Raw genomic sequence first — 72,089 nt, forward strand, 5'->3', positions numbered from 1 at the left:
CAAAACCTTAAGTTACAAAAAGACAAAACCAGGAATACACATTTCCTCCAGCACAGTGAATTTCACAAGCCAAAACAAAGAAAACCTAACGCATTTTCTAGCTAGATTACTTACTAACTTTACAGGAGTTGGAGGGCTTGCATCCTTGATCTGTTCCCGGCAAGGGTATTACACAGACAGACGCCTTTCCCCCCCATTCCAGATTTGAAAGGATCTTGTCCCCTCATTGGTCATTTTGGGTCAGGTGCCAGCCAGGTTACCTGAGCTTCTTAACCCTTTACAGGTAAAAGGACTTTGCCTCTGGCCATGAGGGATTTTATAGCACTGTATTCAGAAAGATGGTTACCCTTCCCTTTATATTTATGACAGTGGGTTTGCCATAAGAGCAATGTGTGTGTGAATTTGCTTGTGGGTGAGGCTGTTGCACCAAAGAAAATCGTGTTGTGCAGTGAAAAAACTGTATAAGTTGGCTGCAAAATCATTTTTGTGTGTTTCCCCAGCTGCTGTGTATATGTCAAAAAGCAAGGCACCACAGTATTTCATGTGACTTTGTGAGTGAACATGTTTGACATGCATCTGCCATATAATGCACTTTTCTACCTCTGGCACATGATGTTTACTTTAAATTGGTCAGATCTGCTGCACTGTGAATACCGCATTGTGACGGGTGTCGGTTGGTCCTCCGAGCCCCTAGGGGCGATGGAGAGCAAGGGTCTTTGTAGCAGGCCTCGGCCCCACCTCCTGGGCGTTGGGGAATTAGCGGGGAGGTGCGCCGGCCGGAGTCAGTGGCACGCCCCTCGGGCAGGGGAGCACCGGCCGGAGTCAGTGGCGCGCCCCTCGGGCAGGGGAGCGCCAGGGTAGGGGAACACAGGCCCACCCAACTCCACTGCATTCCAGCCCAGGGCCCTGACAGTGGCGGGAGATGAAGGTCCCGCCGCTGGGTCAGCGGGCAATCCGCACCCGCTGACCAAACACACCTACCCCACGGTGTAGTTGGGCCCCTGGGCTACTTCCTACCCGGTCTCTCTCAGGCGGGTCGCTCTGGTCCCTCCATCTCCTCCGGGTATTCCGCTGCGGGCAGATCTTGAGTCTCCATCTCCTCCGGATAATCCTCTGCGGGCAGCCCCGGTTCCTCCGGATAATCCGCTGCGGGCAGCCCCGGTTCCTCTGGGTATTCAGCAGCCAGCAGTCCTAGTTGCCACAGGCCTTCCCCCCTGTAAGGCTCCTCCTTGCCCAGGGGTTCACCTGGGTCAGCAGCAGGCTTGCGAGGGAGCAGCCTGTGTCTGTCTCCCTCCCTGGTGCTCTCCTCACTGGGCAGAGGGCCCCGACCTTTGTACTTCCTGTCCCACCCTTCCCCTTCCGGGGATTGGCGGAAGCTCGGCCTGGCCCCGCCCACTCAAGCCCAGAGGGTGGCTCCTTACCCTCTGGTTCGGAGGGGAGCCACCCTGGCTCCCTACACACATAATGCTGCTATTGAGGCAATTAACAGTCCTTGCTATAGTTCATGAGTGGATTTAGTTGCATTCTTAAAAAAAAGTCTGTGCGCTGTCATGTATTGTATGAGTGAGATGGAAGTGTGGCCATCCCTGTCTTTTGCTTTAGTAATTAAAAACACCTGCAATTTGCAATGGAAGAAAGTTCCTTTGTTTAGAAACTACCTATATCCTCACACCCCACGTTTTGGCCATATTGGGGTAGGGGAATGGGTTACCTGGGTAATTGCAAAATGTTTAAAATAGCATTTAGTGGGCCCTGGGCATCTTGCGACTCAAATCAAGTTGTTGGCAGGTGGTTTGGGAGCAGCGGAGAATGGGAAAGCCCTTATTGGGGCTGGAAGGTGAAATGGTGGCTGGAGTTAGTATCAGTGTCAGGGGAATGGGATGAAGAGAGAGGACACTTCCCTGGGAAGCATATTTCTGCCCAGTTCAAGCATGTGTGGTGGCAGCTGGAGAGGCTGGGCAGAGTTTTCTGGCTCATGCGGAAGCCTGAATCTGATCAGGAACCCAAGCCATGATCTCGGTGTTGGTAAGAAGCGCTGATCTCTCATAACGCTGCATCTGCAGCACTGGTTGTAAAGCCAGCACCAGCCCTTTAAAAGTTATGGGGACTCTGATCCCTGGGCAGTGGAGATAAAATAATTTACCAGACGGGTCGCTGCCAAAGACAGTACTGCGATGGGATTGTAGTGGGAGAACTGAAGCTATACCAGTGTCAATGTCTTCACTGATATAACACCATCGGTAGGGACTTGCACCATTCTGAATGAGGAATAACAATCCTGAATAAACTGAGGGATACTTTGGTGGGACACAGACATAGGTGTGGAGCAAATCCAGGTCTATTGCTTTGTGTCTCTGCTGTGCATAGAGCAGACCTATGCTCTTGTTAGCTTCCACTGTCTCAAACTGCTGCTGTCAATCCCACTGACCCTTTCCACCTCTTCTCCTCCTACCACTGTTCTAGGCCTTCCCCCAGTCCTGACTCTTCCCCTCACCATCCTTTGGAATACTCTTTCCTTAAGGACATCCTGTCTGGCTCTCTCTCTTCCCAAGTGTATATGTATGGGGAGAGGTGCTTACCATGTGATGTCTGTTTTCAGGGTGAGCCAACTGGAGGGCAGCCAGTTTCTTGAGCACTTTAACTTTGGACTCCTGGTTTATTTGGGTCCATGAGATGACTAATTATGAAGCTTGAGGAGCTTCAACACCCAGAGCGCCTCTGAAACCTGGAGTTGTGATGTCAGGCCCTAGGGTGTCTCAAGCTGGCCACCTGACCATAAACAACACTCCGAATTAACGACTTCTTTTGAAACGGTTGGCCTTTCCCCCTCCGTGCCTCAGTTTCTTCACCTGTAAAAAATGGGGATAATATCTTTTTCTGTAAAACAGTTTGAATTCTACAACTGAAAAGCATTATGTTAGTGGTAGGTCTTTACTGCCCTGTAAGGTATATGAGCCCCTCAGGGCATGCTTTCCTAGTTGTCTTGTTTTTCTGATTATGTTGTCTTAAACATGCCCCTTTTCTTTTTCTCTGCTTATTTAACCATCAAGAAATAACAGCCAGAGTGGAAACCTACTATCCATCTCTGCCTCAGGCTAAGAAGGGCAGCTGTCCTAATTTCAGAACATCAGTTGCCAGCTCCTTTCTTCCTTTTAATCTTCTTCCAATTTTTATATCTTTCTACCTATATGGTGGAGCCTTTTCCACTTCAGATCAGAAGAGCAAAGGGCTAATGAAATTCACATTTTCTTTTTAAAACAAGGGAAGGAAGGAAAAAAGCCTTTATGAAACAGAAATAGAAAAATTAGTCTGCATGTAAAGTCAACACATTGAGTCTGTATTTTATGAAAATCTCTCGGTAACCTCTGCAGTCTCTTCATTTTTAACCTCTGGCTGAGAGGTGACAGAACTAGTCCAAGGTTAGAAAGCATATTAAAAAGTTTCTTGTGGCCATTATCCTTCCCATAGGTGGGGTCAGATTCATCTTGCAAGCACACACCCTAGCCTGCTGTTAGATGTGAACCTACACTGGCTAAAGCAAAGTGATTCTGCAGGACAGGCCATGCAGGCTCCTGAAAAATCTGTCTCTATTCTGATGAAAGGTTGTGGTTGACTGAGATTTCATGACTTTACATTTCTTTCACAGATACTTAATTTAAAAGTTTTCTTTAGTGATTTCTGAGGGCCAGCTCCTCGCTGCTGTAAATAGTCATCGCTCCATTACTCTACACAAGCAGAGGGTCAAGCCCTGAATTTTAAAGCTGTGTACAATTTTGCCAATCAGTGGAGGGGGAAAACATCAGTGAAACAGAATAGCAAGAGATGTTTCTATTTATAACAACAACAATAAAAAGCCTGTTACTATTTAGGATGTTTTCTAGCCCATAGGGCAAGCATTACTTATTAAGGAGAAAAACCCCTAATCCTTAAACTTTAAAAGCATTCTTAATTTTTGTGCCACAGACAATGCACAGGATTATTATTATGGCCTCTGATTTACACTGGAGGGACTTTATCATTCCCAGCATGTGATTTTTTTGTTGTTCCATCTAGTTCTGCTGCTACACATCTTTGAGCCACACTTCTCCTCATTCATTCATAAGTACCGAAGCAGGGTTCTTTTTTTCTCTAAAAATGTCATAGCAAGCTGATTGGGGAAGAACCAAGGGGACTGGATGCTCTAGAAAATTATAGATCTTACCACATGAAACTATTTGCTACAGCACCACCAAATCAGAGAGAGAGAGAGAGAACAAATACTGAAACATGCAGAGCTATTAGCCTGAGAAGTCAGAAAGGGGAGGAGAGAGTGATCATTTTTATAAACAAAACCCTCCCTCCGAATTCTAAAACTTGGAACACTTAAGTAACACAGAACATGCTGTGGATTTATGCTTGCTGAAAGATTGCTTTGATCCAGACATTGACATAAAGGGGAATATTGGATCTTTGGAGGGAATGCACTATACAGAGCTCAAGAACAAGGTATTGTCTTCTGTTATAACTCTTATTAAGAAGAAAATTGAATAACAAAAGTGTGTGTGTGTGTGTGTGTGTGTGTAATGTGTGCATATACACTGTCAGATATTTACTCTGTGTGTATGTAGGTCTACTCTTCATCCACCTTTCATTTATGCATGCATATCCTTCTTTTAGGGCCAGATCTGGATGACCTTCGCTCATATTGAGTAATTCTTTACTAGACAAGAAGTCCCATCAATTTCCATGGGACGTCCCACAAAATAAGGTACTACCCAGCATGAGTGAGGGTGCCAGAATCTGGCCCTTAGAAAGGTATCTAATAAATTCAAAGCTGTGGTTCTAAATGAAAGTTTTGATATATAGCAATTATGTTGGTTTCTCCTTCCCCCTTTAGCTGGTAGCATGTCTCCTATGTCTGTGTGAGTTGAGTGGGCAATCCCTTCACTGGGAAACATTAGAAATGTGAAATATTGATTGACGGTTTTCAGAGTAAGAAATAGTGAATGTGTCACAACAGCAGCAAAGCTGGAGATCACTAGAGTACACTTCATGGGCTTGCTGAAGGATTTTGTTCTGAAGATCTAGAAGATATAAAAATCCCTTCCTCTAGGCTTTCTATTAGGTTTGACATAGTGTGTCTTATATGTAGATTGATACACCTAGGGGCAGATCCTCAGCTGGCATAAAATGTCATTGCTCCATTGACTTCAGTGGAGCGATAGTTTACACCAGCTGAGAATCTGGTCCTTTGTATATAGGAAGTGTAAAAAAACTTGACTGTTTAATCTTTATTGTAATTTTTAAAACCCCATTTTAAATCAAGAATTAACACCAAAGTGCTTGTTAGGAGTGGTATATCAGGACAATAATACTAATGTTTATGGACAGCTTGAATGCAGTGAGCCTGTGTTTTTGTTTTTCTGGAGTACACATTTTCATGTACACACATTGTGCAAATTTGGAGGGCTGAAACAGTTGCTGTTTCAGTGGCCGGCAGGCAGAGAGACAATTTTAATATACACTATATCCTGTAACTGGGGGAGTGAGTTCTCTAGTGGGGAGAGCAGAGGAATGGGCATCCGTATTCTTGGGTTACAGTCCCAGCCACTGACTCATTGTAGTGCAAGTAACTACACTGCTCAGTAATTAACTTTACACATTGTAAAACACTTACGTGAACACATAACTCACACGGCTTTTGAAAGACTTCATTCTTCTATGTGAGAAGTGAATACATGTGACCTTATAGGCTGGTCAACACTTCCCTCACTTTGTCAACTGTAACTCTCTATTGGTAATTATATACAGTACAATTATGTAGACAAGGCACTCTGCATATTGTTCCATTCTCCCACTGAAGGTGGAGTAGGCCCATTAATAGGAGACCTCTACCTGAAGAGTTCTAGGATGTTTGGCGTAACAATCCTAAATAATAAAAGGTCTGTTAAATTAAATAATTACAGACAATATATATTTTTTGTGGACTTGAATTTCTTTTCGGTTTTATTGATTTTTGTTTTGTTTTTGTGCAAGGAGATTTTTGTATTTGTATTTTTCTCCTGCATTCTCATATAGGAAAGTACAACACAAAATATCATTGCAATAACTCAGTATTATTCTGTGAAAATTGTGCACATTGTTGCTTTGCTGTTGCTCTGTCTTTGGTCTGATTTCTGGGGTTTCTGAAGTTGGAGCTGCTATTTTGTGGGCATTTCTATTCCCAAATACTCGCCTTCATGTTTGGACAGCCTTCACTGTTTGTTGATTTGTACTACTGCTATTGAGACACCAGTCATCACTTGATTGCTATTGCTTTGACTTTTCCTAATTTTTGATCACTGTAATTGATTTAGAGCTCAGTTCTGCAAGCACTCAGTGTAGTGGTTACTACCATGACTAGCCCTACTGAAGTACTGGACTATCCACAAGAGCAAACCAACAGTAAATATTTGCAGCTTTTATTACTTTGCAAAGCAGACTGTGACTCTGTTGTGAAGGGTGCTATTAAAATCATGTTGCTGTTATTGAAGCACTAGTATTTCCAGAGCAGAGGCATCCACTGTTGAGATATTATCTCGTGTTAGTCAGAGTCTGACCTGTGGGGCACAAACATTCTTCCCACATCTTTTATTTTTATTTATATTTTTTATTAATTTTTTCAAATATAACAAATATACCAAAGCACCTGATTCATGCCACATCTCATAGTCTGGTATAACACTGCAAAGTATATTTTTTGGTGTTCTTTGCTGAGCCATAGGGATGGACCCCAAAGATGTTATAAGTTCAGACGGTTCCGAACATTATCATGCCTCCCTCACCGGGAGATGGTGAGGATTAACTAATTAATATGTTTTCTGGTTTAGCTTCCCAAATGTGGTTATTACTTGGACTATCAGAGAAATGTGTGATTAAGGATGTATATCTCTAGTAGAAACCAGCTTAGAGAAAGCGGTGCTAATTGGAGAAAATGACTGAATCAGGACTCCTTTACAATTCCATTGTGGATTTAACAGTCAGGACCAGGAGGCATAGAAGGACGCAGACGATGCTGGTGTACCATCACAGGCACATTGTCTTGTGAACTACTAGAGACTTGCAAATCTTGACCAAAGCAAAGTTTGCTTCATCCAAATGAACAGGGAAAGAAATCACTGGAGCGCAGGAATCACAAACGGAAGTCCCCTGAGGCTGTAGGGGTTTGAACTTGCAAGGGCTGAACATTCCGTAAAGTATGGACTGCCCATAACTCCCACTGAAGCCATTTGGCAGGCAGGAGCCCGACATGCGGCATAGATTCCCTTTCTTAATGATTTTATAATAGTTGTAAAACACAAGCGTGAGGCAGCTTATCAATTATCTGCATCTTTATCAAGCCACAAAAGCCTGGAATTTGGCACTGGAACAGCTGAGGAGAGAACAGCTGGGATTTGCAAGGGATATTTTTAGTTGGGATCTCTCTGGCTTGAACATCCTAAATGTCCAAGACGAAAGCTGGAGTTGCTTATCGCTTGATAATGAACGTATGATTGTGTTTTAAATCTTTCCTTTGTTAAGTTTCAGTTCCCTATATGAAGCAAAATGTTTGCAATGACTCTATGTTGTACAATTATTCTTAGATCTAATTGTGGAGACTAACTTAGGAGATACTTGGAAATGTTTGTTATTACCTTCTTCTTCCTTGCTTACCCATCAAATGGGGTATGCGCCTCGAGTCCTCTTCCCAATGCCCTATCCTCTGTCACACCACATGCTAACATGCTGTCATAAATATAAAGGGAAGGGTAAACCCCTTTAAAATCCCTCCTGGCCAGAGGAAAAATCCTCTCACCTGTAAAGGGTTAAGAAGCTAAAGGTGACCTCGCTGGCACCTGACCAAAATGACCAATGAGGAGACAAGATACTTTCAAAAGCTGGGAGGAGGGAGAGAAACAAAGGGTCTGTGTCTGTCGGTACGCTGCTTTTGCCGGGGATAGACCAGGAATGGAGTCTTAGAACTTTTAGTAAGTAATGTAGCTAGGTATGTGTTAGATTATGATTTCTTTAAATGGCTGAGAAAAGAATTGTGCTGAATAGAATGACTATTTCTGTCTGTGTGTCTTTTTTGTAACTTAAGGTTTTGCCTAGAGGGATTCTCTATGTTTTGAATCTAATTACCCTGTAAGGTATCTACCATCCTGATTTTACAGAGGTGATTCCTTTACTTCTATTTACTTCTATTTCTATTAAAAGTCGTCTTGTAAGAAAACTGAATGTTTTTTCATTGTTCTCAGATCCAAGGGTTTGGGTCTGTGGTCACCTATGCAAATTGGTGAGGATTTTTACCAAACCTTTCCCAGGAAGTGGGGTGCAAGGGTTGGGAGGATTTTGGGGGGAAAGACGTGTCCAAACTACTTTTCCCAGTAAACCCAGTTAGAGTTTGGTGGTGGCAGTGGATATTCCAAGGACAAAGGATAAAATTAATTTGTACCTTGGGGAAGTTTTAACCTAAGCTGGTAAAAGTAAGCTTAGGAGGTTTTCATGCAGGTCCCCACATCTGTACCCTAGAGTTCAGAGTGGGGGAGGAACCTTGACACATGCTTTAATTTATGACGTTCCATCTCTTCTTCTCGGGGCGGCCTCTCTGTCTTTTTCCTTCAGTCATGATCTCTTGGACTGTCTTACCCACATCATTGCCAGAACTGTGCTTTACATGACCAAACTAGCTGAGCCTGCACTCCTTCATTTTTTCATTTATGGATGTTACTTTGAGCAAGTATCAAACATACACAGTCCTTATGTGGCCTTTCTTGCTTACGCCACTCCTCCCTCCCAACATTCACATTTCTGTGGAAGAAATCATTTTGCTCATGTTTCTTCTTTGTTGCCCAACGCTCAGCACCATACATTAAAACTGGACGGACCACTGTTTTATAGACTTTCCCATTTAATTTTACTGGTATCTTCCTATCACACACTAAACCACTTATCTTTCTCCATCTGAGCCAAGCATTTTTTATCCTTTGTTGTTACCACGTCAAGTAATTTTGTTACAAATTATTTTATTTTGGCCTGATCCCGTGCCAGTTTAAACTGATGGAGAGGTTTGCATTGACTACATTGGGCATTACATCAGCTAGAAATATACAAAGTGATCTAGTCCAAACATCAGAAATGCCTCCCTTTACCAAAAAGCAGAACAGGGACACATCATTAGATAATTAGGGCTATTGATCAAATCTGTGGAAACATGATGTTGCATTTAATAAGTGACCATGTAAAAGAAAATTTGGGCAAAATACATAAATATAATAATTTTAAAAATATTGAAAAAAGAAATCTAGTATAAACTGCCAATGAAATAAATTCATTTTAACCTAATTCATTGTTGTTTTATAATATAGCCTTTGATTCAGCAAGATGTGTGTAACTTTAAGCATGTGTTCCCCAAGGTACAATCTGGACCATTAAACAGCTGTCTCTCCCAGTTCTCCCATGAAGGGAGCCTCTTACACGGCTTTACTATGAGATCAGCCACTCCTGGCCAGACAACCCAGTCTTCAGCATGTAACTTGCTCCGAGCTGCACAGTATTGAGTGCTACTAGCTAGCTACTCACAGATTAAATTGAAGAATAACAGCAGCACGTTCTCTAGTCCCAGACTGCCCCCTAGAAATGTGCATCTCATACTGCCCAGTCCACTCATTGCGTGGTACAGGATCATATAAAGTCTGTCATTTCTTTAAAGGAAAATGGTAATGCACCAGCCTTGTTGTCCCAAATGGAGTTGCCCACACACTTTAATTCAAACACACTGGGTAAGATAAAACAGTACACCAAGTTTATTAACTACAGAAAGATAGATTATAAATCATGAGGCATAAAAGTCAGAACTGGTTACAAAGTGAATAAAAATGAAAAAAATGTAATCTAATGTCTAAACTTAGCAAGCTAAATAAATGTAAAAGCAAAATGTTTGTCTCACCATAAACTGTAGTACATTTCACAGGCTGGCTCTCCTTTCAGCCTGGGACCCTTCCCTCTTAGGTCAGAGTCGTTCAAGTATTCTTTGATGTCTTCAGTACAGAGATGGGAGGAGGAGGAGAGGTCAAGTGGAGGCCACTGTCTCTCATTTTATACTGCCCTCCTCTTTTTGACCTGGGGTGAAGGTCACAAGCTGTCTGTTAAGGACGTGAAATTTGCACTGTCCCCACTGCTGGACAATGTGTGCTTATGTAACCTACACACCTCCTGGGTGTGGTGTTCTGTCCCCTCTAGTGGCACCAAGACCACTTAGAGAGAGAGAGATAAAATGAGTCTGCTCTACAGCCCTAGCTAACAGCCAGTTGCCTTTTAGCTCATGTGGTAGAGGCTCATGCAGTAAGGTCCACAGGTCTCCGGTTTGATCCTGCCCACCGACAACCAGGGTCTGTCGGTGTTACCCTTAGATGACTCTTTAACTGGCTGGGACCAGTATGCCTTTATCTCTGAAAAACTGGTTTGTGGGTATATCCCAGAATTATAGCAAGTTTCAGTAACATTCATACAGTAGAATCTTATAACTTCATACACAGTGTTGCTACACATATCTCAACAGGACAATAATGCTCAGCAGATTATGAGTTTTCAAGTGATACCTCACAAGGCACACTTTGTACAAAATTTATCATAGTCTTGTAAAAGTGATGAACAAAACTGTCACAGTAGTCTCATTATCTTCAAGTCACATGCTTGTGTCCCTTGCTGAATCAGGACAATAACGATAATTTCCAATCGGCTGAGTTTCTCAAGGTAAAGCATACTGAAACTTTGTTAAAAAATAACCTAAATTGGAAGAGAAGATACAGACAGACAGTCCTTAGGGCATCCCATACTGGGGAAACTTTTTACTATATATTATAACAAGAGAAGGGTGTCCAGGTTGCTGCACTGTCTAGATATTTTTCTTGTGGATTCAACGGACCAGACAGTGAATTCCATTTACTTCGGTAGTGACAACCGTAGAGCATTTAAGACATTGTTAATTTAACTGATCCCTGACTTTGAAAGGTTTCATTTTCATTCCACACTGGGCATGAAAAGATTTTGAAACCTCAAAATGGTTCATGAAATGGAAATGTTTTCTGCCCAGCCCTACGTATTACACCCTTTTAGATCCCAACCCTGTGAAGTCTCATTGAATTCAATGGAACTACTTGGATAAGTAAAGTTACACATGTGCCATATCTCTTTGTGGGCTTGGAACCTTTGTTAGTGAATTGTTACCCAAACTTTGTTCATATTGTTAATGTCCTATGAACTGTGGCTTCCAATGTGATTTTGCAGCAGACTCGTTTACTTGTAAAATTGAAGCTGATCTAGTTCAAGTCCTATGATATTTTTCATCTTTTGCAAAGTAGCAAACTGATCTTTATCAAATAGTTGTAGCCTTGTTCTTCTAATCTTTGAGGTTTTCCATGAAAGTAGCAGATCTTGATGCAAACAGTTATAGCAACTATTGCAAAGTGTTGTTCCTCTGTTGCCTTTTTCTCCAGTTTCTCTTTATCATCTGGAAGATACTGCCAATTTTTGATAGTTTTTGTGACTCTCCATTTGGGCATAGGTCTCAAGCTATTAAGGCCCAAATGATGGACTCAATGTGTGATGCTAACAAAGCCCCAAAATGAAGGACTTTAAATCCCATTTAAAATGCTGTGAATATAACACACTTTTTCTATAACCTTAGTTTCACAATTTTATATTTCTGATGAAAACAGAAGTGTAGGGGATGCCAAATTTGTGTGGAGCAAAGGTAACTTTAGGACTAAAATGAATGATGTCCCTCAAAATGAGGAATTCTTCAGAAACATGCATTTGGCTACAATTACGAGGGCTATTGTCAAAGATATTAGGGGGAGAGGCCAAGGAGCACATTTTAAACTTCGGACAAGATAAGACTCTTTTTTTCCTTCACTTTAACATAATGGTCCAATTTAACTTTGGTCTTTTACCATTCCAGATGAAATTGTTTACAATTGTATCGAGGTTTTAAAAAGAAATCTATTTGGTATTGTAATAAGGAGGAAAGTTTTTGTTTTTTTGTTTTTAAAGACAATCACTGTTCGCCACTTCACCATTTTCAATACATTAATTCTTCCAAGCCAGTTAATGACGGAGGGAATATAGTACAAAGGGCCAACACAGTGTTATACACCACTTTATTTTGTGAGCTTATCTGGAATTTATAAGCTGATGTAGTGGGGCCTTAACCCTGTGCTGGCCTTTTGTACTGGAATGAATTTTACCCTAATGGATTAGACCATTTTTAAAAATCCTCCATAACTCGCTCCAGTAAGATGTTTGTGGTATATATGTCCTTGATCTCAAGCCTTATACTGGTATCTAGATACTTAGGGCCTAACCCAAAGTCTGTTGAAGTCAATCCAAAAATTTAAATCAGTGGGCTTCAGATAAGGCCCATAAAGCCTTTTTTGGGACACTGAAGGTGTATCTAGACAGCAGCTGGGAGGATGATTCCCAACTTGGGTAGACATTCACATGGAAGCTCTGCTCAAGCTAGTGCTTAAAAATAGCAGTGTGGCCATGGCAGCACAGGTTGTGGATGATGGATCAGGTTAGCTGCCCAAATACAATCCCACCCAACCCCTGTGTATGGACTTGGGCAACTAGCCCAAGTCGCCGCCCATGCTGCTATTTTTAGGCGTGAGTTCGAGCAGACCTACTGCATTTATTTCTACCCAAGCTGGGACTCACTCTCCCACTTGCTGTGTAGATCTACCCAAACAAAGGGCAGTGATTAATTGCTTTCTTTACCCTTTCCCAATCCTTACCGAGGATTTGTTTGTCTTTATTTTAAATCCAGAGATGTGTTGCCCCAATTCCTCAGAAAAAAAAAAAATTGAATTAAGCCTGCTTGGTACAGGAGCACGTAGCATCTGTATGGAGAACAAAAGCAAAAAAGGAACTTTGGCAAATTGGTTACCCTGGATGCCTTTATTAAACTCCCAGTTCAGGAAAGTAATTAAGTATGTGCTTAACTTTCAGTATGTAATCAGTCTTATTTATTTCAACAGGACCATGTATGTGCCTAAGTACCTTCCTGAATCAGGGCCTTAGGCCATGTCTACACTAGCAATTATGTCATAAAAACTTGTCTCTCTCAGGAGTGAGAAAAAAACAACCCGAGTGACATAAGTGTCGCCAGCTTAAGTGCTCACGTGTGCAGTGCTGTGTCGGTGCAAGAGCTTCTCCCGCTGACATAGCTACCACCACTCACTGAGGTTGTTTTACTATGTTGATGGGAGAGCTCTCTTCTGTCAGCATAGAGTGGCTACACAAGCAATCTTACAGGGGTGCAGCTGCGTTGGTACAGCTGTGTCTCTGTAAGTTCGTTAGTGTGGACATGCCCTTTGTCTTGGTGTTTGTACCAGGGGTCCAAGGGTAGTATTAAATAAAATTGGTGAAAGGCCTCCTGGCCTTCATCTCCCTTCCATCTTAAAATGTACAGATTTATCCCCTATTCACAGTTATAACAGCCATAGGACCAGCATATATCCCCCTCGTCCAATGTCAGAAGTGCGAGGGGCGGACCCTGTTTGTCAGCAGGGGAGTCCCCATTGGCCCAGTGTGGGTTGGTACACCACATCACACAGTCATCTGTGCTCCCTGGGGGATCAAATAATTGGAACAATGTGCTCTCGGGACCTCTAGCGGGGTCAAACAAATATCTATCCGTGGCCCATGGGTAGCTCCTGAGTGGGGCAGAGCAAACAGTCTATGGCCCCTGAGCCTCCTGGCTGGGGCAGGCAAACAGCAACTGGAGTTCTGACCCTCAGGGCAGGGGAGAACACAGTCAGTTTGTAGCCCCCAGGTGGGGCAGAGCAAACAAGCAGTAGCCGCAGCTAGTGGTAAGGTGCTTCTCATGCATCTCCCCGGTTGGCAGTGACTTCACTTCCCCGTCAATCTGTGTGGCCGTCTGGTCGCTCACAGCATAGTCCTGGTCTATGGTTTCTGCCCCCTGGGAGTCTCCAGCATCTCCACAGGAGCTTGCAACACATGTCTTTCCTTCTCCTCAGCCAGACCAAACTGAGCTGGGCTGCCTTCTTTTGTCTGTCCCTTCCACCTGGAGCATGCGCAGCCGGTTTGAGGGGCATGGCCTCCTGGGCCCACAATGATTGATCCATCCCCATTGGCTCAGAGCAGGGTGGGTACACCCCATCCCAAGAATTTTCCCTAAAATCTCATCACCACTGATTGGAACAAGTGACTACAGTCACTCTAAAGCTTATATCTGTATTAGCAGAGTCTTTTGATAGATCCCTTCTTCTCCTGTCTTATTTTGTGCCACAGCCTATCCTGCCATGTACTCACATGATGTTATTGTTATTAATATTACACCAGTGCCAGGGTACACTAAGCAAGATTGAGACCCCTTTCTGCTAAGCACTGCTCAGACACAGAATAAGAGGTACTCTCTGACCTGAAGAGCTTGCAATCTAAATAGAAAAGCCAGGCCCAGATTTGGGAGGAAAAGGTTATAACACACAAGCAGAGGGAGCAATGTGATGGTCAGCAAATGGCTTGTTAATGCACTTTCCATTGTAGATTTTGCTTCTAGGTCTAGGGGCTCCAGGGGAGGGGAGAAGGGGAACATTAGGTGTCTCAGCTCCTCACTCCCGCCCCCACCCCCCGCCATTCTGTGTTCTTCATGATGAAAGCTGCCTGGGTAGCTTTACTCACATGGGGTGAGAAGGCATCGTGCTGACTTTCTGCCAAGGGATGACTTTAATGCATGACTAGTCCCACTGACATCAATGGGGCTACTCACATGAATAAAGCAGCTCATGTGCTTAAGTGATTGCATCATACACGGTGGCTGGGACTCAACCATTTTTACAGAGTTTTCAACAACATTGTACAGAACTGGAATGAAGGAGGCATGAAATTCTGTGGGCATTATTTTAATTGTGTTAATATCCACTGATAATATTACATTCAAATCTTGGCTTTGCACATCAGTTATAGTAGTAAATTGTAACGTAGTCAACATTTTGTTTTTTTTTTTCTTTTTTCTTTTCAAGTTCACCATTTGTAGGGATTGGAGAACCGGACAGAGGTTGGCAGATGGAAATACATAATTTTATAATAGCATCATGGTTCTTTGATGAAATAGCAAAGACTCGTTGCACCAGGCTCGTCATTCATTTCCTATGCATTGCAATATTGTCCTTAGTTTCTTTAAAACAAAATTTGGAAATCAGCATTTGAGGCACAGATATTAAAAGAAATTGAAAAATTCTTACCCTGGTTTTGTATTAATACCATAAAACCATCTTCAGTCTTTATTGTTATTTTCCAGCATTGAATGGGAAATATTTGTTTACCAGGGTTGCAACTCCTATTGATTTTGAATGACAAGAAGAACAGTAAACTCACTAATCTGTTCTGCTTTAGGTTTCTAGGGTTCTTGAATCAATTCTATATTAGGGTTCCTTTTTGGATGTAAGAAAAGGCATGCTTTCTTATTTTAAGATAATTTAGGCCTTTGAATTCATTTCTCCACCAGTCAATAAGATAAACTTTTAAAGAAATAGCCCATTTTTAAAAGTCAAGAATACCATGGTTTTGGTACAAACTAGGAAAGAGAAAATCCATTGAAATGAGATAAAGCTACGTTTTTTGTATAAAAAGATAAGGTTGGATTTTCTCTTTCCTGGTTTGTACCAAAACCATGGTATTCCTGACATTTTCTTAAATCTCTAAGGGCTGAATTTCCACCTTGCAGTCCAGCCAAAGCAGGGCAGAGCATGTAGCTCTGCAGTCCGAAGAGCAGGGCAGGAAGCTGACAGTGACTCCAAAGGGTCACAATCTATTCCATGCTTCCCCGTTGCTTCAAGTGGGGAGTAACAGCCTGGCGGTGACTGCGCTCCCCCAAACCCGGTTCGGCTGGTATTGGAAGACTTGCTATTTGCTCCCCTACACATTTACATAGCCAGGCTCATGACTGAGTGCAAAGAGAATCCATCCGACTCACACTAATAACAGTGAAAAAATTGTAAGAACTGATGCAGCCTGGGCCTTCACCACTGGTGTGTTTTTTGGGAAAATTCCATAAAATGAAAAATTTCATAAGCTCATAATGACCATACTGGGAGCAATGATTCATCTATCCCACTATCCTGACTTCCTACAGTGGCCAGTGCCAGATCTTCAGAGGGAATGAATAGAACAGGGCAACTATCAAATGATCCAGTCCCTGTTGTCCAGTCCCAGCTTCTAGCAGTCATAGGTTTAGGGACACCCAGAGCATGGGGTTGCATCCCTGACCATCTTGGCTAATAGCCATGGATGGACCTATCCTCCATGAACTTATCCAATTCTTTTCTGAACTCAGTTAATTTTGAGGTTTCAACATTTGGTTACAGACTTTTTGAAAATTTTTCATGAAAAAGCAGACAGTGAGCGAGGACCAACCCATAAAGTCAGTCTCTCTTTCTTCCCAGTGAATATTTATTTACGTAAGATGGAACAGTTTGAACACAAGTGAGTGAGAGCCCCCACCCGGAATCGCCTGATGTTTAGGGAACTCACGTGGGATATGGGAGACCCAAGGTCAAGTTTCTTCACTGAATCAGGCAGAGGAGAAACTTGAGCCTGGGTGTCTCACGTCTCAGATGAGTATTGCAGCCATGAGGTGGGTCTTGCCCCCTCTCTCTGGTTTTCATTGGAAACTCCATTCTGAATCGGAGAAGTCTGCTTTACAAAACTTTTGTCAAAACGGATACATTTCTTCCAAAACTTTATGTTTTGACAATCGGTATCATCTGATGAATAAATATTTTGTAAAAAAAAAAATTTCTTGAGCGGCTCCATCTGTGCAACACCTATATCTCATTGAACTCGGTAAGATCTGGGCCTTTGTTTTTATAGTAATGTATATAGAACCCTGTTGGTGTAACCCCTTTTAAATCCTACAGGCATGTTCCAGAAGGATTAAAAACACATTTGCAGAGTTGTAAAACTTTTATTTTCATAAATCTTACAAAAAAGTCACTCTGAAAAATTTATCATTAGAAAAATGGTGAATAAATCCTTCTGCTATACTTATTTTATAAATTATTCCCACCATCATTCTGTGTTGCTATTGTTGTTATGTAGCACCTCTGAGTTCGAGTCATGGACCAAGATCCCCTTGTGCTATGCCCTGTACAAACACAGAACAAAAAGATGGCCCCTGTCCCAACTGGCTTAACGTTCTAAGTATAAGACAAGAGACCAACAGATGGATAGAGCCAGATGGGAGAGCACAGAGAAACAATGAGACAATATTAGCATGACAGGCAGTGATCTTGGTACACCTGAAGCCTAACCCTTGTCAAGTTTTTTGTAGGCATCATGGCAAAGGCAAGTTTTAGGAAGGGATTTGAAGGAGGGCAATGATGTGGTTTTATGGATGTTTATGGAGCGCTCCTCTCAAACGTGAGGGGCAACGGGAGAAAGCACAAAGGTGCTTTTTTGAAAATTTAACAAGGATCATTTATATAATGTGGATTTGTAACATTTACTTCCAATTCAAGGAAAATAATAAAGAATGAGGAAATGTTGAAAGAATTGCACATGCTTAGTCTAGAGAAGAGAAGGAAACCTGCAGCTTTCTTCTGGTGACAATTTAAGAACCAGATTTACTGAAGTGGGCTTCTTGGTGGAGTGGAATGTGAGCTGCAGATTTGAAATATAACAGTGTGATTTACAAATCTAGACAATATTCTCCTTTGTGCCATGTAGAGAACTGCTGTTGATGCCGATGGAGTTTTGCAAGCAGAACAATATGCCCCTACGTATGCTGATATTATGTATTTAGGTTGCAACCAAAATGTGCCAGAAGATTCCAAACACAGAGGAAATTATTTCCCCACTCACATAAATGCAGCTACTCTTAAGGTTCAAATATAACAGATGTTTAAAAGTGTAAAGCAACTCTGCACGACAGACATAGAAGAGAATGTAAAGAAGGGTTCAGTTTCAAACTGGAATGGGAGGGGGGATTTTGAAAGGCAGAATGTAATTGCCCAGATTAGAATTAATTTAACCAGAATTCCAGGACTAACACTCCTATTCTGAGGAAAGTTAGTCTTGTGACTAAGGCATTGGACTGGGACTTGGATGGCTGGGTGCTACAGACTTGCTCTGTGATTTGGGGCAAATTGTAAAATCTCACTGTGCCTCGTTTCCCCTACGTAAAATGGGGATCATAGGAATTCCTTTCTCTGTAGCCTCTCTTGTAGAGCACTTAGCACCATGATACCCTGATCTTGGTTGGGGCCTTTAGGGCTACCATAATTCAAATAATAGTAATAGTTTCCACATGTGATCGTGGCCTTGAGATTTTATATTTTATATTAATATATTCATAGATTTTTAAGACCAGAAAGGGATCACTGTAATCATCTAGTCTGACCTCCTGTGTAACACAGGCCATAGGACTTCCCCCAAAATTATTGCTAGAGAATATTTTTTAGAAAAACATCCCATCTTGATTTAAAAATGGACAGTGATGGGGAATCCACCATGACCCTTGGTAAATTGCTCCAGTGGTTAATAACTTTCACCATTAAAAATGTTTCTGGTCTGAATTTGCCCAGCTTCAGCTTTCAGCCATTGGATTGTGTTATACACCTTTCTCTGCTAGACTGAAGAGCTCATGTAGATACTTGTAAATTGTAATCAAGTCACTCCTTAATCGTCTCTTTGTCAAACTAAATAGATTGAGTTCCTTCAGTCTATAACTCTGAGGCGTGTTTTCTAATCCTTTAATTATTCTTGAGGCTCTTCTCTGCATCCTCTACAATTTATTAACATGCTTCTTGAATTGTGTACACCAGAACTGAATACAGAATTCCCAACCGTGGTCGCACCAGTGCCAAACACAGAGGTAAAATAATCTCTCTACTCGTACTTGAAATTCCCCTGTCTATACATACCAGAGTCACATTAGCTCTTTTGACCACAGCATCACATGGGAGCTCATGTTCAGCTGACTATTCACCATGACCCCCAAATCTTATTCAGTCACTGCTTCCCAGGACAGAGTCCCTTATCCCGTAAGTATGGCCCATATTCTTTGTTCCTAGATGTATCCATGTATGTTAATCATAGAATTAGAGAACATCAGGGTTGGAAGAGACCTCAGGAGGCCATCTAGTCCAATCCCCTGCTCAAAGGAGGACCAATCCCCAACTAAATCACCCCAGCCAGGGCTTTGTCAAGCCTGACCTTGAAAACCTCTAAGGAAGGAGATTCCCTAGGTAACGCATTCCAATGCTTCTCCACCCTCTTCGTGAAAAAGTTTTTCCTAACATCCAACCTAAACCTCCCCCACTGCAACTTGAGACCATTACTCCTTGTTCTGTCATTTGCTACCACTGGGAACAGTCTAGATCCATCGTCTTTGGAACCCCCTTTCACATAGTTGAAAGCACCTATCAAATCCCCCCTCATTCTTCTCTTCGGCAGACTAAGCAATCCCAGTTCCCTCAGCCTCTCCTCATGAGTCATAAGCCCCCAATCATTTTTGTTGCCCTCTGCTGGACTCTTTCCAATTTTTCCACATTCTGCTTGTAGTGTGGGGCCCAAAACTGGACAAGGTACTCCAGAAGAGGCCTCACCAATGTCAAATAGAAGGGAATGATCACGTCCCTCAATCTGCTGGCAATGTCCCTACTTATACAGCCCAAAATGACGTTAGCATTCTTGACAACAAGGGCACACTGTTGACTCATATCCAGCTTCTCGTCCACTGTAACCCATAGGTCCTTTTTGGCAGAACTGCTGCCTAGACATTCGGTCCCCAACCTGTAGCAGTGCATGGGATTCTTCCGTCCTAAGTGCAGGACTCTGCACTTGTCCTTGTTGAACCTCATCCGATTTCTTTTGGCCCAATCCTCTGATTTGTCTAGGTCCCTCTGTATCCTATCCCTATCCTCCAGCGTATCTACCACTCCTCCCAGTTTAGTGTCATCTGCAAACTTGCTGAGGGTGCAGTCCACGCCATCCTCCAAATCATTAATGAAGGTATTGAACAAAACTGGCCCCAGGACCAACTCTTGGGGCACTCCGCTTGATACCAGCTGCCAACTAGACATGGAGCCATTGATCACTACCTGTTGAGCCTGACGATCTAGCCAGCTTTCTATCCACCTCACAGTCCATTCATCCATCACATACTTCTTTAACTTGCTGGCAAGAATACTGTGGGAGACCGTATCAAAAGCTTTGCTAAAGTCAAGGAATAACATGCCCCCTGCTTTCCCCTCATCCACAGAGCCAGTTATCTTGCCATAGAAGGCAATTAGGTTAGTCAGGCATGCCTTGCCCTTGGTGAATCCATGCTGACTGTTCCTGATCACTTTCCTCTCCTCTAAGTGCTTCAGAATTGATTCCTTGAGGACCTGCTGCATGATTTTTCTAGGGACTGAGGGGAGGCTGACTGGCCTGTAGTTCCCCGGATCCTCCTCCTTCCCTTTTTTAAAGATGGGCACTACATTAGCCTTTTCCCAGTCTTCTGGGACCTCCCCCGATCGCCACGAGTTTTCAAAGATAATCACCAATGGCTCTGCAATCGCATCCGCCAACTCCTTTAGCACTCTCAGATGCAGTGCATCCGGCCCTGTGGAATTGTGCTCGTCCAGCTTTTCTAAATAGTCCTGAATCACTTATTTTTCCACAGAGGCCTGGTCACCTCCTCCCCATGTTGTGCTGCCCAGTGCAGCAGTCTGGGAGATGACCTTGTTCGTGAAGACAGGCAAAAAAGCATTGAGTACATTAGCTTTTTCCACATCCCCTGTCACTAGGTTGCCTCCTTCATTCAGAAAGGGGCCCACGCTTTCCTTGACTTTCTTCTTGCTGCTAACATACCTGAAGAAACCCTTCTTGTTACTCTTAACATCTCTTGATAGCTGCAACTCCAAGTGTGATTTGGCCTTCCTGATTTAGCCATATTACAGTGCATACTGATTACTTGCACCCAGTTTACCAAAGCCATCCAGCTCAATTCGAATCAGTGACCTGTCATCTTCATTATTTACCACGACCTGAATTTTTGTGTTATCCCCTTCATTATGTTTTTGCTTTTAAACAAAATAAATCAAATTATTTTTAAATGCCCTGTATATCTGCAACATATTTTCCTAAAATTAATAAACTCTGGCATAGATATAAGGTGTAATGCTACCTGTTTGGGATCTCCGGCACACCATTCGACTTCTTGCCACATGTTAGTCACTCCAAAGTTTCCTCTGTCAGCTTGTGTTGGGACTCTAAACTTTTCATTACCACATCATGGGGCAGGAGAGAAAGAAACATCTACAGTCAGAATAACAGTCTTACTGCCAGATGACTAATTCACGATGCAATGTTGCACTTCTTTCACTTTGGAAAATGCACAAGACCACATCTCCCATGGATAACTTATACGTAATTACTGTATGAACAGGGGTTTATCACTATATAATGGAGCAGTGTGTGCTCCTGGTGTCTGACTTTCTTTGAACTGATCTGTGTTTTGTGTGTGTGGAGCAGCTAGAGAATGGGACACCAGTTGTCCAGATGTTAGAGGACTTCCACCATAGTTTTATTTGTCTGGTACGTTTTCCCCATCTCATGTGGCTGTTGTAGAAGAGACCATAGAGAAAGTGAATAGGTGAGATAACAAAACATATTTCTGTGCGTGGGTTATGTATAGCTGAAAGCTGTTCATTCTAGCCGAACTGCAGGATCCTTAGCAGCACATTATTGAGCTAGTTGTGCAGGGAGAGGCTATAAATATAGAGCGATGTTGAGAGCCAGACAGGGAGAGTTATTTTTCCAGACAAATACCCCTATTTTTCTCCTCTGGAGAAAAACAAAATGCTAGTTAAAGATCTGTAGAGAAAAGTTTATTTCTCGATCATCTTCTGAGCACATTGAGTAAAGTAAAAGAGGGTATTTCCCCCCCTCTTGATTTGATTAAGTGCACACACAATAAGTACTTCCCAAGGAATTGACTGTGAATTTAAAAAAAAGTTTAGGTCCCGTCAACATTAGGAAAACGTGCTACTCTGTAATGAACACCTAACCTGCTTCACTGGTATAAAACATGGACTGAATAGAGACACTGGATGTATGGGTTTGAAGGAACAAATATGGACACTGTGTAGAATCGAGCACGTGGGTTTATTATGCACAGCGCTGGCAGAGTGTCACCTCGCTTATTAGGCTCAGAGACAATGTCAAACAATTGATTACAATGAATTATATGGATTTTCCATGGGCGGAGGGAAATGACAGGGTAGGCAGTCCTAAACCCCTGGATAGGTCTAGCAGCAAGACAAGATAAGCACAGTATCCAGTGGTCAAAAAGTTACATAATGTCTCCACCCATGGTTTCAGGTTAACACATGACACTTAATTAGTACACAGGTGTTTTCCATTAAACAATATATAAAGTGTGTTAGTATAAAATATATATATGTTGAATTCTGATTTGGGATCCATAGATAATGAAAGGTTTCAGAGTAGCAGCCGTGTTAATCTGTATTCGCAAAAAGAAAAGGAGTACTTGTGGCACCTTAGAGACTAACAAATTTATTTGAGCATAAGCTTTCGTGAGCTGTAGCTCCCCTGATTGTCCAACAGGTACACACCTAGGAGTTAAAGCAAAAGGACAAATGAAAAGTATATAGCAATAAAGATCGTCTTTTAATTATTTATTTGTGTTTCTAAGGCAGGTACTGGCAATGGCTAGGAGGAGAGGTGCACATCTGTGAGAGGGAGGATATCATATCTCATACTATGTTTGAACCTCTTCCATAAACTCAAGGCTGGTGTGTAGGAAGGCACCTCTTCTACAGAAGAAACAGGGCCCCTTTCATTCCTGTGGTCTGTTTGCAACTTTGAGATAAAGCCCCCAATTATAATTTCTACCTGGCTTCTTGCTGACCAAGTTTATCTTAGCAAAAAGCAAGGTTGTCCTTTGTTTGTTCTGCTTCTTAGCTAATATTGTTCACTATTTGCTAGGCCTCTGTCTTCTTGACCAAACTCTGGATTTTGGGCCTGTAAAAAGAGCGGACACAGTCTATATATCAGGTTGTAACATAAACAGCATACGGATTTTAGCCCTTCAGGTTATTACAACAATCTATAACTCCTCCCCTCCCACATCTTTTTTTCCCCTTTCCCCCTGTGACTGGAGAGATAATGGGCCACTTCACTTTGAATGGTCCCTTGAACTATGTATTAACTACTTATGCTAAACAATCTGTTCCATCTTGAATTTAGCTGTGACTGTATAATTCCCAGATCTGAAGATGAGCTCTGCGTAAGCTTATCTCTCTCACCACTAAAAGGTCCAATAAAATATATTCTCTCACCCACCTTGTCTCTCTAATATCCGGTAACTAACATGGCTACATCAGCACTGCATGGTACAATGGAAGATATCGAATTTTGCCATTTGAAGCAATGTTCCCTCTAATTTTTCACAGGCCGTGTTCGCAAAAAATTTATTCTGTGCAAATTATTATGCTTCTGTGCAAATTTTTGTGCACGCAGTGTTTCGTGGTGTGCATGAGGTTTAGGATCTGTGTGCATGCGCACAGCTTAGAGGGAACAGTGATCTGAAGTAGAAATTCCACAATATCAAGAAAAAGGAAGCAAAACTTAACAGCGACATCTACTTACTAAGCAAATGTAGGAACAAAACATCATCCGCAGGGGTTTCACCTTCTATAACCCTCTGATCACTACATACAACTCCAAATATGCTGAACAGCTCTGCAAAAGGACTTCCACAAAACTGAGGAACCACTTACTGCATCTCAGATACTCCAGAAGGGACCACTTCAGACAGGAAATCATCACATGCTTCCACGCACTGGAAGAAAAAATCAGGAAAGATACCTGGAAATCATGCAAGAAACCCAAAACAGTTATCAAAAAAACCTGAGGACAGCCAACTAATACAAAAACAAAAAGTGGAACCAACTACAACAACTTAACAGCCCACAGAATACCACCTCCGGGAGAAACCATGGCACCAGGACCCACCACATGGACACTACACGACACCCCAACATCATCAATGTATCAAGACTACCTGAAATGGGGTTGGCACCCACCTCACGTGACCATCCCCTCTGGTTAGGTGTGTCTGCATTCTTTCAGTTCTGGTGACCCTTTTTGGTGGTTCTCAGATGTTTTTTTCAGCAACTCAGCCCTCCAGCCAAATCACACACATTGTCTGTATGTGAACCAGAACACACCCCTTCTGAGGGATACAGTCCACCCCTCTGGTGGTGGTATCTTTATCCCTCCCTGGGCTCAGTCTTTAAGTAGCCCTGGTATGGGGCTGTACCCCTAGGGCTTCCTCCCTGGAGACAATATCTTCCTGTGGCCCTCCCCGGGCTCAGTCCTTACTCAGTCCCAGCAGCCAGCTCTCTCGCTCCCTTGGTCCCTGCCAGCAGACTGTCTTTGGTCCTGCTGCTCTTCCAGCCTGCCAGGCATGCAGTCCTTTCTTCTCCAGCTCCAAGCAGCAACTAACTATTGCTGTGTTCTGCAGCTCCTTTTATAGGGCCCTCCTGGCTCCTGACAGTTCCAGCAGCCCTTGTGATTGGTTGCTTCCTCACAACCACTCTAGGCCCCTTGGAGAACCTCTTCACTACTTCTTTCCTGGGATGGGTATGGCAGAACCCTGAGGCCTCCAACAGGGGGCCTTTGGGCCTACTCCACCCCATTACATTACCCCTAACCAGCGTTGCTATCTGTCTCTCCAAGGGACTGAACTTCTGCCCCTCCACAGAACCTGATACCATACAAACATATTGAGAACTAGAAGAATTCTTTCACCGACTCTGCCTCAAACAATTTTTACACAAAAATGACACCACTGCGCACAATTACCACATCCTCACCAACAATCAGAAGAAAAAATAATCATCTGACTGGATGATGGAACTACAGTCTGGATCATTACATTGATTGCTTCAGGAAAAAAATTGACTATGAAATCCTTAACAAATATCACATCCACCACAACCTCTCCACAGTTGAGAAGACAGCTAGACAGTCTCTGAAATCCAACTACCAAATAGGAATCAAATCAGCAGACAAAGGGGGCATGTCAAGGAGGCCAACTGATACCTCTCATAGAATCATAGAATATCAGGGTTGGAAGGGACCTCAGGAGGTCATCTAGACCAACCCCCTGCTCAAAGCAGGACCAATCCCCAACTAAATCATCCCAGCCAGGGCTTTGTCAAGCCTGACCTTAAAAACCTCAAAGGAAGGAGATTCCACCATCTCCCTAGGTAACTCTCCAACATCACTTACTAAAAAGAACTCAAAGAACACCCCACACCACAATTTACCAAGGAATTTAAGGATATCATCAAATTCTTCCCCAAACAACAAGAGAAATTTTATATTCTCATTCCCTGTGAGCTCATCCCAGGGACTTTCCACAGGCTTTCCAAGATACACAAACAAGGAACCCAGGCAAAACTATTGTATCTGGCCTCATCACTCTTACTGAAGGAATATTGGGACTCATATAAAACATCCTTAAGCCGCTCATCACACAAAGGGCCAGCTTTCTCCAGGACACAACCAACTTCCTCCAGAAACTCCACAACATGAACAGCCTCCCTCAGAACATCATCCTTGCAACCATGGATGTAACCTCCCTATATGTCAACATTTCTTTTCAATGACAGCATTGTTGCCGGCCTTATATATTTACAAGATAATGGACAACCATCCAATAGCCACCCCAAACACATCACCAAACTCATCCATTTCATCCTCACGCATAATTTTACATTAAACTATAAACACTTTGTCCAAACCATCGGAACAGCTATGGGCACTAGGATGGCTCCCCAGAATGCCATTCTCTTCATGGGCCACCTTGGAGAAGAATTTCTGGACAAATGCATCATGAAACCAATGACATATCTGAGATACATAGATGATATTTTCATCCTCTAGACAGAAAACCTAAACTCCCTCCGAGATTTCTACCAAAACTTCACCATCCATCCACTAAACCATCTGTGGAACACACCCACACTAACATCAACTTCCTGGACACCATGATCAGCTTCAACAATTGAAGCCTCCAGTTAAAATATTGAAAAGGTTTGTGAACAGGACATTCAGAAAAAAATGTAGGTTTAGGTCAATGAAAATGTTTCATTTTGATAATTTTAAAATGTTTCATTCAGATTTCAATCTTTTATTTATTTTGTAATTGTTTTTACTATAATTATCTTAAATTTCAAAACAAAAGGTAATTTTGAACTGAAAAAAACAATTTTTTTGGTTGAAAAAGCCAAAATAATAGTTTTGATTATTTCAGACCTTTTTTCAAAATGTTTTTCAAGACAAGAAATTAACTGAAACCATCCCTTTCTAACAAAAAAGTTGGGTGTTGAATCAGGGTTTCCTACAAAAAGGATTTTTGAAGAAAATTTCCCAATCAGCTCTACTTATTAGGTAGATTGACCATGTGCCTCTGGAACTATGGAATGATCCTCGTTTCCTGACTTTCTGTCCAGTTTTGCAAAAGATGCTGTCCTGGCTTGCTTTTTTTTCCTTCTTTTTTTAAACTCACTGCAGACTCTGGCCACTGGTGAACTGAGACAGTGAAAATAAAAATAGGCTGACTGAGCCCATGATCAGCCAATCAGCCTCTGTCAAGCGTGTCACATGTTACCATCCTGCCATTCCCCCTGGTAAGACTTCCTGGTCAGCCCCCTTTCCCATGGGACCCTGAGCCAGCTTTCCTCCAGAAATAGTCTGATACACATAGTCTATAGAGCATGACATGACGCAACCCCATGGATCCTCAGAACAAAATTGGCTTTTTGCCCTTGATTTCCTGGAATTTTCCATTTGCAGCTGATTTTTTTTTCTTCCTTAGCTTGGCCTTCTTTCTTCTCCTTCATTTTGGTGATTGAGTATTGGCTTCTGCCATAAGGTAGGTTTGGATGGCACACTAAAGGTGGCCAGGTTCTCAAGCATATTTCTGATTTTCTCAGGTAGGGTGGATGTTCCTAGCTCAGGACTTGGCACTAAAAAGGTGGTGCTTGCAGCTCCAAAAGGCATTGAGAGTGCAGTGGTTTTGGAGGGCTGCAGTGCAGAGGCCAACTCTGAGGTATCATAGACTATCTGGGTTGGAAGGGACCTCAGGAGGTCATCTAGTCCAACCCCCTGCTCAAAGCAGGACCAATCCCCAATTTTTGCCCCAGATCCCTAAATGGCCCCCCTCAAGGATTGAACTCACAACCCTGGGTATAGCAGGCTAATGCTCAAACCCCTGAGCTATCCCTCCCCCCAAAAGGTAGCTTGATCCCAAATTATTAAGGGCTTTAATATCTAGAACCAGGAACTTGAATTGGACTCAGTAACCCTTTGAGATGCCAGGGGCAGGGAATATATAGTCTCAACGGGGCTATTACATCCACATTTTTCTGTAGAAGCTTTATAAGCAGAAATACCCCTGCTTTTTCTTTTAGCCTGAAAAGCTTTTGATGGACATCAAGTGAGGGACCCAGTCTTGGACCGTCACAACATAATGGATACGGAAGTGAAATCTGACTTTCAGAATAAAGCTGCTACAACTCCATTTTGCATTGCACCTTTCTTCAAATCTGTGTTCTGAATCTGCATCACTCACTCATTATGCCAGCCTCTCTGTGCCTCGGTTTCCCTATCTGTAAAATGGGGATGATAATGCAAACCTCCCTTAGCAGGGAGCTCTGAGATGTATGGATGAAAAGTGCTATACAAATGTGAAGTATTATTTACTAAATATGGCATGTAAGTAGGATCAATACTATGGTTTTTGCATCTAAAAGGAGCTGCCTATGTGAAAGTGCTTGGATCAAGAGTTGTAAGAGTGGTTGAAGGGGCAGATGAGAGTCTATTGCCACATGAACAGAGGGGCTGGAGAGTAAAGACATTGCTCAAGTATATTACATTGCTGAGACCCTTATAAGTACTGTACCTACATACATAAAGTCAGGTAGTAACTTGCAGCAAGACACTGGGGGAGGGGGAGGGTTGAAAGCCAGGAGTACAATTTTGAACTGGACCCTGAAATGAAAGGAGAGCTGGTAGACCATAGATGGGGATGAGGCGATGTGGTTGCGCTCTTCTGTATCTAAACAAAAATTCCATTGTGATTCCTGGTGGCAATTCTAATCTCTTATGGATTCCATTATTTCACTTTTCAGACACTGCTAGTCTGTACGTGAGTGGCATGGCATCAAATCACAGCACTTCGCCCCAAGATGACCATCTTCCTCATTACCTCCAGGATGAAGATCCCTTTGCATCAAAACTCTCTAGGGAAGCTGACATAGTAGCTGGATTTTATTTAACAATAATTGGTAAGGCTCTTTAATTATTTTGTTAATGGTGTTGTAAGTCACTACATGGTCTGTCAGGCACCCGCAAAGAAGGCTGCAGCCAGTCATGTTTGTGATGCACCAGATAGAAGAAGAAAAGATGTCGTGAGATGGTGGGTGGGGAACTTAAGTAATAGGAACATGGGTATTGCCAGACTGGATCAGATCCATGACCCATCTGGTCCAGTATCCTATCTGTGACAGTGACCAGTACTAGATGTGTCAGAGGAAAATGCAAGAAATCCTTAAAGGACAATTATTCGGTAAACTGCTCATAGGAGTTGCTTCCTAGCCTCGGACAATTAGTGGCTGGCTTCTGCCCTTATAGCATAGGAGTTTATACCGCTTTCATTTTTAAAAAAGATCTGTCTAATATAACTATATGGATAATGAGAATAGCCACAAACACCCAATCATATTTGAGTCTTGCTAAGCTCTTGGTCTCAGTGATCCTGCATGTCAATGAGTTCCATGTGTTGAGGAAATACATCACTACGTGCATGGGTTTTATATTTATTGTCTTTCATTGCATTTCCCCTTGTTCTATTTAATATTGCACGTAATACCAGGGGCTCCCAATTTACCTTCTTTATAATCATTCATTATTTCATATATCTCTATCAGACCTTCTCTTGTTTGTCTCCTCCCAAAACAAGCTTGATATTTCAATCTCTTCTGCTATGAAAGTCTGTTCAAGATTTGAGTAATTGTTATTGCCTTTCTTGGCACCTCTTCTACCTGTTGTTATTCAGTAGTATAATGTCACTCTATAAATCAGGAGCGTATGCTCATATAGAGTGCTGTGTTCAGAATGTGTTTCCTGGTTTCAGTAACTGAACCCAGTATTCCATGTGAAAGGTACATCATTGATTTACACAGTGATGTTACACTATTCTCAGTACTCTTTTCCTGCTCTCTATGCAGCCTAGCATTTTGTTTGCTACCCCCCGCTTTTTTCTTTCCTGCTGCTGTGTAAACAGATGTCTTCAGTGAGTTGTCCAAAACAAACCAACCCTCAGGTCTTTTTCCTGAGTAAGTTATGTTTACTGAGATTCCAGGAACTATGTAGGACTCAGAGTAGTTGAAAGTATTCCTTTCAAAATACATTGTCTTGCCTTTAAATACAATAATTTTTAAATGTAGATTTCAATATATAAACTTTAAAAGAAACATCTCTCGCAGGCTCTAAGCAGCTTTGAGAAATAATAAAAAATACAATCAGAGGAAGACAAAGAAAAGCAGTAGTAAACTTGCTACATAAAAGAAACCAGGCCACATAACCAGAATTTCCCCACCTCAGGTCCCGCAAACCCTAATCCTTTACAAATAAAACTTGAGTGGAACCTTTGAAAGTGTGTGCCCACAAAGATGGCCTTTGCATGTCATACATGAATGGATGCACTCTTGCCAAAGTATAGAGGTCCAGAGAAGTGTGGGGGGCCCTTAAAAGTGGCCTCTGTGAAGAAGCAGAGCATTGTGTCTTTAGTATAAGTAGGGAATTACTGATACTAAAGTAGAGTGATCATCTAGTCATTGGGATATTAAGCAAGAAACACTTCAAAAAATTACTGTTAACGCCCACGCTAACTCTGAAACCAATGGTACAAAAGGCATGGTAATCTTGAGTTAGTGAAAATGCTGCCAACACACTGTCTACTAGGCCTCTGAGCTTCTGATTATGTTTCACGTAAACAAACAGCGAAGTTAGATTAAAAGCATAAAATACTCTTGCTGGATGGTTGCAATGTAACACTTCTTTATTTCTAAGAATTCAGCATAACACAGAAAAACCCTAAAGAGAGAAAGACAAAGCAGACTGCTCCCTAAAATAGAGAGGCACAACTCACCCACCCCGCCCTTGACTCTGATCCTAGCCATGCTTCCCTGCAGAGCCCCCTGCCTGCAAGAAGGACCAGGAAAACCACTGGGAATTTAAAGTGATAGATCACAGTTCTAATAGTTTTCAGTACACCACCCTTCTGAATTCAGACTCCTTCTGCTCTGATACTATAGACCCCAGTGTTCATGAACTTGATTCCAAGCATGTGAGCTTTCAGTTATGCGGCTGAGGGGGATTAAAAAGTGTTGGGCTCTACAATCTTGTCCAAAAAAAGGAGAAGGTCAGTGAGGGCATTACAGAGAGATTGTGGGGCTCACAAAGATCATGAAAGGAGTCATGCTAGGTGGTCCTCATCTCCTTTTGTCTGGAGACAGTGGGAAGGGTTCCTCAACAAACCTTTTGTACAGTATAAAATGGTTTTGATTTGATTCAAGGTTTGAGTGAACCTGGTTTTGTTGTAGCTGATCTGGTTAGCTCATCATCATAGGAGACTGCAGTAGACTTTTGCTTGTATTAAAATACGCAGCGTCTCATGTGTCCATGTTTATGTGGAAGATAATCATTTAATGACATTCCACCAAATTCATTCTAATAAATCATTCTGAGCAAATCTTTATTTCTCATGCCAGCCATTTCCCTGTACACTGCTTTGTGTTGTCTTTTCCCATGGTACAGCAGTACTTTCAAAACAAAAATAAGGACTATAGAGACATAAGCCTCCCTCCCCGCAGAATTTGACCCCTAACCTAAATAGAGAGTGCATATCCCCAGCAGCACATTGCAGAGTACAGCTTTGCAGATGTGGAAGAGGGGAGGCTATTCTTGGTTCAGTTGACAGGGATCTGTGAGTAAGTGCATCTTCTGGCTGAAATCTCAGTCCCTCAGAAGGGTTGCTGGTGCAGTATTTGGCAGTGCCAGAGGAGGATTGTGATAGTGCCTGAAGGTCCTGACCTCGTTCTAAAAACCTGCAAAGGGGATTTTTTAAAATTTGCCCATAGAACCTATAGCTGACCAGAACATTTCTGACATACGTCTTCCCTTAAAAAAATGCTGTTTTGTTGTAATTGAAATATTTCACAGGAACGTGTGGATTCCTACAAAACTTTGCTTAGAAAAAAATTGAAATGAAGCTCTTTGGTGATGTTGAAACATTCCATTTCAACATTACCAGAGTGGAACATTGTGATTTTTCATTTTAAAAAATCCCCTTTCATTTCAGAATTTATTTTATTTTATACTTTTTTATTGTCTTTTTTAAATAAACAGTCAAAATCAAAACAAAGCATTTTGACTTTGGTGGCGGGGGAGGGAATTTCAGCTGAAACTATTTCCCAAATTTGACCTGAATTTATGAATAGTTTTCATCAGCCCAAGATTGCATTTTCTGGAGAATATACTATTTGTCCGAAAAATTTTGTCCAGGTCTAGAAAGAATAGCTCTGAGGTTTAAACTATAGTATCTTAATGGCAATGTGTACTAACTCAGATGACAGTAATGATTATTTATATGTCAATAATTGGGTAAAGCATATTAAATAGTGATTGGTAAACAGCGAGGAAACCTGTTATCCTCTCCATTGGTTTACAGTACAAACGGCCTCTGAAGCATTAAAGTAAATCCTCTGAAACATCTGGTACTGGCCATTATCAGAGACAGTATATTGTACTAGATGGATCAGTGTTCTGATCTACTATGACAATCCCTGTATTTTTGTTAATAGCAATGCTGGTATATGGGATCACGTGTATGGATAAATAAAAACCATATTGCCCACCTCACCATATTTGACATTAAATAATTATTATAATGATTTTGCTTGTAGATGAATGTGTTTTCTGATTAGATGATCTTTGCCCAATTATTAAAGGGTTAAATTAGGAATTTCACTTGTTCATAGTATAGACTACATCTTAATAGGCATATTCTAGAGGACTGACGTCCCCTCTCATTCACCTTTAGACTGCCTCTTTTCTGCTTCACGTTTACACAATGTCCTCGTAGCAATTGCAACCATTGCTTACATATAAAAGAAATATTAAGCCCGCTAAAATCTGTTCAAAACAATATAATGCTTTTAATAACACTTTACCAGTTGCAAATAAGGAGAATCCGTACCATGCAACCAACTAGCTCTCACACAGGTGGAGAGCCACTGCCTTATATAATTGCATTATAAGTTGTACAATACTTCATAGTGGTTTTTAATATTTTATTTTTCTTGAAAAGTGTTTAGTAAACACATGCATTTTGTCACAATGAACAATTTGTATCTGCTGAATTTAGCCCTTTCCCTGTTTGAGAATTGTCACAGTTTGAAGTAAATAAAACTATTTGACATACAAACGCATTTTGGCCTCTGGGTTGTTTGTGTACTGCTAATAATGAGAAGTCACCTGAGTTTTGTTGTTTGGAATTATCTATTCGAGAACTGTGATTGGTCACCCAAGTCCCATAGTATTTTGAACAATTTTGAAATTTAAATACCTAAATTTATGCACCTAAATCCATAGCTAGGCATCTAGTAAGTAGCCTGGCTTTCTGAGTTGCTGAGCACCCACAGTTTGCATTGACTTCAACTAGAATTGCACGTGCTCAGCACCTCTGAATACTAAGTCACATAGTCAGGTACCTAAATATCCCAAAGCTGGAATTTAGGGTATGACTGCTCTGCAATCAGGGGATGTGACTGTAGCTTATGTAGATATCCCAGAGCTAGCTTTAATCTACCTAGCTCGGATACTGGAGCAGTAGCTGTGAGAGTAATTACCCAGGGTTCAGGGTGGACTTGTACAGTTCACGCTGAAGTGCATGCTGCTGCAGAATCAGTATCATTGCTGCAATACCTGAGCTAGCTAGATGAAAGCTAATTCGGGTATTGTCAACATGAGCTACAATCACACTCCAGGATTGCAGTGTAGATACATCCTTTGAGGGCTCTGACACTCTGACAATGTGAGGCAGCAGCTTGGAAAGGGTTAAGGCATCCCTAACTACCTGGGTGGAATGTATAAGGAAGAGGAAGCTGGGTCCAGTGGGCCTTCCAGGTGCTGAAGTAGATCCAATCCCTAGAGTCTCCATTTGCTGCTACTTGTGTTTCTTATTGTCAGTGACAGAGCTGAGAAAAATTTGAATTTCCATCCTGTGGGAAATTCCAGCATATTGACTTTTGTTTTTGTCTCAAATTTTGAATTTTTTCACAGAAATGAAAGTCTGAAAAATCTCAATACAGAAATGGGGAAATGATTTGTTTCGGTTTATTGAAATGGCTCAAAACACTTTGTTTCAAGTCAGTTCAATATTAAATTGCATTTTTGAAAGAGGCACATGGCCTATGTTCATATCATGTCTAGCACAATGGGGCTTTGATCCTGATAGAATTTCTAGATGCTACTGAAATACTGTCACTGAAAATAATGACTTAGCACTTATTAGTCAGCTGTATCTGAAATAAATTTACTGGAATTACTTTTGGATTTCCAGCCTGTAGAAAATTATTGGAAAATATCAGGAGATGACAAGTATTTTTGAGGGGTTTGCCAAAAGTTATCATTTTATAGCGCCACAGATGATATACCTAATTTCACTAGAGCTACAATGTACAAATAGGCATAAAAAGGAGTAAGATTACATGTAAACAAAACTGAAGTAAAATCATTCACAAAACCGCAAGGAACACGTTAGTGGGAAAACAGGATTTTTGTATCTTCCTATAATTAAGAATAAATTCCTAGTAGGAAACTATGGCGACATAACATTTTAAGATAATCAGATTTCTTATTTAAAAAAACCCTGTGTGTGTGTGTCTCTATATAATTATAAAATTATTATTATTACAGAATTACAGGGCAATATTGACAGCTGGATGTCATGACTGGGAAAAAGGAAATGAAAGAAATTACTTTTGCCTTCAATTCTGAAAGTGGTTAGTTTCATGATCATTCATATCTATTATGATCTTGAGTTCCATAGTCTAGGGTCCAACTCCTGTCAAAGTTCTGTCTCATTCATCCGAGAACCTCCCCAGCATGGGTGCTGGAACTAAGGATGCTGGGTGTTCCCACCTCCCTGGCTTGCAGGGGTTTCCATCATTTGCAGGGTTTACAGTTTGGTTCAATGGCTCTCAGCACCCCCACTATAAAAATTGTTCCAGCACCTCTGTTCCCTGGTTGGATGATGGTTTCTTTGTTCTTGTTGAACGTAGCTATCACGTTTGGCCGGTTGTTAAATTTAGAAGCCCTTTCAGAACCGGTTATCCCTCATGGGACAACCGGTTCTAAAAGGGCTTCTAAATTTAACAACCGGTTCCAGCGAACCAATGCGAACCCGCTCGAGCTCACCACTGGTTAGGGTGATGGTAGAGTGGCAGCTCCAAGACAAGGCTCTGTGAGTCCCCAGCTGGTGAGCAGAGAGAGATTGTTGGATTAATAATGGATAAAAATCCTTTCACCTGTAAAGGGTTAAGAAGCTAAGGTAACCTTGGTGGCACCAATGAGGGGACAAGATACTTTCAAATCTGGAGGGGGGGGAAGGCTTTTGTCTGTCTGTGTGATACCTTTGCTGGGAACAGATCAAGGATGCAAGCTCTCCAACTCCTGTAGAGTTAGTAAGTAATCTAGCTAGAAAATGAGTTAGGTTTTCTTTGTTTTTTGGCTTGTAAATTTGTTGTGCTGGAGGAAATGTGTATTCCTGTTTTTTTGTCTTTTCGTAACTTAAGGTTTTGCCTAGAGGGATTCTCTATGTTTTGAATCTGACTGCCTGTAAGATTATCTTCCATTCTGATCTTACAGAGTTGTTCTCTTTTCTTTTTTTGTTCTTCTAATAAAGTTCTGTTTTTTAAGAATCTGACTTGGTTTTTTGGGTCTTAAAAATCCGAGGATGGTTTGTGCTCATCTTGTTTATTCTCAAGCCTCCCCAAGAAAGGGGGTGTAAGGGCTTGGGGGGATATTTTGAGGAAATAGGAACTCCAAGTGGTCCTTTTCCCTGATTCTTTGTTAAAGCACTTGGTGGTGGCAGCGTTTTACCTTTGTAAAGACTTTGTGCCTTGGGGAAGTGTCAAGGTTCCTTCCCCACTCTGAACGCTAGGGTACAGATGTGGGGACCTGCATGAAAAACCTCCTAAGCTTATTTTTACCATAGGTCAAAACTTCCCCAAGGTACAAAATATTCCACCCTTTGTCCTTGGATTGGCCGCTACCACCACCAAACAAATACTGGTTACTGGGGAAGAGCTGTTTGGACACATCTTTCCCCCCAAAATACTTCCCAAAACCTTGCACCCCACTTCCTGGGCAAGGTTTGGTAAAAAGCCTCACGAATTTGCCTAGGTGACTACAGACCCAGACCCTTGGATCTGAAGAACAATGAACAATCCTCCCAACACTTGCACCCCCCCTTTCCTGGGAAATGTTGGATAAAAAAGCCTCACCAATTTGCATAGGTGACCACAGACCCAAACCCTTGGATCTGAGAACAATGAAAAAGCATTCAGTTTTCTTACAAAAAGACTTTTAATAGAAATAGAAGTAAATAGAAGTAAAGAAATCACCTCTGTACAATCAGGATGGTAGATACCTTACAGGGTAATTAGATTCAAAACATAGAGAACCCCTCTAGGCAAAACCTTAAGTTACAAAAAAGATACACAGACAGAAATAGTTATTCTATTCAGCACAATTCTTTTCTCAGCCATTTAAAGAAACCATAATCTAACACATACCTAGCTACATTACTTACTAAAAGTTCTAAGACTCCATTCCTGTTCTGTCCCCAGCAAAGCCAGCATAAAGACAGACACACAAACCCTTTGTTTCTCTCCCTCCTCCCAGCTTTTGAAAGTATCTTGTCTCCTCATTGGTTATTTTGGTCAGGTGCCAGTGAGGTTACCTTTAGCTTCTTAACCCTTTACAGCTGAGAGGAGTTTTTCCTCTGGCCAGGAGGGATTTTAAAGGGGTTTACCCTTCCCTTTATATTTATGACAGGAAGTTTTAACCTAAGCTGGTAAAAATAAGCTTAGGGGGTCTTTCATGCAGGTCCCCACATCTGTACCCTAGAGTTCAGAGTGGGGAAGGAACCTTGACACAAATAAAATGTAGAACGCACAGTGAAGTAAGAACTGATGTGTTTTAAGTTCTGTTTGTTGGTGTTTTAACTCTAGAGTTAACCACAGTGAGCTAAAACACATTTCAATGCTTCAATCGTTGTATACACTAAGTGTTCTAATCCTGTGTCTTTTCCCATTGTGAGCAACTCCTCTGAGAGCGGTGCTGGAATCAATGAGAAATGAGTATTTTTTGTACTGTTGGACATTTCTGTTAAGGTTACAGCTGGGTGAAAATTTTCAGTTGAAACTTTTTTTCAGTGAAAAATGCAAATTCAGGACAGCCGAAACATTTTGCAAATCCATGTCTGTCGCAGGGCAGGGCTTCTCCTGAGCTTCAAACACTAGCTGCCTTGCCCTGTCTCCTTTAAGAAGGTTTATTCTCTTAAAACAGGCAAGTAAACCAATAGAAAACAGTCTTTGAACTCACCTCTTTTCTTTCAGGCTTCAGATAGGGTTGCCAACTTTCTAATAATGGAAGTCTGAGCATCCTGGCCCTGCCCCTTCTCCAAGGCCCCGCCCCCACTCACTTCATTCCCCTCCATACGTTGCTCACTTTCCCACACCTTCACTCACTCGTTCATTTTCACCAGGCTGTGGCAGGGGGTTGGGGTGAGGGATCCATCTGGGGGTGTGGGCTCTGGGGTGGGGCCGGGGATGAGGGATTTGGAGTGCAGGAAGGGGCTCAGGGCTGGGGAAGTGTGTTGAGGTGCAGAAGGGTGTGAGGGGTGAAGGCTCCGGGCAGCACTTACCTCAGGTGACTCCCAGGAAGCATGTCCCTCTGGCTGCTATGTGGAGAGGCAGCCAGGGCATACTGCCTCTGCCCACAGGTGATGCGCCTGCAGCTCCCATTGGCTGCAGTTCCTGGCCAACAGGAGCTGTGGAGCCAGTGCTCAGGGTGGGGGCAGCGCGCAGAGCCTCAAGGCCACCCTTCCCGCTAGGAGCCAGAGGGACATGCCAGACACTTCCTGGGAGCTGCACAGAGCTGGGTAGGGAGCCTGCCAGTCCCGTGCCAACCGGACTTTTAATGGCCCGGTCAGCAGTTCTGATTGAGCTGCCAGGGTCCCTTTTCAACTGGGTGTTCCAGTCAAAAAACCCTCGCTTCAGTGCCACCCCTCCCAGGATTCTCTGGGGCTTCTGCTCCGGACAGTTCCCAGATCTAGTCAGCTATGTTCCCTTCCTGGAGCAGTAGCCCCAGGGTTGCTTCTCTGAGCATCTATCCTCTTGCTCCAGGGAACCACCACAGGTATTAGCTCCACTCTGGTGTGATGTCCTTTCCACAGGCACAGCCTGTCCCCATCACTCGCTTCCACCTCTCACTTCCTGCCCTCTGATGGTCCTTTATAGACCAAGATGTATCTCAGACCCCTTGTCTGGAGTAGGCTCACCAGTTACCCTGTGACAGTGTCAGATCGGGTGAATTTTGTGTCAAAAACAAACCAAGTGTTCCAAAACAAAAAGTTGAAATATTTAATTGAAGATTTTGAAATGGAAACATTTTGACTTTTCATTTTGAAATTTACTTCAATTTTATTTTTAATAAAAAGGTTTATTTGTTTGTGTATGTGTGATATACATATAATTTTTGGGGTTCACCAAAAATTTTGCTTAGGGTCAACCCAAAATGAATATTTTTTCAGTATGGCCAGAGAACCCCCCAAAATCAGTTATTCGCATATCTCTAGCTAGGGTCTTTTCCATTCCTCTCTTTCTTTTCTAGGTGATTGTGATGGATTTGGAGCTGCCCTGTGATAATTTATGAGTACTATATGTTGGCCTGTATAAGGGACCAGGGCGTAGGCAGTCTGGCCTAGCAATCACAGCTGGATTGGGGTCCACACATCGGGGCAGTAGTCAGTGAGGGGTTGGAGGAATCACTAGAAGAGTCAGGGTCATAGTCAGCCTGGGGTCAGGGACAGTACCAGGCTGGAATCAGATTCAGGCCAGAATTGGAGACCAGAGATCAGAGGTAGATCTGGGGTCCCAGCAAGCCTGAAAACCATATGATTGCCCAGACAACTTCCTGGGCCATCCTCCAGGGTGAAATAGGGCACTTGGCCAATCAACACACTGCAGGGTACCGTCACTCTGGGTCCTTTGGGCAGTACTTCCTGTGGTGCCTACTCTCCACAGTGCTACCTGGCTGCAGCACTGCATTACCTCCTGGTCGCACTGTGGTTCCATCAGCTAGTCCATGCTCTGCAAACCTAGGGTCTAGTCTACGGATCCTTACAGCCTGGTTATTGGGATGTTATTTAGCATATGACTATATTGGTTAAAGTTAATAGGATTTTTTTCTGGATGCAGGCAGCAAGGAGAAGAATGGCTGAAGATAGCCTTCTATCAGCAAACACTTGAGTTGTTAAGGGATGATGGCAGAACTATTAGCTTTGATGACTCTCTCTCAGTCTCTGACCAGCCTTCAACTGGTTTAATGAGGAATGGCCAAGGCCTGCCAAACGCAGGAGAGCAAAGGATTTGGCAGACGGGTGTTAAAGAAGGGCGGCCAATCAGGGACAAAGAGGGTGGGGAGGTGGGACCAGACTCAGACCCAGATACAGGAGCCTGCTGATGTTGTCTGCAGAAGTTAGGCTAGGGGCTCGTCTACATGGCAGGATAATGAGTTGTATGTGATGGGGGATCTGGTTTCTAAAGTGTACTAATCTGTTGTGCATTAATTGGTCCATGCAGACCCTGTAGCTGTGCACTAAAATTTCCCTAGTGTGCTTTAACATAGAAAAATAGCATGATGTTACAGTATTCCTACAGGGTCTACTTGGACCAGTTAGTGCACTTTAGAAATCACACCCCCGTAGAGCGCATTACCTCACTGTATAGACAAACTTCATTATGGGATGGCTTTAGGTAAGAGAGACACGCATGTAGACTGTTGTTTTAAAATCCTTTTTCTCTTATGCTTTGATCCTACTGCTAAATAAACAATACTTTTGTTTAAAAAGGCTGATTGGTCACCATATACCACTGGTCACTGGCTCCTGAAGGGAAGAATCGCAGGGGCCAGTATTCAGTCGGACCTGCAGGGTAAGAACAGTTAATACACATTGTACTGTAGCCCAGGTCGTAGTCCGAGAGTGGAGGAATCGTGTGATTCTACCCTGAGGGAGGTAAGAGCACAGGGCCCAACCATGTGGACATGTACACAGAGAAACCAGAAAGGGGACAAAGATGGCTGCAGCTAGCCCTGTCACTGGAACAACTGTATTCTAAATTGCTACCTTTTTTTATGCTTTAATGTTCGCTACATTCTTTCAATAATTTTAAGCATTTGGTTGTGGTCACTTTAATTTTGACCACAATCTTTACGTTTTACCTCCCTTCAGCTGCTCAACTCAATATCAAAATGAATTAACATGATTTTTAATGCTCCTGGTATGACTAGTATTGGCTTCATGTACTACAGTTGGGTTCACAGCCCACATCCTATTGATTTAAATAGGACCATGATCAAGCTCCTTGTTATGTTTTTTTTTTAATGAATGTCTGAAATGCATCTTTATGTTCAAATAAAAATGGAAAAAGGAAACCCAAAGCTGAAGCAGTGAGCACATGTTTTGGAACTAAATCCTCTGTGGAAATAGAAAATGAGCTGTAAAAGTGGAGCCGGAAGGTCTACTGCTGTGGATGATTGTGTACGGGGGGAAACGTGTTTTCATTTAAACTGCCTGTTAAGTCACTGTGGATTTATCCCTGGGGCTGGGGTTAAACGGTGTATAGCAATGCACTTTCACAGTACACCACTGGAGTTGTTTCAAATTGTATAACTGAGATGCCTTGTTACATCCTCTTATTAGTTGCTACCATGGTCCACGACGTTGCTTTTCTCTTTTGGGGGGAGGTACACTGGTTTTTCTCTAGTGGGAACTGTAGAGGGTCTGGGTAACCAGGAAAGGGAAATGGAGTCAGTAGGGCGATGGGAGGAGGACAGATGCTATGATTCAGAACAGAGATGGGGTGTGGTGAGTTGCAGAGGGACAAGATTAAAAATAAATAAATAAGGCCGGTTATACCATTTTTGCACTCACACTCATTTCTAACAAGTTTATACAGGACATATACTGTACACCACTGTTTGGCACATTTCATGCTGAATTTGTCCTGGTTGGGAATTTAATACAAGACAAGAGTGGCATCTGCTTATATCTAGCCTACATTTGGCTGGCTGAATGGGATTGGTGGCAGTGACATAGCAGTCAGCAGCCTCTGGTTTGATCACTTTTTGTCTTTTATAACTTTCTTATAGTACCCTGGCCATAAATCAAAGCTGCTTTTTGTTCTTAAATCACCCACAGTGGAGACAAGCAGTTCAAATGTCGCCTGGCATCCCCCAGAGGATGATTTTTCCTTTCACTACAGCAGTTCCCAGAATGGGATTGGATTGAGTGCACTATAATCTCCAGGACTTTGTTTTGTCAAGATCTAATGATGGGACACCTCACTATTCCATAGCCTATTATCTCAGTTAGATGTTGCATCTAAATTCTCCCTTACCTAATTCCAACTTGTCACTCTTAATGCACTATCACACACAGTTCTTCAGTTTCCTCCATTTACAGCCTTCCACGTGATTGTTCCCTAATCCCACCCACTTGGATTGTACTCATTTTTGTTACTCTTCTCTGAATTCCTTCTAGTTTGTTGACCTCTCTCTCTCTCTGGAACTGTGAAGCTCAGAATGAAAATAAAAACACTGTTGTGCCAAAGAATTGTGGGGAAGTGTTTCTCAGCACTTTTGTTTACATGCAGTTTATTTTGATATTTTTATTACAGGGGTCCTTTCAACTTTTGGGAATGGCTATGTTCTTTTTATGTCCTTGAAACGGAAAAAGAAGCTCAAACCCGCTGAGATAATGACTGTCAATTTAGCCATGTGTGACTTGGGGATTTCAGGTAATTCAGTGTTTTATTTCTTCTTTTACGTTTCGTCCCTTTTTATTTTTATTTCTTTTTTGGCCGTGATATGTGAGGCCAAATTCTACCCGGTGTTGTGCACATGGGACTCCCCTATGTGACAATAGGAAGCCAGGGTGTGTTTGTGATGGCGGAACTCAGCCTACACTGTTTCCATTCCATTGTTTCTACATTAAAAAAAAAAAAGGAAAGAGTACAACAGAGAAATTTTAGGGAGGAGCAAATCCCCTGGAAAGAGAATGAAAATGAAGAGAAATATGACCTATTCCAGCGGTCCTGAATCAGGCAAATGGCCCAGGCAGGTTCAAATCTCAGAAGCTCACATTGTATCATTTGGCATGATGAATACAAAACAGCCTTCATAACAGCTGAAGAACACTATATTTCAGTTTTACCAAATGTTATACCCAGGATATAAACACATACTGAACAAACCCCATAGAACGAGGGATGAGGAATGCTGAGGGCTTTGAGATCATCAAATCTAATAGTTTTCTACCTAGTTACCCTTTTAAGAATGGGATGCCGCCCCTTTTCCTTCCTTCCATGCTCTACTGTCGTGTCAATTTGTAAAGAAGAAGCAACCCATGAAAAGATTCATATGCCCAACTCTCAACCTGAATATGTTCAGGGGTGAGAATAGACACCCTTTAGAAGACTGTGCAGCATTGTGGAGGTGCCTAGCTCTTGGTGATACTTTATTTTTTAATCTGATGCTTGTGCAAATCTCATTACACTCATGAGAGTTATACACACCTGGGAGAAGAACTGTACACACCTTTTGAAAAAAATGGCTTGGACTGCAGGAGTGGGAGGAAATCCACCAGAAATCCACACCTGATATTCACCCAACTAACCACAGGGTGTCATCCGTGTGGTACAAATGATAGCTTAAAGGAACAGACTGCTCCAAACTTCCTTAGATCCCAGTATCGTTATCTCTCATTTGTTAATACACCTTAGAGAAAAGTCATTGTCATTATGCTTTCCAGGAAATGGCATGATTGGGTCTGAGAATCTGTACAAGATGATATTTTCTGGCTGAGTGATTAGCCTGTGGATATACAAATAAGTCTCTGCTGTGGGATTTGCTTGTTTCTAAGAGTGTTAGCATAAAAATGTCTGCTCTAACCCCCTTAGAATGCTACATTAGATATTTTCCATCTCTAGCACTTAGAAATGCAGCAAATGAATTCTAGATAGGCAAGAAACAGCTCTAATCTCATACGTCAATTATGCCCTGTGAATCCAACTCATTTAATCGTGAAGTATCAGCTTGCTGGGGATGTTTGCAAACATGCATTCATTTCTGATGCCATTTACTGGATAGCGCATGCCTGTAGTGTGCAACTCACAGTATGTTTAGGATTGTGATTACAGCAAGCATTTTATGATCAGGACTTCTGGGTTCTATTCCTAGTTCTAGTCCCTGTTCCCAGACATAGAGTGTGATCCTTGACCAAATCAATCTCCCTATGCCTTTGTGTAAAAGGCCTATAATGAACATTGAGTGAATACTTTGCAACAAATAATTAATGTGATTAGTTCAGCCTTTTTCTGCTTATGTAATGCTGTGACTAGCACAGGGCAAAATTGTTTGGATGAATAGTTTATTTACTGAAAAATACAATTTTAATCAACCTGAAACTATTTGCAAATTTGACAAGTTTGACCTTACTCCTGGACAAAAGGCAATTACCTCACTCAACCCTATGTTTGAAGATGCCTATATTATCATTGATCTCCCCTCAGTGTCCTGTCTTTTGAATAAAGGTAGTTTTTTGTTTGTTTGTTTTAAAGATTATTTTGACAGCACCAACTTTTCCAATGACCCACTGTTTCCCCTCTTTGTAGTTGTAGGAAAACCATTTAGTATTATTTCCTTCTTCTCTCACCGATGGGTGTTTGGCTGGCTGGGCTGTCGTTGGTATGGATGGGCCGGCTTCTTCTTTGGCTGTGGAAGCCTTATCACCCTGACAGCTGTCAGCCTGGATAGATACCTGAAAATTTGTCATTTAACTTACGGTAAGAAGGAAAATTTGCATTGAGTGACACTATGTAGCTATTTTCTCTCCCCATCCTCGCTGGAGACTTGTTTAGAAGCATTAAGCTGAATTGTATAAGAATCATGTTCCCTATTCCTAGGGTGACCATATTTCCCAAAAGGAAAACGGGGCATTGTGCGAGGCTGGCCCAAGCCGTCCCCACCTTTCCCGTGGGGCTGGCCTGAGTTATCTCCTGAGCCCTGCCTGCCTGTCCCCTACCCCCCCGCTGCATGGGGCTGGCATTGCTGCTCCCCCTGCACATTCCTCTGCATTGCACCCCACTTTTTTGACAAAAGTGGGCATTTGTCCTGTTTACTCTTGCCAATTGATCAAGTTAGCAAGAGCAAATGCCCACTTTTGTCAAAAAAGTTAGGACGGCCAGGACAGGGCTTAAAAAAGGGACTGTCCTGGCTAAAAAAGGATGTATGGTCACCCTACCTATCCCTCAGAACAGTGGGAAAGTTCCTAAAGGTCAGGTTAGGCCCAAACAGTAATTTAGTTTACAAAATCTAGTGTCAGAGGAAATGCTTTCAATGCTTTTTAAAAATTTCCGTTATTAAACAATTTTTTGCTGTGTTTGAAACCCAACACTGCAGCACTGAAGGTGCCTAAGCAAAAGTGAACAGGGTTAGGAACAAAACTGACGACTTTGATTGATCTATTTTCATAGTCCAAGTAAAAATTATAATAAGAGAAATGAAGAAATAATATGAACAGTAATGAGTAAATTAGTAAATTTAGATTTTTATAGTTATTTCAGTTGTAATAATCCATGGTACTGAGAGTAGTAACTGAGAAACTTAGATTTTAAGGTCAAAAAGGACCATTATGATCATCTGCTTACACCTCTCTATATCATAGGCCATAACATTTCACCAAGTAGTTTCTACATCAAGCCTATAACTTCTGGTTGAGCTAGAATATATCTTTTATCAGAGGGTTAGCCATCTGTATCCACAAAAACAACGAGGAGTCCGGTGGCACCTTAATGACGAACAGATTTATTAGGGCATCAATTATTGGGAGTGTACCACATACACCCTGACTAAATTGGCCTTCAACACTGGTTCTCCACTTGTAAGGTAACTCCCTCTCTTCATGGGTCAATATATATTTATGCCTGTTTCTGTAATTTTCACTCCATGCATCTGAAGAAGTGGGTTCTTTACCCACGAAAGCTTATGCTCAAATAAATCTGTTAGTCTTTAAGGTGCCACCGGACTCCTTGTTGTTTTTTTTTAACATATCTTTTGGGAATACAACCAGTCTTGATTTAAAGACTTCCGGGCATGTCTGCACTGCATCTGGGAGTGTGCCCTCTCAGCCCAGGCAGACAGATTTGCACTGGCTTTGCTTGAGCTTGCATGTTAAAAATAGCAGTGTGGACATTGCTACAAAGATGTGGCTTGGGCTAGCTGCTTAAGTCCAGTCCTGCCCAACCCCCTGGGTCTGAGCCCGGGTGGCTAGCCCAAGCCACTCTTGTCATGCTGCAACATCCGCGCTCTGTGTAGGCTAGCATGAGTCTGTCTACTTGGGAGGCATGCTCCCAGATGCAGTGTAGACATACCCCAAGTGTTGTAGAATCCATGACATCCCTAAGTACATTGTTCCAATGGCTAGCTAACCTCTCTGTAAAAAAATTACACATCTTATTTCCAGTCTGAATTTGTCTAGTTTCAATTTCTAGCCATTGCATCTTTCTATACCTTTCTCTGCTAAACCAAGAAAGGTTCACAAAAATGATAGTGACAAATGCAACAAAGAGTTGGTTTGCAGTAAATGGTCTGACCAGCTCTTAATTGCAGGTGTAGAATTTCAAGTTGTTTTTAGCCAAATATATATAATCTGACATTATAATTGTTGAATTATCTTCCAGGAACCTGGCTTAAGAGACATCATGCCTTTATCTGCCTGGCAATAATTTGGGCCTATGCTACATTCTGGGCTACTGTGCCATTTGCTGGTTTGGGGAACTATGCTCCTGAGCCATTTGGAACCTCGTGCACTCTGGATTGGTGGCTGGCTCAGGGTTCAGTGGCTGGACAGGCATTTATTCTGAATATTCTTTTCTTCTGCCTCTTGCTCCCAACTGCAGTGATTGTGTTTTCCTATGTTAAAATCATTGCAAAAGTCAAGTCTTCTGCCAAAGAAGTTGCTCATTATGACACCAGGATTCAAAACAGCCATGTACTGGAAATTAAATTGACCAAGGTAGGTAAGAGACATTTTTATCAAACTCTGTCAGACCGTAAAACCAGGTGGGAAGAACCCATAGATCCTATAATTGGTACTGAATATTTGTGAAGCTCTAATGTGTCAAAGCAAATGGTTGTGGTGGCCTGCGATGTTAGTTGCAGCCCTTATTCTCGCTGTATCTGCAAGGCACAGCTGAAGGAAGGGGAGGATGGAGTTGTGATTAAGGCACTTAGAATGAGACCCTGGAGATGGGTCCAGTCTGAAGCTGTGTAACCTTGGACCAATCATTTGATCTGTGCCTCAGTTTCCCCATCCATAAAATGGGGATAATAATACTTCCCTACCTCACAGGTGTGGTCATGAAGATAAATTTAAAAATGTTTTTGAGGCACTCAGGTATCACTGTGAAGGGGGTCATAAAATAGATAGATGAAAAGCAGAGTTTTATTACTGGTGAAATAAAACTATGGACAATTTGTATTCTTCTATCAAAGAAGATACACGTACAAGAAAATGTGGTGATCATGTGGAGTTCTTTATGATTAAAGATTCACAATGAATTTTTTATAAAAATTAAAGTCCAGACAAAATGCCAAGATGGCCTCTGTTGTCACAAATTTTCGTTACCCCGGCCTTATTTTTGCAGTTCTTTTTTTAAGAAACCCTCCAAGAACCTTGGGAATATAGTAGTGTGTTCCCCATCCGACTGTATCCTTTTTCTGTTTGGCAAACATGTCAGCCACAAGCTTGGCTGACACTGGAGGATTGAACTGGGAACCTCCAGCGCTAAAAGCATCAGTCTCTAGAGCCCGAGACAAAGTTTCCAGAAACAGAATCACATCTTCTGTGGCTCGGGTATGGGGGGTGGGAGGGAACTTGTAACACACTGACTAGTAGGATACACATTTATTTTCTTTCCATGTTTGGAAATGAACTGAAATTAACAAGTGGTTGCAACGCATATAATAGATTTATAGATTCACAGAGTCTAAGGCAAGAAGGGGTCATTATAATCACCTAGTCTGACCTTCTGTATAACGCAGGCCAAAGAACTTCCCCAAAATAATTCCTAGAACAGATGTTTTAGAAAAACATCCAATCTTGATTTAAAAATGGTCAGTGATGGAGAATCCACCGCGACCCTTGGGAAATTGTTCCAGGCATTAATTACCCTCACCGATAAAAATGCATGCCTTATTTCCAGCTGAATTTATCTACCTTCAACTTTCAGATGTTGGATTGTGTTATATCTTTCTCTGCCAGGCTGAAGAGTTCATTATTAAATATTTGTCCACCCTGTAGATACTTACAGACTGTAATCAAGTCACCCCTTATCCTTCTTTTGGTTAAGCTAAATAGATTGAGCTCCTTGAATCTATCCCTATAAGGCTTGTTTTCCAAACCCTTAATCATTCATACAGCTCTTCTGTGAATCTTCTCCAGTTTATTAACATCCTTCTTGAATTGTAGACACCAGAACTGGACACAGTATTCCACTCACAGTTGCACCAGTGCCAAATATAGAGGTAAAATAACATATCTCCTCATACGCGAGATTCCCCTGTTTATGCATTACAGACTTGCATTAGCGCTTTTGGCCACAACAACACGCTAGGAGCTCATGTTTAGAGCCCAGCAAATCCGCAGATATCCGCTTTATATCCACAGATATTCACATCCATGGATGCAGATGTGGATATCCACGGACCATTTTTATGGACGGTGGATGGATGCGGATCCAAATTTTATATCGAAAGCTTTGCAAATCTGCAGATACCCGCTTTATATCCACCAATACCCGTGGATCATTTTTGCGGATCGCGGATTCGATGTGGATACAAATTTTGCATCTGCTCAGGGCTCTACTCATGTTCAGCTGATTATCCACCAGGATCCTCACATCTGTTTCAGAGTCACTGCTTCCCAGGGTAGAATCCCATATCTTGTAAGTATGGCCTACATTCTTTGTTCCTACATGTATACATTTACATTTAGCTGTATTAAAACACATACTGTTTACTTGTGCCCAGTTTACCAAGAGATCCAGATTGCTCTCAATCAGTAACCTGTCCTCTTCATTATTTACCACTTCACCAATTTTTTTTTCATCTGAAACTTTATCAGTGATGGTTTTATGTTTTCTTCTAGGTCGTTGATTAAAATGTTAAGTAGTGTAGGGCTAAAACCTGATCCCTGTGGATGCCACTAGAAACACATTCACTTGATAATCATTCCCCATTTACATAATTACATTTTCAGATCTATCAGTTAGCCAGCTTTTAATTCATTTAATGTGTTCCATGTTAATTTTATAACATTTTAGTTTTCTAATTAAAACTTTGTGCATACCAAGTCAAATGCCATACAGAAGTCTAAGTATGTTATGTCAACAGTATTACCTTTATCAACCAAACTTTTAATCTTATCAGAAAAAGATGTATTTTCCACTGAATGCATCCGATGAAGTGAGCTGTAGCTCACGAAAGCTTATGCTCAAATAAATTTGTTAGTCTCTAAGGTGCCAAAAGTACTCCTTTTCTTTTTGACAGGATATGTTTTCCACAAACCCATGCTGATTTACATTAATTACATTACCCTCCTTTAATTCTTTATTAACTGAGTCCCATATCAATCACTCCATTATCTTGCCCTGGACTGATGTCAGGCTGACAGGCCTATAATTTCCTGAGTCATCCCATTTACGTTAGCTTTCTTCCAGTCTTCTGGAACTTCCCTAATGCTCCAAGGCTTACTGTAAATCAACATTAACAGTACAGCAAACTCCTCAGTCAGCTATTTTAAAACTATTGGATGCGGTTATCTGGACCTGCTGATTTAAAAATATCTAACTTTTGTAGCTTCTGTTTAATATCCTCCAGAGATACTAGTGGAATGGAAAGAGTGTTATCATCACCATATGTTGAGACTATATAATCTGTTTTCCTCCAAATACAAAATAGAAACATTTATTGAACAATTCTGCCTTTTTTGCATTACTATTGATAATTCTACCATTTTCATCTAGTAACGGGCCAATACTATTGTCAAGATTCTTTTTGGTCCTAATATATTTTAAAAATTCCTTGTGATAAACATGTTTCTACATAGTATACAAAGCCAAAACATCATTGGGAATTCAGACTATGTCAAGGTTCCTTCCCCACTCTGAACTCTAGGGTACAGATGTGGGGACCTGCATGAAAAAACCCCTAAGCTTATTTTTACCAGCTTAGGTTAAAACTTCCCCAAGGTACAAACTATTTTACCTTTTGTCTCTGGACTTTATTGCTGCTACCACCAAGCATCTCACAAATATAACAGGGAAAGAGCCTGCTTGGAAACGTCTTTCCCTCCAAAATCCCCCCAAGCTCTACACCTCCTTTCCTGGGGAAGGCTTGATAAAAAATCCTCACCAATTTGCACAGGTGAACACAGACCCAAACCCTTGGATCTTAAGAACAATGAAAAAGTAATCAGGTTCTTAAAAGAAGAATTGTAATTGAAGAAAAAAGTAAAAGAATCACCTCTGTAAAATCAGGATGGTAAATACCTTACAGGGTAATCAGATTCAAAATATAGAGAATCCCTCTAGGCAAAACCTTAAGTTACAAAAAGACACAAAAACGGAATATACATTCCATTCAGCACAACTTATTTTATCAGCCATTTAAACAAAAACAGAATCTAACGCGTATCTAATTAGATTGCTCACTGATTTTTTACAGGAGTTCTGACTTGCATTCCTGCTCTGGTCCCAGCAAAAGACAACACACAGACAGAGAGAACCCTTTGTTTCCCCCCCCCCCCCCAGCTTTGAAAGTATCTTGTCTCCTCATTGGTCATTTTGGTCAGGTGCCAGCGAGGTTGTCTTAGCTTCTTAACCCTTTACAGGTGAAAGGGTTTTTCCTCTGGCCAGGAGGGATTTAAAGGTGTTTACCCTTCCCTTTATATTTATGACAGACCACCTGCAGCATAATCAGTCAGGCTAATACAGCCATGGGAATAGTTTTGGTTAGTTAGCTGCTGCTGCCTTGACAGTAGAAAGAACCCCAAATTCTGGTGGCCTTATTTTCAGAGATACCGAGTACCTGCAATGCTGCTTTCACAATCATATTTTGCACTTCTGTAGCCCCTTCTGTGCAAAGATCTTGATTCTAAATCTGGAACATTTTGATCCAATATTACAGAAATATGAAATCAGCTGTTATGAGATTTCTGCCATCTGGAAGGGCAGACGTTCATGTGCAATTTCTGTCAGATCTGAATCAGTACACTGGAAGCCATGTCCCATCCAGTTCCAGATCCTAACTGGAACCCAAAATGTTGGGGGCAGGTTTGGGTCTGGGGAGTGAAATCCCATCATCCACCTTCAAAATTTCAAAGGGGGTTGAATTTGAGTTTCCCTTTTTGGCTCATGAATGTTAGACGGCGCAAAAAAAAAGGGGGGGGAAGGTTTACAATCTTTATGTAATTTACTTCTTCAAGAATATTGAAATCACATCCACTAAGAATATCAACACATGGAACAGAGGTTGAGAATAACACAATGTCTGAAAGGCTTTAGCTCGCTTGAGAACAGAGCATTCACTGAAGATTTGTATTGTAATCCTACTAATTACTTCTCCCAAATGACTGTTCATGTACTATTATCTATTAGGATGCTGTGCAATACCTTATGAATTATGGTAGTGCTGTCAAACATGGACTTCAGTATACAATATCATGTGATGCAATATGGAACCTGTATCCTATTGCATATAGGTGTGGACACACTTGTTCAGGTAAAATAAGTGACTCAAAACTTTAGCTCAATTAGAATATTTTTTGACTTTTGAACAAACTGTATGTAGATCTTCTTTTCCTGACCTCTTATGAAAATCTTTTATGATTTAATAGGAATGTAACCAATGAGGTTCTGCAGAAATTAAACAGGATTCTACAGAAATTATTCCTACAACATCAGAATTTAACAGAGAATGAGATCCCTGCTATGCGCTGGTTAAAAAAAACCTGTAGAAGTGTTAAATTCTCAGCAGTGTCATTTTGGAATGTACCAGTGAAATACAATAGTTATGGCTATCCCTACAGGTCTGTCAATGCATGTGTTTGGCAAGTGACAAGTGCACATTCAGTTTCTCACCTGTTCACCCTCCGAAGTAATCAGATTGTCTGCATTTTCTCAGTGAAAGATGGGAAGGATTCTTATTAGCTGCCTGGGCAGAGGGAGGAGATGAGGCTGATTTAGGACTCTAACCCTCCTATTACAACCAACCCTCCACCATGACCTATTGCCAGCTGCTCCCAGGGTGCTGGTGATGCCATCACACAACATCAGTACTGCCTGCAAGGGAGGAAGAATCCTTATGTTGACTCCGGCTGCTGCAGTCTGTTTTCCTCTCCCTAGTCCTTTGTCCTCACTGCACTGACTGGCAATGGGGAACAGGGAGAGGAGAACGCTATAGCGCCTCCGATGCACACAACACTTGGATAGCAACCTAGTTTTCTTTCTGAAACATTAACAGGAAATATTTCAACCCAGTCCTGGAAATCTCTCTAGAGTCCTTGGTCTTACAAGGTTTGTAGTGTGATTGCAAAGGGGTTCAAATGAGTGGTAGGAAGAATGGCCTTGAGCTTTCACCATAAGGCTGGGCTCCAGGAGACCAGGATTCTGTTCATGTCTTTGCCACTGATTTGCTCATTTGCCGATTTGGCAAGTCACTTAGGTTAAAATTTTCAGACTTGGGTGTACAGAGTTGGGCACCTAAATCCCTTTTTAGGCCTTTCAATAAGTAATTTTATATTGACAGGTGCTGAGCACTAGCCAGCTCCCATTGACTTCAAGCCTTAGACACCCCAGTTTGAAATTTTGGGGCTCAGTCTCGCTTGACCTCGGTTTGCCATTTATGAAATAGAGACAAAATAATACTTACTACTTCTCAAGGGTGTTGTGAGGCTCAGTTAATGTGTATTTGGAAAGCAGTTGGGGGAAAGAGGCTGTAGAAGTAAAAAGTATTTCAGATAAGCACCAAATCTGTGGCTTAAGCAGCACAAATTTTTAAATGATCCCAGATCACTTTAATGTTATCTAGGACTTTGACATTTCAAATAATTTCTCTTGGTGTTAAATTCCCAAGAACAAGGTGACTTTTGTTTTTATAAAGGATATATATATATATATTATAATATTATAATATATATATAATATAATATATAAAATATATAAATATAAATATCCCTTTTTTAAACATCATCCCCTCTTTGTTCTCTCTGTGTGTATATATATATATATATATATATATATATATATATATATATATATATATATATATATATATATATGTAGTAAATACTCATTTAATTTAACTTCAAAGAATCATAATTCACTGGCTTTTTGTTCAGTTTCTTCACTTTTAGTCTGGCCTAATGACCTCAAGGAAAGATTTGGGCCAACAGAATCCCTATTTGTTCTATAAATGTCAAGCAAAAGTACAGCTGGAGATAGATAAGGAAAAGTGAAATGAATTACAGCATTGGTGCATACTGCAGACCTTATCTGACATGGGGGTCATTTTTCCTTTCTGTTGCATGCACCCTTGCACTGTCTGCAACACTGGGAAAGATGAGTACTGTGCAGTGCAGTGCATCAATAAAAGACCATTCAATTAGGTAACTGATTTCTCTCCTTTCTTTTTATTCTCACAAGGTGGCAATGTTGATCTGTGCAGGATTTCTAATTGCCTGGATCCCATATGCCGTGGTATCCGTGTGGTCAGCTTTTGGACAGCCAGATTCAGTGCCCATTCAAGTTTCAGTCATCCCAACCTTGCTTGCAAAATCGGCAGCTATGTACAACCCAATTATTTACCAGGTCATTGATTGTAAATTTTCCTGTTGCCGCTCATTGCAGAAGAAGAGCTCCTTGAAGAAATCCAGGTAAATTTTGGAAAAAAGTGGGCAGCCCAAAAACATTTTGATTTCTGGATACTCATTTCCTTACTCTAAAGTCTTTACAGAGCATAAGCATTGCAATCCTGCAATACAGAAATGGTCCATCTGGCCTAGTTTCTTTTTTTCACATAGTGGCCAGTGCTGGACACTACACAGGAAGGTTTCACCCCTCCCCTACTAATACACTTAGCTGTACCACATCTGTAGTATAAAATGAGGGACAATTTCTTCTTGGGTGTAACTGGTGATCAGCTTATCATCTGAAGCACAGAAATAGTTTGTGTAGGTCCTGATTCAAAAAACATGGAAATGAATGGAAAGATCCCCGTTCACTTCAATGGGCTTTGAATCAGACACATAATCTTACCATCCTAGCTAATGTAAGCGCTCAGCCCTGAAAGGAACTGATTCCCAGTGAAGTCAGTGGGAGCTGCGTGTGCTCAGCACCTTCCAGGATCGATCCCTAAATGCAGGTGTTAGTCACAGAAGTGCCGAATTAAAAAAGAATCTTTCTAAGCTATTTGCTTTAGTGATATAATTGAGGCAAAACCAGCCCTTACAAGCCTGCAGTGTCCCTGGGGATGCATAGGGTGTATCCAGGGCCAAATTTGGCCTCTTAGCTGTATGGGATGCTGAAGTGTTGGCACCATCTATGCATTTTATTTTCTTTATTGACAAAGAATATCAATTTGTTGTTCATCACCAAGCCTGTGGAGAATGGTGTTGAGGGCCCAGCAATGCTGGGAGATTTAAGCATCAGCATTTCAGATTCCAACAGCATCCTCTGGTGCGGAAGTACAAAATAAAATTTTTCATAGAATTATAGAATTACAGACCAGATCCTATTCATCACCCTTTCCCTTACCAATTACAGAACTGCACCCTATAGTGCATTTTCCTGCCTGTTGTCCAGCCTAGGTTTAAATATCCCAAGCTTCCACAGCTTCCTTTGTCCCCCCAACCCCGGAGCACCTGGCAGGCGGGTGGCGCGAACACCGGCTCCAGCCCCCTGCAGTCCTGGCTGCAGACCGCCCCCACTAGCACCAGTCCAGAGCAAGGGCACCAGAGCCCTCCCAAAAGTGTGGGGGGGGAGAGGGGCTCTGCCCAAGGTGGCGGCAAAGGCAGCCTCCTGCCCGTGTCCCAGGCCCCCGCCCAGGGTAGGTGGAGGGACCCAGGATCCCCACAGCTGCCCGCACAGCTCTTTCCGACCCAGCTCCAGCTGAGGGGGGCATCGGAGCTGCAGCCTGGCCATGATTAGAGCCAGGCAGGCAGCTGTGGGAAGCCATGGCGGCAGACCCACTACCTGCCCACGGTGTGGGGGGCCCGAGCAGTCCCCGCCCCCTGGGCTCCCCGCCCACGCGGGGAAGATGGAGAGTCCGCAACTCCGCAGCTCCTTTCAGCCACCTGCGTGGCTCTTACCGTGGCCAGGCTGCAGCTCTGAGGCCCCCCGATCTGGCCAGAGCTGGGCCAGGGAGAGCTGCGTGGGCACTTGTGGGGAGCCAGCGTGGAGTTTCAGACTCTTGTCTTGCCCCAGGCGGCCGGGGAGCCCAGGGGGTGGGGACACGGGTTGGGGGCTGCTCTCGGCTCCCTACCCCACACCTCAGGCAGGTGGAGGGTCTGCTGTGGCTCCCTATAGCTGATCGGGCTCCATGCTGGCCTGGCTGGGGGTTGGGGTCTCGGGCAGGGGGGAGAGAGAGGAGAGAAAGAGGGTGGGGTCTGCCCTGGCAAAAAGTGGACGGGCCAGGTCCATCTACTTTCAAAAAGTGGGAGGGCTATGGCCCCCTGACCTCCTCCCCTGTTCCGGTGGTGGGAAGCAGGAGGGGACTTGGGGGCAGAGTGTGGGTGAGACCATGCAGGCAGTTTCGATAGGCTGAGCCTTCCCCTGTCTTTGATACCCACTGCCCATGAGTCAGGGTGTGGTTTTTACACCCCTGACCTACACAGCTATCCCGATATAACTTTTCCATGGAGACCAGGCCTTAGAATGCATCCCTAGTCTACAACTGTCTTTACATTTTATGTGGAAACAAGAACCATCTTATCAACCAGAATTAATGGAGGTTGTCTCCCTCTGCCAAAGTACCACTCTGCTATAACTCCCCAGGCTAGTCCATATATTGGTTTTGGCCCTTATATTTCATGTGGAAGGGCTCGGGGAGTGTAAGGACTGAGTGTGTGTCTAGCTTTTGTGCTGGGGTTCCACATGGGAGGGAGGTTTTTTACAGTCTCTCCCAGCTTTTACACCTGCGGAAGGGCTGCTCTAGCCTTAGGTGAGGACTTGAGAATTTCTGTATGTTTGGTGATGAATAAAATGATCTGCAGGAATGGAACCTTAATCATTTATAAAGCCAGGTTATTTCAGGCAATATGACTATATTTTTCCTTCCTGTAGGCTATATACGATATCTGGAAATAGAGAGCCAACAGAAATGAACGAAACCCACCTGGAGTTGTGACAGCATATGGACAGGTGTATGGAAACATGCTGACAATCATTTTCTTCTCAACTTCTTCCTTTGCAAATTAGTTAAAATACAGATTTATTTTGGTATTTCTTTTCCCCTCTAACCTACATACCATGGGATTTTTCACCCTATCTGGAGTATCAACATTAGAGCTGGGCAAATAGAAGAAAATATAGAGAATATTCATTTCAATTAAAACTGTGAATTCACTTTGGCTGGATTCATAACCCTTTTTATTTATTTTCTGTGCACATTCATATGAATGACTCTTTTTCTTCATGGAAAGTGAGAGTCTCATGAGTACCCATGCTATGCATTTGTAAGGCTATCTTGAAATCGCTTGATTTCCCTCTTCCTGTTTATCAACTTTATCCAATCCAAGGAGCAGAATCCTTGAAGGAAAGGCAACATTTAAGAGAGAAGTTCAGCTAATAGCCTGTTTGAGATGAGTTGTTACACCCAGACTATAGAAGACGTGGTGCTTGTCATTCCACAGTTGCACTATAAACAGTTCTCACTGTATCGGTTGATTTTCAGACAAGGGACTGAAAAGTGTATGTTGTAGATCCTGGGCTGGGAACAAGGGAAAATACAATTTCCCCTTTTAAAATAGTTAAGTAAGGAAATGAGTTGAGGAAGTTCTGGAAGAGCCTTGTGGTAGGCTCTTCTAGGGAAGCTGGGATTCCTCTCCCCCTTTCCCCCCCCCGAATAATTTCAGTATGACCAACACTGCATTTTGCACAGTGCAACCTACTGACAGCCAAATCCAGGCTTCCATTTGCCGACGAAACGATTCTGCAGCTCTTAATCAGTCCTTACTCATGTCCATGGATGTTTAGCCTAACTAAGGACTGACTGCGACCTGCAGACTGTGGCCCTACAAATAGAGATTTGTTATATGTGGGTTCATGATAGTGGTGAGAGTTACCAGCATTCTGACCAAATTCCAACAAGGTTGGTTTCATGGTTCCTGCCTAAATTTCTCCTTCAGTTTCAAACTTTTCTTCTTCACTTCTTTCCCTGAACAATTAGCTGTGTTACTATACATTGTTAAATAGCTGTTGTGTCACCCCAGAGGTGGCTGCATTTTGGTGATAGGTGAAGCATGTGTTCAAGTGCAGTCCTAGATAGAGATGTTTTCCTGATTCAGGGCCTGAAGTATTAAGTGTATAATACTCTAATTTAAATACAGGTAACTTATGTAAACCCTAATAAGGCCTTCTAGCTCTCATCCAATTAATAGATTTTAAGGCAAGATGGAACTAGTAGATTATCTATTCTATTACAGGCCATGGTATTTCACCTATTTATTCCTGCACTGAGCACAACAATTTGTGTTGGACTAAAGCACATCTTCCAGAAAGACATCCAGTCTTGATCTGAAGATGACAAGAGATAGAGGATCCACCACTTCCCTTTCTTGCTTGTTCCAATAGTTGATCATGCTCACCATTAAAAATAAAATTCATATTTCACAAGGACAGTGTATGAAAATCTTATAAAACTTCCTCATAAGATCCACACTTGTGATTGTTGTAATCTGGGCTGGGACCCAAATACTTGAGTCAAATTACTGAAAAAATAAAAGCAAGTCAGTATGAATGAGTGTGAAATATGACTCTGAAAGACCTTTTTATGATATTTTCAGTAATTCAGTGTCTTAGCTATGTTAAGGAACTTCTTGGTTTTATGCATAAATATTAACACAAATGCTGAATAAATATTATAAATAATATTATACATTTACATATCTCATTAGATGCCTTATATGCACACTCAGATTAAACTGTCCCAATTCAAAGTGATGTCAAGTAAAGTCATAAAAACTTAAACTTGCTTCCAATGCCTCCTGGATAAAGAAAATTATTGAATTCCAGTCCTAAACAGGACAGCATTATCCTTTAATATTTACCTATCTTGGGCACCTCAGTTGGCTCAGTGAGATCTAGCCCTGCTGTCTATTTCAAGGTTACAGTTCAGCTTGCAGATGGTAAAGTCACACAGACCATATGGATGTGAAGACTTTTTGATTAGCTTGTTATGTAGACATAGACAATGGAGAAAATGGAACCCAAACATAAAGTTGTAAGTACTTCCCGTACAGATTTCAAAGGCTACTGAAAGCTCATCTTGGAAGGATTAGCTTTTTATCCGTAAACGTCGATTTCACCATACCCACATAAACCGACGAAAAAAATGTTTCCATAGATGACATTTACAGATAGGCAAAGTAAGAAAAATGTTATTTGAGAATTTATTAGTGTTTGATTTAAGGATATTGACTTTGTACATTTTGACATGTGATGTTGACAATTTGTGTTTTAACAGTTATAACTCTAACTTTTTTAATCTCGATATGTATTGTCATTAAACAATTCCTATCTGATCCCTGTACTTCCTGGCCCTTCCCCTAATTTCCCACAATGGTGAACATTTAAATTGATAAAAATAGAAAAAAATGCTTAAAACCCATAATTTTGTACATCTGTAAAAATGTAAAATGATAAAAGGCTTAACAATAAACACCAATATTATATGTCAAAATTATAAAAAAATAAAAATTGAATTCTGCCAAGGTTTCTGATGTAGCAAGAGATACCAGGGCTGGCAGAAGATTAAACAGAAACTTTTATGTTATCCAAAAAATTGAAGAAAGCAATGCACTGAAATGTAAAAAGTTAACAGTATCCCCAGCCTTTGAAGATTTTGAAAAGTGTCTGCTCATACAGTGTAAGCAGAATTGAAGCAAAGGTTCCCATCCAGGGCAGTGGAAGAAGCATGTGAAACCCTGTTGCTTGGTTGATTTACTTAGCACGGGTGCTTGATGCCTTTGATTCTGTTTTGGACTTTTGACACTCCCCCCTCCTCCCTTTGGAACTTGCAAGTGTAGTCAGCATTGACCCCACCATTTTGATCTGATTTACACTCAAGAGGCAAATTTATACCAGCTGAGAATCTTCTCCAACACTGTGGAGAATCAGGCTTCCTGAATTCAATGGAGTTACTTTTGATTTACATCGGTGTAAATAGAGACTGCCCCATTGCATGTAGTTCTGGTCCCCATGGTTTAGCAAAGATATAGGGAGGGAAAGGTGGAAAAATGCTACGGTAAAAGCAACGTAGGCTCTGAGGAGAAACCGATACGGTTAAGTTGAAGTAGTCTCGAATAGAGATGGCTTGGAGTGATTTGTCAGTCTCTATATAAGATGATAATGCAAATGAAGGCAGGGAATTATTCACAGTTTCAGAAGATAGTAGAATAAAAAACAAACAAATCCTGATGCTAAAGAAGGAAAAGTTGAGCTAAACAGTCTCAGCTACAAGAGCACTTGAGCAATGGAACAGGCTCCCAAGTGAAGCCGTTGGGGCACCGTTTCTGTGGATATTCAAGAACAGATTAGATAACCCACCAGTGGTGTCTTTATTATAAGGAGAGTCAGTAGCGACCCCTGTGTATAGGTCGCTATATTGCACACAATGAAGTCATCTTCTTGTGAACTCGCATGCAGTGCAATTGCAACTCCATTTATAGTGAAGTAGAGTGAAGGTTAGAGGTTGTTGCAAAGCTCTGAGGTGTGCAAAGTCAGTTAGGGTTCACTCTGCTTAGAGTTACTTTTCTGTGAAAGAACTGGCTTCCCTCAATAAAGTTCCACTTATTGCATACAGGATATTTATTGGTAGCGCCAAATATGCAACACGTGTCATTCAGGCTGAGATGAAATATTGCAATTTATGATATAACCCTTACTTTGAAATGTGACAAAATATGTTCTCTGCCTGATACTTATATTGTGAAGTTGTTATTATTAATATTATTTATTATTTGTGTTACCACCTAGGAGCCCTAGTTATGGACCAGGATCCCACGGTGCTAGGTGCTGTACAAACATGGAACAAAAAGACAGTGCTGGCCCCAGTGAGCTTACAATCCAAGTATAAGACAAGAGACAACAAATGGATACAGACAGATGGGGGAGTACAAACAAATAATGAGACAATACTTTTGTTATATCTCAGATCTGGATACACTTAAATATTTTGGGGGGAGGTGGTGATAAAATAGGTAGACAAATGGTTTTTGATGACAGCCCTATTTTCCCCCCTGATATGTGCCTGAGTGAGATGGGACAAAGCTCCCCAACATCAGTGAAAAATAGGCCCATCTCACACTGATCCCTAAACTCAACATGTTTAAACCAGGGCATTTTCAACAATGCCAGTGACTGTTGAGAGTACAATTGTATGTACAGCATGTTATGTTTAGAAACCACTAGGCTCATGTATATTGTAACTGAAGGGGAAAATAAATGGTAGAAAATGACATGAATATATATATAAAACAACTACTAGGGGCTTGTGGTTATATATTTTGATATTTTAGCTATCTAAAATATATTTTAGATATATTCTAAAAAAGCAGAATATAGTAATATAGGAAATGTACCTTGACTTTTGGTGAATAATAAGTGAAATCCAAACCTCATTTCAAAACTTAACTATATATGCTATATATAGAATCATTCCTAGTGCTAGAGGCTCCACTGTAAGCTATTCAGAAAGTAATTTAAATATAGTTTTATATTGATGTTTTCATATTTATTGATTGATTGACTTAGTTTGGCAGACAGGTTAGTAGTTCTAGAATGAAGTAGGTAGTTGAACACTTGTTAGTGTGGAGTTCAGTGTCATGACATTATCCTACCTTGAGTGCATCAGAGCCAAACTCACAGAGATGAAAGAGTTAACTTCCCTCGTTGCTCCATTTAGTGGATTAAGTTCTCTGCTGGTAATATGGCTACAGCTCCATTGAAGTCTGTGGGGCTTCACCCATTTATGCCAGCAGAGAATTCAGCTGGCCCTGTGTTTGCACATTAAGTGTGAAATCCTGATCTAATTGAAATCAATGGGAGTTTTGCCATTGACTTCAGGATTTCACCCTGAAAACGTGAAACAAAAAGGAGCATGGTTTTTGTGATGGTTCCTTGCCATTGTGTGGTTTGTGTTCCTCTTGTTTTGCTTTAACAGTGAAATCCACCGAACTCCACAGAGTCAGTGCAAGGCCCTTTCCGCCACTTACATCCCACACTAGTCTTTACTGCATGGCTGAAGATGGGCTTAAGTACTGTGACTTGATGCTACAAATGTATTCACATCTCAGAACTTTGTTACAACACAATTGTCGCCTAACCTAGCTCTCAACAACAGGTCGGGCATGCCAACATTTAGTGCGGGCTCATGAAGTGGTTCTTACTTTGAGGGGTTCCATTGACATTGTGGGAAATGCTAAACCTAGTCAAAAGGGCTGTCTGCAGGCAGGGATAGATCCTAAATTCAATTTTTTTTATATTCCTTGGACCTTGGCCAGATGAAGGACCTGATTTGGATCTCACTTACAGGGGTTTTACCCTAGTGTAACTCTGTAACTTCAACGATTTGCAAAAAAGTAAGTGGGAATAGAATCACAGTCTGACCAACATCCAGTCTTTATAAAAGTTAAAACAATTAGCCCAATTTTTATTAATTTATTCTGTTTTGAGTAAGTTGACCAGTTCAAAGCCACCTTAAACCCATTGGAACTAGCCTGCTGGATTCCTACCCAGCGTGAGGGAATTTTTCAATAACATAAGGCTTCCAAAGAATCTCCTATGATACTACCTCCCAGCCCCCTTGGCCTAAGGGCATGGCCAGGGAAAAGATGACAAGCTATTCAAGTATCAAAGAAGCATAAACTAGTTTGAAGCTGCCTGTGTCCACCATCCGTGTCTGGTGCCAAGGGTAGCTTGGCCATGCCTGAGAATCTGAACCAGCTATAAACTGAGTTATAACCAGGTTCCCACACATGGCTTTATTAATGTAACAAGGGTCGTCCATGTTTGCTTCTTGTCACCAGGAAACTCCATCAATCGGAAGGCCTGGGATGCATTGCCCTAGGGATGGGGGTTCCACAACCACCACTCCTAAGAGGAGAAGATAGTTGGTAGTGATGGTTGGGTACTCCCTCCTAAGGGGGACAGAGTCATCCATCTACTGTCCAGACCGGGAAACTCAAGAAGTGTGCTGCTTTCCTGGAGCTAGAGTTCAGGAAGTGATGGACTGTCTGCCGAGACAGATCAATCTCTCAGACCACTGCCCGTTCCTACTTCTCCACATGGGCACCAATGATACTGCCAAGAATGACATTGAGCGGGTCATCGCAGACTACGTGGCTCTGGGAAGAAGGATAAAGGAGTTTGAGGCACAAGTAATGTACTCATCCATCCTCCCTGTTGAAAGAAATGGCCCAGGTAGAGACAATCAAATTGTGGAGGTAAGTGCATGGTTGTTCAGATGGTGTTGGAGAGAGGGTTTTGGATTCTTCAACTATGGGATGTTGTTCCAGGAAGAAGGATTGCTAGGAAGAGATGGGATCCACCTAACGAAGAGAGGGAAGAGCATCTTCACAGGCAGGCTTGCTAACCTAGTGAGGAGGGCTTTAAACTAGGTTCTCCAGGGGATGGAGACCTAAGACCTCAGGTAAGTGGGGACGTGAGATACCAGGAGGAAACAGAAGAAGGGGGGTGTAACAGGGGAGGTCTCCTGATTCATACTGAGAAACTAGTGCAATTGGCTAGGTATCTTAGCTGCCCTTACACGAACGCAAGAAGCCTGGGAAACAAGCAGGAAGAATTTGAAGTCCTGGCATAGCCAAGGACCTATCATGTGATTGGAATAACAAAGACTTGGTGGGGTAACTCACGTGACTGGAACACTGTCATGGATGGGTATAAAATGTTCAGGAAGGACACGCGGGTGGAGAAAAGGTGGAGGAGTTCCACTCTATGCAAGAGAGCAGTATGATTGCTCAGAGCTCCAGTATGAAACTGCAGAAAAGCCTGTTGAGAGTCTTTAGGTTAAGTTTAGAGGTGAGAGCAACAAGGGTGATGTCGTGGTGGGCATCTGCTATAGACCACCAGAGCAGGAGTATGAGGTAGACGAGGCTTTTTTCGGACAAGTAACAGAAGTTTCCAGATCACAGGCCCTGGTTCTCATGGGGGACTTCAAACTCCCTAGCATCTGCTGAGAGAGCAATACAGCAGTGCACAGACAATCCAGTTTTTGGAGAGTGTTGGGGACAACGTCCTGGTGCAAGTGCTGGAAGAACCAACTAGGGGCTGTGCTCCTCTTGACCTGCTGCTCACAAACAGGGAAGAATTGGTAAGGGAAGTAGAAGTGAGTGGCAACCTGGGCAGCAGTGGCCATGAGATTGTCAAGTTCAGGATCCTCACAAAAGGAAGGAAGAAGAGCAGCAGAATACGGATCCTGGACTTCAGAAAAGCAGACTTTGACTCCCGCAGGGAACTGATGGGCAGGATCCCCTGGGAGGCTAATATGAGGGGGAAAGGAGTCTAGGAGAGCTGGCTGTATTTTAAAGAAGTCCTATTGAGGGCACAGGAACAAACCATCCCGATGTGCAGAAAGAAAAGCAAATAAGGCAACCGATCAGCTTGGCTCAACAGAGAAATCTTCGGTGAGCTTAAACACAAAAAGGAAGCTACAAGAAGTGGAAATTTGGACAGATGACTAGGGAGGAGTATAAAAATATTGCTCGAGTATGCAGGGGTGTAATCAGGAAGGACAAAGCACAATTGGAGTTGCAGCTAGCAAGGGATGTGAAGGGTACCAAGACTGGTTTCTACAGGTATGTTAGCAACAAGAAGAAGGTCAGGGAAAGTGTGGGACCCTTACTGAATGGGGGAGGCAACCTAGTGACAGATGATGAGGAAAAAGCTGAAATACTCAGTGGTTTGGTTTTTTTTGCCTCGGTCTTCACAGACAAGGTCAGCTCCCAGACTGCTGCAGTATGGGGAGAAGGTGAGCAACCCTCAGTGGTGAAAGAACAGGTTAAGGACTATTTAGAAAAGCTGGACATATACAAGCCCCTGGGGACGGATGCAATGCATCCAAGTGTACTGAGGGAGTTGGCGGATGTGATTGCAGAACCATTGGACATTCTCTTTGAAAATTCATGGCAATTGGGTGAGGTCCCAGATGACTAGAAAAAGGGAAATATAGTGCCCATCCTTAAAAAAAGGGAAGATGGAGAATCCAGGGAACTACAGACTGGTCAGCCTCACCTCAGTGCCTGGAAAAATCATGGAGCAGGTCCTCAAGGAATCAATTTTGAAGTACTTTGAGAGGAAGGTGATAAGGAACAGTCAACATTGCTTCACCAAGGGCAAGTCATGCCTGACCAACCTGATTGCCTTCTATGATGACGTAACTGGCTCTGTGGATATGCGGAAAGCGGTGGACGTGATATATCTTGACTGTAGCAAAGCTTTTGATACGGTCTCCCACAGTATTCTTGCCAGCAAGTTAAAGAAGTATGGATTGGATGAATGGACTATCTGGTGGATAGAAAGCTGACTAGATCTTCGGGCTCAACAGGTAGTGATCAACGGCTCGAAGTCTAGCTGGCAGCCAGTATCAATCGGAGTGCCCCAGTGGTTGGTCCTGGGGCTGGTTTTCTTCAACATCTTCATTAATGATCTAGATGATGGGATGGATTGCACCCTCAGCAAGTTCATGGATGACACTGAGCTGGGGGGAGAGGGAGATATGCTGGAGGGTAGGGATAGGGTCCATAGTGACCTAGATAAATTGGAGGATTGTGGCAAAAGAAATCGAATGAGGTTCAACAAGGACAAGTGCAGAGTCCTGCACTTAGGATGGAAGAATCCCAGGCACCGCTACAAGCTGTGTATCGACTGGCTAAGTGGCAGTTCTGCAGAAAAAGACCTGGAGGGTTACAGTGGATGAGAAGCTGGATATGAGTGAACAGTGAGCCCTTGTTGCCAAGAAGGCTAACGGCATATTGGGCTGCATTAGTAGGAGCTTTGCCAGCTGATCGAGGGAAGTGATTATTCCCCTCTATTTGGCACTGATGAGGCCACATCTGGAGTATTGCATCCAGTTTTGGGCCACCTACTACAGAAAGGATTTGGACAAATTGAGAGAGTCCAGCGGAGGGCAACGAAAATTTTTAAGGGCTTGAGGCATATGACTTATGAGGAGAGGCTGAGGGAACTGGGCTAATTTAATCTGCAGAAGAGAAGAGTGAGGGGGGATTTGATAGCAGCCTTCAACTACCTGAAGGGGGGTTCCAAAGAGGACGGGGCTAGGCTGTTCTCAGTGGTGGCATATGACAAAACAAGGAGCAATGGTCTTAAGTTGCAGTTAGGGAGGTCTAGGTTGGATATTAGGAAAAACAATTTCACGAGGCTGGTGGTGAAGCACTGGAATGGGTTACCTAGGGAGGTGGTGGAATCTCCATCCTTAGAGGTTTTTAAGGCCCGGTTTCACAAAGCCCTGGCTGGGATGATTTAGTTGGTGTTGGTCCTGCTTTGAGCAGGGGTTTGGACTAGATGACCTCCTGAGGTCTCTTCCAACCCTAATATTCTATGATTCTATAGTTCTAAATAAGTTTTCCACCACAGCAGCTCCTTCAGCATAAGTGGAGTTGCATCTAATCTATACCAATACAGCTTGGAATAGAATCAGACTCTGCTTTCATTATGTCTACCCATTATGCCTAGGCATAACGAAAGAAGACTGTGGTCCTGGTTCTTTACTCTCCTACATGTCATAAATCAGGAGTAACTTCACCAATGTCAATGGAACTGCCTTGTAAAAATGTGATGGAAGTTAGAAGAGACTCATGTTCTGTTAGCCCAGCCTCCATAAATGTTTGCCTTCAGTGTACATTATACAAGAGATGGCTGATGTATTGTCGCATTTTGAAGGGGTAGTTTTCGTGGTCTGACTGTTTTTGGTAATAATTAAATGGTACACAAACATTTAGCAGTGAGAAGTAGTCACATCATAACCAGCTGAGAGCTGATGTTGAGCGGAATGCACTCAACATTCTACCCAGCTGTTGGCAGACAGCTGACAAATGTCAGTGTTAAAGTGCCAGTGTCAGCAAGTAACATTTAATGCTGCCTACAGCTGTAAGGTGAAAAATCATATAAAATATTTACCAAATATTTATTACTACGTTTTGTAATATAATGTAAGATCAAAATAATGGGGGAAATATGAACAAGACTATTAATGCTCCTGAGACTTCATAAACTGCTACAACTTTGTAATTAATAGTAACTCATTAATTATTATCTACTGTAAATATTTAAAATGCTATATATGCCAGTGCAATATATGGGATGCACTTGTAAATACCATCCACATAATTTCTCAAGTGATGTTGCAGATTGACTCTGTTAGCAATATAGAGCAATATGTTGTGTAGTAATATAAAACCCTGTGCACTGCCTGCCATTGTAACTGTGGTTTCTGTCATTGCACTGGAACAACAAGTCATTTATTTTCACCTGCTTTCTCGCTAAACATGTACAGTCTAGACCAACAGACTCACTGGTAGGCTTTGTTTTTTGTTCCACAGTTATGTTATTGGAGTATGGTTTTAAATAAAAAAAAATAGCACCACATTGTTGCAAGTTGTTTCATTTCCGTGTTAGGATTGCACGCTTCAGACTAAAGGAAGCAGCGATATGAAATTTTATCTCAAGCATAGATAGGAATATAGAGCCTGATCTGTATCCCAATGACATCAGTCAGAGTTTTGCCATTGATGTCAGTGGGAGCAGGAATAGGATCAGGCCTACTGTGGTATAATGGAAAGAACATAGGACCGGTAAGGTGAAAATAAATAATTTTTGTAGAAGATGAAAAGGAATCTCCCATTGAAGAGTTAAAAACACCAATGCAAAATCCCCCAGAAAGGTAAAATGGCTCAGTTAGAATGTAAAATTAAAGGGAGACCATCCAATGCAAAATCAGACTTCTGTCTGAAACTATTTTTACCTTCTATTGTTCTGAGTGTGAGGTGTGGTACAGACCTTTTGAGATCTGAGGGGTTCCCTTGTGGACATAGTACCTCCACCTCCCAGCTTACAAAACATCAGGGGAAAGGAGGGGGAGTTTTTATTATTTCTATCGTGATAGCACCTAGAAGCCACAAGTGATGGGCTAGGACCCCAGTGTGCTAGGTGCTGTACAAACATAGAACAAAAAGACTGCCCCATCCTGAAAGAACTTACGGTCCAACTAAGTAAAAAGAGTGTGGTTGTTTCCTTGCTCAGGGTGATGAGGAGGCAGGAGGGTGTCTGATTGAGCTGGATGGATAGGTAGGGTAGATTTCTTGCCTTAAAGGAGGTGTCCATCCACTGTGATCTGTAAATATATGTGATCTGTGTAATATAGCATCCTGGCCTGTGATACAACCACGCTGTCCCTTCCTTACAGGTCAGGGGAGAGATAGAGAAACTCTCAAACTGATTTTGCAAGTCAGCATTTTGCAGCATGCTGGGCCAATGCAATGCTGTGATGTTGAGGCTGCCGTTTGTTGTGTTGTACAAACTCGAAGCGACAGCTCTTCCTCTGGCTAATGACTAGAAGAGGACACCCCTAGCACATACATTCTCCAAAAGAAGTCTCTGGCCCTGCAAAGACTCATGCACATACTTCACCGTAAGCACATGGGTAGGGCCATTCAAGTCAATGGGACTCCTTGAGTGCAAAGACTTGAGCATGTGGGTAAGTCTTCATAGGATCTGGGACTTAGTGGTTCCTTGAGCACCTACAGCTTGCATGAATATTTACAGGAAGTGCAATGGTGTGAGGCTGTTGGTGGTACAACCTTGATGCCAATGACAGCTGTGGGCTGACAACACCTCTGACAATCAAGCTACTCATTTGGGTGCCTAAATTTATAAATTTTGTCCCAACTGCCTTGTTCTCCCTCCCTTTTCCCTCACAGGGGGTGTGTGACCCAGGAATCTCTTGGTGCCAACTGGCAGAAGGCATAAGTGGTGCATAGTTATTTGTTCCTACCTACACACACACACACACACACACACACACAGTAATAATTCACTAAAGGCTGGCATGTGAGGTCTCTACCAAGAGCTCAGTGGTCATCATAATCAGTGTGAAATGTATGTGCAGATAATATTTAGGAAGCTATCTATCTATATAAAATTATGTTCTTAGTGACTTGGGATTAGTATAGGTCAACAGGAGGTGACTTACCTCAGGAGTGTTCCTTTCAAGGAGGAGGTAATAGATCCTTACCGCTCTGCCTCGTCATGTACATTGGGCATTGTATGTCTCTCAGAGGATGTCTGTTTGCATGCTGAGCCAAATGCTACTCAAGAGATTGCAAAATCCTCCAGAGGAAGTTTACAAGAAGAAATAAACAGCAGGAGAGGAGTCTGTTTATGAATACAGACAAAGGTTTGTTGGGATGTATCTGGGGGTGAAACAGACACCTGGAATCTTTCACCTAGGAGGCAAGCTGAGAGCGTGAATTGGCTCATGCATGGAGATCACAGTCTACCCTGGCTGTACAATGCTGGAAGGACTTTGGGTCACCATTGCTCTGTAAGACATAAAAGTGTCCAGTTAAATAAGTCTAGGTTCGAGAATGTATGTTATGATTGTATTTGATATGGAACCACCTGCTTCCAATACTTCTCCCTGCTATCACTTGCATGTTGGTGCTTTGTTACATAAACTTATACTAGTTCGCACTGTAAAACATAGCTATGTGCTGTGAGTTAAGTGGAGCAGTGATCTGAAATGTAACTGCTAAGCTGGGATTTACTGCTGCTTTGGGAGCCACAGATCAGTGAATACTAAGAGCGTCTGGTGGACCAGGGGCTGGGCACTTCAGGGAGATGCTCGGAGGGCTTGGGGGTTGCTGTGTGTCTATCGCTAAGCTGCAGAGAGAGAGAGAGAGCGGGGCCTGTGTAGGCCCAGAGGGGAATGTTTGTGTTGCCCGTGGCCAGTGGAGTTGGGAAGTTGACCCCTGGCAGACACAGACAAGGCTTCCTCATGCTAAGGGCTGGCAGCGGCGAGGTGCCTCACAACCCTAGGAATCCCCAAGAAGTGTCACGGAGGGGCATGGCTTATCCCAGCAATATACTGTCAGTATACTAATAAAGGACTCTGACAAAATCTCCCCCTGCGTATGTGCCCAACTCCATGTAGTATGGTAGGGGATGGGTATTGGAGGTGTGCACCTGAAGAGAGCTGGAACAAAGGACTGTGGAATCCATGCATTGTTTTTTTTTCCTTTGAGCAAAATGACCAAAATCAGGGGGATGGGATAATGCCATCTTTCAAATCACTTGTGTTCACTTGCACTTGGCTGGGAATATTTGGCCCTGGGCTTCTCCTGGCTTTCACTGGTGGAAACACCCCGTGGGCCCCCAGTGAGAAAAGTCTCCCAGGAACACGGTTGCAGTTGTCCATGCTGCCCTTTCCACCTCTTCCACTCTGGGATGGGAGCTGACCAAGAGACCCCACACAGTGGGTATAGCTGACTTAAGCAGAGGTGGAGTGAAAGACCCAGTGGATATAATAATTTGGGCAGCCTCAGCTGGTGAGGTTTGGCCTGGCTGGATTTTTAAGTTGGCCAACCCTGACTGGACATCTCCCCCACCCCCAAGAGAGGAGACATGGTAGCTCCCTCTCCCCCAGAGTGAATTTCCCCCTTTTTTCTGTACAAGGCCCAGGTGGATTAAGTGTTGGGGTGGAATGACTTCATATGCCATTAGCTGCAGCTCTGGTGCTAGGGCATAACGGTCATAGGCAGCAGTGTTATTTACCAGCTTTATGCTGAAGAGAAAATCGTTGCCAGTGTCTAGGTTGTATTTATTATATGACTTGGGAGCAGCACAGGGGAAAGCACCATTTATTATTTAGCTACAAGGAGAACCAAGTGGTCGAGTCAGACAGCCGGGGAAGAGCAGCGTCTCTAGCCCAGGAGTAGTGAGCAGCCGCCGGCAGGCAACTCGCCTCGGCACTAAGCAGATGGCAGCGCAGCACAGGTGTAGACACAGCCAACACTGCTGCTGCTGCTGCCCCCCGTCCCCGCCCCACCCCCCCGTGGACTTGCCATTTCCCGTCCTTCCTCCCTTTGGCTGCAATGCTTTATAGTAAACAAAGAAGCTGCAAATGGAGGGGGGGGCAGGGAAGACTGAGTGGAAAAGCTCATAAAGCATCATTGGGGTAAATTTCCCCCTGCCTCTGTGTCCGGTGCACTTGTGGTTGGGCTAGCCTGGTTCTTGTGCACGGTGGAACCCAGCTTTATGGGGAAACACTGTATCCCAGTGCCCAGGGAGGTTGGCAGAGCGGGTAGAGGCCTAGTTGCTACTACACGCACTACTCCAGCCCCGAGTCTGCAACGGCAACCGTGGCACTACGTTGTTGGCTGGTGGAGGATATTTCTTCCCCCCCCACCCCCACCAGACCTACCTTGCCTGAGCCTGGCTATTCGGGCTTGGAAGGGGAACAGGCATTGCCCTGCTGTACATGCAGCCAGCCCAACCATATGAGGGCAAAGGGCAAGGCTGCAGGAGCTTGTTCTAGGGAGGATTCACCCTGGCGTTGCCACCACCGCCATTCTCGCAGTGGGACTCTCTCACTAGGGCAAAAGATTCTAAGAGGAAAAGCTTTCTCACCAGGCTGGAACTGCAGTCGGTGCAGCTCCATAGGCAGCTAGTGGCTGCCCCAGACCCTCATGAGGTTTTCCTCTCAGGTTCTCTCTCTGCCTCACCTAAATCCTGCCCTTATCCTTTTCCCACATTGTCCTGCACCTTATGTAGAGGTTTACATGGGTGTCAAAGAGCGGGGAGGGTAGTGTTTAAACACCCACAGTGTGTAGGGCAATGGAGAAATGGGCCCACAGACTCTTAGTTGAAACCATGGCAGCGTCTGGGAGCAAATCTCAGACCACCCCTACTGTACACAGTTGTCATTAGTCAGGACTTCTTGACAGCAGAAAGGACAGAGCTTGGAACCTCCTGCTTCAAAAACCACAGCCCCAACTGCTGTTGTAAGACTTCAGCCTGAAATGGCAGAACTTGCTTATATTCAATAAATGCTACAATGATTGTTCTCAGGAGATTTCAGCCACAGCAGGAAGACAGGCCCTTTCCGATGTGGGATCTGACCCAGAACCTTGAGGGATGGGTTCATATCCAGGTCTTTTAATCCACTTTCATGCCCAGATTTGAAAGAGTTAAGATTTAAGGGCCAGGGCTGGCACATCTCTGACCATGTCATCATGACACACACATCACCAGTTGTGTGGGAGCACTTTGGGCACTCATCCCAGGACTGAATTGGCCTGTGATAACTACCTGAGAGCTCACACAAAGAGTAAAGCACACAAGTGATACGATTGTTGGTCCTGTTTTGTGCAGGGGGTTGGACTAGATGACCCCCTGAGGTCTCGTCCAACCCTAATATTCTATGATTCTATGATTGCACCATTAAGTCATAGCTTAAAGATTGCCTGGTAGATTTTCATACACTGAACTGAATGTAAAGCTTTTGCACGAAAGCTAGCTGAAAAAGAATTCAAGCCTTCTTGGATCTGAGAGTTGCAACAATGGACTGTTTAGAGCAGCTCCTTACTGGGTCTGGAGCAAAGGAAATATTTGCATTTTGACTTCTTTGATGCTAGACGACTTTGAGGGGATCCAACGATAATAATTTTAAGTTAATAAAGAACTAAGCAAGTTTATTTTTTCTTTAAAGGTCACCCTTGTAAATGACATAAAAGGAATTTTCTGGAGATAACATGTCTCTTAGATGTTTCAAAAGATCGTAATACAGCTCTTTATAAAAGAAGGAAAACTTATTCTTTAACCCAAATCTGTTACTCTGATATGCTGAAATAGAAACAAAGGTGTTAGCAACAGAAGTTAAATTAGATTATGAAAAAAAAATTAAAATAAATTACTTTAAGATCAATAGGAAACCTCTGAGTTCAAAACAGAACACCAGAGCAGAGTTATACCCCATGGAGATTTGGAGATTAGTAATTTCCTCCCTTTAGTAAGCTTTTCTTTAACAGAAGCTAAAAATGGCGAAAGAATTGATGTAGGATTTAAAAGCAATAAGGCTCTGACTAATGTAAAATTGACAAGTGAAGATGGTAAAACAACCAGTGTTTGCAACTAAGCAAATTATGTGGTTTGGCCATCCTTACTGAGGTCTTAGAATCACAGAAGATTAGGATTGGAAGAGACCTCAGGAGGTCAACTAGTCCAACCTCCTGCCCAAAACAGGACCAACAGCAACTAAATCGTCCCAGCCAGGGCTTTGTCAAGCCAAGCCTTAAAAACCTCTAAGAATGGAGATTCCACCACCTCCCTAGTTAACCCAGTCCAGTGCTTCACCACCCTCCTAGTGAAATAGTGTTTCCTAATATCCAACCTAGACCTCCCACACTGCAACTTGAGACCATTGCTCCTTGTTCTGTCATCTGCCACCACTGAGAACAGCCGAGCTCCATCCTCTTTGGAATCCCCTTTCAGGTAGTTGAAGGCTGCTATCAAATCCCCCCTCACTCTTCTCTTCTGCAGATTAAATTAGCCCAGTTCCCTCAGCCTCTCCTCATAAGTCATATGCCTCAAGCCCTTAATAATTTTCGTTGCCCTCCGCTGGACTCTCTCCAATATGTCCATATCCTTTCTGTGGTGGGGGGCCCAAAACTGGATGCAATACTCCAGATGTCGCCTCATCAGTGCCGAATAGAGGGAAATAAGCACTTCCCGTGATCTGCTGGCAATGCTCCTACTAATGCAGCCCAATATGCCGTTAGCCTTCTTGGCAACAAGGGCACACTGCTGACTCATATCCAGCTCCTCATCCACTGTAATCCCCAGGTCTTTTTCTGCAGAACTGCTGCTTAGCCAGTTGATACCCAGCCTGTAGCGGTGCCTGGGATTCTTCCGTCCTAAGTGCAGGACTCTGTATGTGTCCTTGTTGAACCTCATCAGATTTCTTTTGGCCCAATCCGCCAATTTGTCTAGGTCACTCTGGACCCTATTCCTACCCTCCAGCATATCTACTTCTCTGCCCCCAGTTTAGTGTCATCTGAGAACTTGCTGAGGGTGCAATCCATCCCATCATCCGGATCATTAATGAAGATGTTGAACAAAACCAGCACCAGGACTGACCCCTGGGCACTCTGCTTGATACTAGCTGCCAACTAGACTTCGAGTCGTTGATCACTACCCGTTGAGCCTGACAGTCTAGCCAGCTTTCAATCCACTTTATAGTCTGTTCATCCAATCCATACTTGCTGGCAG

The 72,089-nt window shown here is 42.5% G+C and overlaps 1 protein-coding gene across 1 annotated transcript; it reads left to right on the plus strand.

The window, feature by feature from the left end:
* The first annotated feature begins 4,042 nt into the window (after window positions 1-4,042).
* On the plus strand, window positions 4,043-59,250 carry OPN5 (opsin 5). Its single transcript, XM_007068312.4, has 7 exons — window positions 4,043-4,485; window positions 28,230-28,385; window positions 41,130-41,249; window positions 43,125-43,295; window positions 45,192-45,526; window positions 52,215-52,444; window positions 54,852-59,250. The coding sequence occupies exons 2-7, from the start codon at window positions 28,256-28,258 to the stop codon at window positions 54,913-54,915; spliced, it is 1,050 nt and encodes a 349-aa protein (XP_007068374.1). The 5' UTR covers window positions 4,043-4,485; window positions 28,230-28,255; the 3' UTR covers window positions 54,916-59,250.
* The last annotated feature ends 12,839 nt before the right edge of the window (window positions 59,251-72,089 follow it).

Source organism: Chelonia mydas, chromosome 3 (assembly GCF_015237465.2).
Source record: "Chelonia mydas isolate rCheMyd1 chromosome 3, rCheMyd1.pri.v2, whole genome shotgun sequence".
Taxonomy (NCBI): Eukaryota; Metazoa; Chordata; order Testudines; family Cheloniidae; genus Chelonia; species Chelonia mydas.

Bases quoted from the DNA above. Each gene is read 5' to 3' on its own strand.
- OPN5 (XM_007068312.4), top strand. From the start codon at position 28,256: ATGGCATCAAATCACAGCACTTCGCCCCAAGATGACCATCTTCCTCAT. The intron at 28,386-41,129 runs GTAAGGCTCTTT...TTTTTATTACAG, and splicing joins ATTTTATTTAACAATAATTG to GGGTCCTTTCAACTTTTGGG. The intron at 45,527-52,214 runs GTAGGTAAGAGA...TATTCTCACAAG, and splicing joins TGGAAATTAAATTGACCAAG to GTGGCAATGTTGATCTGTGC.